The sequence below is a fragment of the Asparagus officinalis genome, chromosome 1, assembly GCF_001876935.1.
Source record: "Asparagus officinalis chromosome 1, Aspof.V1, whole genome shotgun sequence".
Classification (NCBI taxonomy): Eukaryota; Viridiplantae; Streptophyta; class Magnoliopsida; order Asparagales; family Asparagaceae; genus Asparagus; species Asparagus officinalis.
The window spans coordinates 88,883,926-88,943,511 of NC_033794.1; the positions used below are offsets into that span (position 1 = coordinate 88,883,926).

The 59,586-nt window shown below is 37.7% G+C and overlaps 3 protein-coding genes, 1 long non-coding RNA gene and 1 other non-coding gene across 12 annotated transcripts; 3 read left to right on the plus strand and 2 right to left on the minus strand.

The window, feature by feature from the left end:
* On the plus strand, positions 6,012-6,082 carry TRNAG-GCC. Its single transcript has one exon. It is a non-coding gene; the product is annotated as a tRNA-Gly (tRNA).
* Positions 6,291-18,477, minus strand: LOC109827459 (dehydrogenase/reductase SDR family member 12). Its single transcript, XM_020394468.1, has 10 exons — positions 18,418-18,477; positions 18,239-18,300; positions 10,012-10,131; positions 9,807-9,906; positions 9,535-9,615; positions 8,842-8,891; positions 8,509-8,659; positions 8,137-8,193; positions 7,415-7,536; positions 6,291-6,703 (listed from the first exon to the last, which is right to left on the minus strand). Exons 1-10 carry the CDS (start codon positions 18,433-18,435, stop codon positions 6,493-6,495), a joined length of 972 nt encoding a protein of 323 aa, XP_020250057.1. The 5' UTR covers positions 18,436-18,477; the 3' UTR covers positions 6,291-6,492.
* Positions 13,778-17,126, plus strand: LOC109827468. Its single transcript, XR_002243438.1, has 2 exons — positions 13,778-15,271; positions 16,728-17,126. It is a non-coding gene; the product is annotated as an uncharacterized LOC109827468 (long non-coding RNA).
* Positions 19,091-38,805, plus strand: LOC109827499 (sterol 3-beta-glucosyltransferase UGT80B1). Of its 5 annotated transcripts, none has more exons than XM_020394516.1 (16): positions 19,091-19,109; positions 20,231-20,321; positions 20,505-20,576; positions 20,654-20,747; positions 20,837-20,961; positions 21,106-21,176; positions 21,427-21,508; positions 22,420-22,521; positions 22,645-22,700; positions 23,804-23,838; positions 24,583-24,802; positions 25,984-26,199; positions 26,302-26,361; positions 26,461-26,500; positions 35,371-35,592; positions 35,857-36,075. In XM_020394516.1, the coding sequence occupies exons 2-16, from the start codon at positions 20,250-20,252 to the stop codon at positions 35,932-35,934; spliced, it is 1,545 nt and encodes a 514-aa protein (XP_020250105.1). In that variant the 5' UTR covers positions 19,091-19,109; positions 20,231-20,249; the 3' UTR covers positions 35,935-36,075. The 5 variants fall into 5 exon arrangements, 3 of the variants coding, with proteins under 3 accessions (XP_020250105.1, XP_020250098.1, XP_020250119.1); XR_002243455.1 differs by lacking the exons at positions 19,091-19,109; positions 35,857-36,075 and adding exons at positions 36,505-36,805; positions 38,368-38,805 and having other exon boundaries at positions 20,174-20,321; XR_002243454.1 differs by lacking the exons at positions 19,091-19,109; positions 35,857-36,075 and adding exons at positions 36,505-36,805; positions 38,371-38,805 and having other exon boundaries at positions 20,174-20,321.
* On the minus strand, positions 36,202-55,343 carry LOC109827474 (type IV inositol polyphosphate 5-phosphatase 3-like). Of its 4 annotated transcripts, none has more exons than XM_020394500.1 (12): positions 55,236-55,343; positions 40,608-40,659; positions 40,408-40,516; positions 40,247-40,327; positions 39,791-39,878; positions 39,561-39,665; positions 37,934-38,654; positions 37,455-37,636; positions 37,226-37,334; positions 36,914-37,056; positions 36,589-36,823; positions 36,202-36,498 (listed from the first exon to the last, which is right to left on the minus strand). In XM_020394500.1, exons 2-12 carry the CDS (start codon positions 40,635-40,637, stop codon positions 36,475-36,477), a joined length of 1,827 nt encoding a protein of 608 aa, XP_020250089.1. In that variant the 5' UTR covers positions 40,638-40,659; positions 55,236-55,343; the 3' UTR covers positions 36,202-36,474. The 4 variants fall into 4 exon arrangements, with proteins under 4 accessions (XP_020250089.1, XP_020250077.1, XP_020250070.1 ...); XM_020394488.1 differs by adding an exon at positions 42,349-42,382 and having other exon boundaries at positions 36,202-36,823; positions 55,236-55,342; XM_020394481.1 differs by having other exon boundaries at positions 36,202-36,823.

Genomic DNA, 59,586 nt, shown 5'->3' on the forward strand with positions numbered 1-59,586 from the left:
GCCTAAGTTGGGCGGTCAGATCGCTTCAGCGATGTGACCTAAGAAGCGAAATCCGCCTGTTTTGACGAGCCCGCCTGGATTGCTGGATTCGACAGAATGGGAGATGTTTTGGTCAGGGTAGATCCCGCCTGAGCGCGCGAGCGTACCTGATTTGGTGATCTCCTCAGCCTTGGGAGGATCGAGTCTCCGCTTCGCCTCGTTCAGACCTGAATAATACCTCAGGACGTCATACGAGGCAAACGCTTGAGCCTTCTGTCGGGCGAGGAGCTGTCGTCGCCGCTGTCGGGCTCTTCTTGAAAGAGGAGCGTCCGAGCGGATTATGTCGACCTGGTTTATGCCAGAGCGAATCTCCGCTTTCTCTTGGGCTAAGACTCCTAAGGGTTGTTTGCCGACCTATTTGGCGATATTTCGCCTAGTGTTGCCTGCTTTTGGTTCGGCCGTGATCGATTTTGGGGACGTTTGATTCCCTGCCATGACCCGGATAGGATCCTCGAGCGTGGGGGCTTTGACCGTTTGAGGTCGGCCTTTGCGCGTGAATCGGTGGCGTTTGCAGGACGCATCGCCACCAGAGGAGGAGGAGGACAAGTACTCTTCGTACTTGGCCTGGTCAAACTCGATCTCTAGGGACTCCACTGTTGTCCCGACAGGAACCTCGTCGAACTGAGCTACCACTATTTCGGTTGAAGAAATAGTTTCTCCTACTGTGTTCGTCATCTTCTGTAGGTGTAAATTTTGATCTCCCAAAATGGGGATATCGTTTGTATTAATAAGAATAGCTTATTACAAACTAATGAATCGAAATTACAACAGAAGCGGAGGGAAGGACCTCCTTGTTTAACGTGGGGACTTTGGTAGCTATAGGACACATCGCTCGATTCTCGCACCGAGTCTGCTTCCCTTGGACGATTCGACCGAGGTTGCTGGTGAGCTTCAGTACGCAGTAGAAGCTCGTGCTAGTCGAGTTCGAGTTTCCGAGTTCGATGGCGATCGAGGCCCGAAGCTAGGAGTAGGTGCTACAATGCAAAGATCATGCAAAGAGCTTGTCGTCAACTCCTTCGAGAGTCGAGAGCTGTGGTTCAGCTAACTGATCAATCAACCGTGAGTTGATCGAACTTCTGGCCTTGCTGAACCTGTTCAACTGCCCTCCTCTGCTGAACGGCTGAACCCCCAGAAGAAGTTCTTAAATAGAGGAGAGACCGCGTGGTCACTCCTTGAATCATGGGATATGACCATGTACCATTGGGAGATATCTTGTCTCTCACCTGTACCATGAGCGGCCACTTGAGGGGCTCAGAGTACTGTGCCCCTTCCCTTCACGTCACGGGAAATGGGAAGGCCCATTCCTGTACGTGATGTTGCAGCTGCTTAATACTCGAGTGAGTCTGGCCAGCTTGTCGTTTGTAGGTGAATTCAGCTCTTGACTCGTGCGGGCGAGGCGAGCTTCATGCAGGCGAACTCGGCGACTACATGGAGTTGACCAACCCCTTGTACTATAAGCGGCTACTTGATGGGCTCGGAGTACTGTGTTCATTCCCTTCACGTCATAGGAAGTGGGAAGGCCCATCCCTGTATGTGATGTTGCGGCTGCTTAATACTCGAGTGAGTCTGGCCAGCTTGCCGTTTGTAGGCGAATTTAGCTCTTGACTCGTGCGGGCGAGGTGAGCTTTATGCAGGCGAACTCGACGCCGGTATGGAGTTGACCAACCCTTCGTACTGTGAGCGACTACTTGATGGGCTCGGAGTACTGTGCTCCTTCCCTTCACGTCGTAGAAAGTGGGAAGGCCCATCCCTGTATGTGATGTTACGGCTGCTTAATACTCGAGTGAGTCTGGCCAGCTTGTCGTTTGTAGGCGAATTCAGCTCTTGGCTCGTGCAAGCGAGGCGAGCTTCATGCAGGCGAACTCGGCGACTGCATGGAGTTGACCAACCCCTCATACTGTGAGCGGCTACTTGATGGGCTCGGAGTACTGTGCTCCTTCCATTCACGTCGTAGGAAGTGGGAAGGCTCATCCCTGTACGTGATGTAGCGACTGCCAAGTACTCTGGCGAGTTCGGCGAGCTTGCCGTTTGTAGGCGAATTCAGCTCTTGACTCGTGCAGGCGAGGCAATCTTCATGCAGACGGGTCTTCGGTCACCCGATGTAGGCGAATCTGATGATCGCGTGGCCTTGGCTCGTGCTAGCGAGCCAAGCTCTTGGGTGAGTTTAATTTGTAAGCTGTGCGGGCGGCTTGAATATGCAGGCGAATCTCGTACTTCGTCTTCCAAGGTAATTTTTACCGTCTACACTATTTAGGGGGGGTGCGTCCTTTGCTACTCAAGGGATGCCACAAGATAGCCTTCGATGGAGATTCCGCCTCCTTAAGTAGTAGGGGATGCTGATGCTGTTGTCCCGGCCTAAGAAGCCAAAGTTGTCATCATTGACGATAGTTCCTCTGCTAGAGAAGAGGGGTCTGAGATCCGTATGGCCGAGGTTGAGGCCACAATAGAGGGCGAGGTGGCCCTTGATACGCCTGTTGAGTTAGCCCATCAGTAGGGAAAAAACCAGCCACTTGAGCGGGCACCCATACTCAAGGGTTTGGATGGACATATCCCTATCACATCGATGAGCTCAAGCCACTGAGCGGGCACCCATACTCAAGGGTTTGGATGGACATATCCCTATCACATCGATGAGCTCAAGGTAGAGAAGTGGGATAGGCTGAGGATGCTGCTGATGGGGTCTTCCAGAGTCAGTCCCTGCTATGATAAGGAGACATCGTAGGAGTTTAGATTCAAACCCAGGCGAGGGAGTCAATTTTGGAGTTACGACTCTCCCAAACCCGAGTAGTCAAGCAATTCTATCTCCCTCGTGATGATGACATCCTCAGGGAGATGCCGAATGTCAGCCTTCACTAGTGCCTAAAGGGCTATATGATCTGCAAAGCTCTGGTGGAATAGGAGTTGTTCAACCACTATGAGTATGTCTGAACGTCCTATCTTAGACTCCAAGAGGAGTTAGAGGGACAGAAGGATGACCTCGAGTAGGTTCTCCTAGTGCTAGCTGCCAATGAGGATGAATTGGCCATCTGGGTAAGGGGCAAGGGCAAATAGCGTTGGGAGGTGGAGATGCCGGAGAAGATGATCAACGGACTGAAGACTTCAAACAGCAAGAAGTCGGTCGAGATCAGCAAGCTCAAGGAAGACCTCAGCCATCTTGAACATGAGCTTCATGAACGGAATGATAGGATAAAATATCTATCCAAGGAGGTCGGAGGCGAGAAGCAAAAGAGGAATGATGCTTATGAGCAGGCTCGATCGGATTGACTGGTTAACCAAAGCCCGCGGATTGAGTTGAAGGAGGAGCAAATAGCTCACAAGAAGCTTAGATAGGAGAGAAATCGTGTTGCGCTGGAGGCCGAGCGGCAGCGTGAGTCTTCCATTACTGAGATCCATTAGTTCAAGGTTATTAAAGGCTATCGCCACAACACTGTCGGATAGGTAAGGGTGGCACTAGCTTGAAAGGCTGGCTATGACTATCTCGAGGCGTAGCTCCTAGATGAACTTCAAGCGATCCCGACCAGTTCCACTATCCTCCAAGGGTGGCCAACTGTCTTAGTGAGCTTCAGGAGATAGAGAAGTAGGGAGGGGGGCTCACGCTTGATGGAGGGAGTGGCAACGAGGAGCATCGAGAGTCAGCCAAGAGGCAGACGAGGGCTCGACTCATGATAGCTGGATGAGTCAGCCCAAAGAGAGAGAAGATGGAGAGGTCAAGACTGAGGTCCGGTCGATTCCTCTGCTAACTTCTACTGTCGCTACTCCTGCGTGTCTGATACCTGCTCCTGGCACTAGCATCGATCAGCCTCCATCATTTCCAAGTCCGACCCCTTAGGAGCCTCAATGTATCTTCTCTTTTTTGTAGCACTTTTGCATTGTAAATAATTTCACACATGAATAAAAAGATAATTTTGTCAATTTGAACCAAGTACCTTTGAGATTGCATTCCTGTGTTTAAGAGTTTGTAATCTGTATTTAGTATCGATTTGCTTTTGGGTCGAGGCGACTTGACTTTGTGCCTTAAGTTGGGGACGACTCGACCTCGTGCCTTGGGTTTACTCACATTGACACCAAGGTCTTGGAGTACGCGCCTTGGACTTATGATAAGGGTGCCAATGTCTTTTGTTAGAGTTGACCAAATTGATGACGTGCCTTAGGTTCATCCTGAATAGGTACCAAGGTCTTTTGTGCATCTTGGGTTTTACTCTTCAAAATGATATCAAGTTCTAAGACGTGTGTCCTGGATTTTTCTCATGAAAATGATATCAAGGTCTTTGTGTCGATGGTGCGTCTTGGTTTTACTCATGGAAATGACACCAAGGTCTTGTGTCGAAGTAGGCCGAGGCGATGAAGATCGAATGTCAACAACTACATATAGATACATAGCACAAAAATATCTCGTTTAAGAGAGTATCTTTAATTTGATTACCTTGAAGAGTTCTCCGAAGCTATATATACTTTGTGACCAACTTTCCATCATATGCTTTTGGCAAAAAATTTCTTAACTGCAATGGAGCTTAGGTGGAGATGGCCACTTCTTATTCCGATGCTCGAATATAGGGGATTGTCCATCTAAAGTAATGAGGCGGTTGGTGCTAGTGTTGAAGTCCTAAGACTCAGCAGCGAGATTAGTAGATAACCCGAGTTTGCGATAAGGCTTGGGCTCGAAACAGACGATGTGGGTTACCTCATCCACTTAGGTGACTAGTCCCCTATTTTAAGATAAAAGAGCAGCAAAATAAATACGTTAGAGGACCAGGGTTGGGTTCTTTGGTAGTTCCTTCGACGATCAAGACAGTGTTGAGCTTGAGCAGGAAACTAATGAACTGAATAAGTTCTGAAATATACAGGTGATGAAATTAGTTAGCCAGAAAGGGTGTACTTGTGTCCCCAAGGGGGCTTAAAGGCCCCCTCCTCTCATTAATGGACGATGAGCCCATATATATACCCACCTAAGAGGTGTAGAAGCATAATTCTGGTTGAGTCTAAGCGAATAGCTAAATCAACAGATAGCTTTACACGTATCGATTGTATATGTAATGAGTCACTATTGATTTGATGTGATGGTGATTAAAGAGGTATAGAGGGTGATGAGTCATGAAGACTCGTGGCCCTAGCAATGATGATGATGGATAGTTGTTGGCATGAAGTTCGAGGACGAACGACCTCTTGATCTGGTTCTACGAGGGGGACGACAAGTACCACCTTTTTTGTCGGCCTCACAAGTCATCAACCCGGCTCTGAGTGAATGAGGGTGGTTGACTCGAGTGATGAGGTCAGGTGAGAGCTTGTCTCGACCTGTCCTAACTCGGGAAGGGTCGAATGCCCATGCTTCCTAAGTCGCCCCTGACTGAGGTGAGCTGATTTGATAATTAATGATTATATGGGACAGATGTTGACTCCAAGAGAATGATTAACATAGTCTAATTATTGACTTAACACCGCAAAAATCAGATACAGATACAGATACAGATATACATGTGGGTGTATATGCAAATATACATGCAGATACAAAACGGATAGTAAAAAATAATAGTTTATATAGTACTAGAGAGTTCATTAATATGTTTGTTATAGCTGAAAAGCTATGATTGGAACACTTGATCATCAGATTTAGTTTCAAATTCATTAATCTAAAGCTGAAGCAATTGTAACTCCAAGATGAACATATATTCAAATATTTCAGATACAAATCCAGATATTTCACTACAGAACTATATCTGTAAATTTATTCTAGTAGCCATAGTATTTCTCTAGATACAGATATGGCTTACTACCCCTACTCTCTATGCTCTATGAATCAATTTATAGCACTTGGGGGATTCTAACCGCTAAAGTTAATAATGATGGAAGAAAATATTATATGCTCTGCACAATTCTCTGTCACGTTAGTCTTCCATATCTTTGAAGAATATGCTGCTGTGCCGTTTCAATATTTGAGTTCTTTTTTTAAGTTTATTTAAGTTTGAACATGTCAAGCACCAGTGGTCTAGTGATAGAATAGTACCCTGCCACGGTACAGACCCGGGTTCGATTCCCGGCTGGTGCAAGGGTTTACTTTTAATTTTTGAATAAATTTTACCAACTCTCCCAAATTTGATGTCCATTTTAATCTCAACCCCCTGTTTTGGGTTCCACAAAACCCTCACATATTTTAATACTAGAGATGAATTTTCTGTGATTTGCAAGACTGCTCTCTCTTTTTAGATTGAATTCAGGCAGCCATATTTAGAATTAATATGTGACAGACCCAAAAAAACACGAAACTAACTATTTTGCTGCTTTACTGTAATTCTGTATATACTGAAATGTATCCTAGCTCCCGTTCTTTACAATGCATTCTTTAGAATGAAATTTCATACTTCATATTACACACTCAATCAAATTACATGTAATTTTCTTTTCAACCAGCATATTATTGCATGTAATCACCCAATTCTCGTATATACTAGCTACAACTCAAAAAGACAGGCGGCACAAAGACCGCAGCCTATCGGCAACCTCACCAATGAGGCTGTGAGAGCTTGCAGTCCCAGCAAACGCCAGATGTTTCGGTGCCTGCTCACGATCAAAATAGAACGCACCTGATACCAATTTCTCTTTCGGTTGCAATGCCAACCATACAATTGTATCTGCCCCTTCCTCGCTTGTTCTTAGCTTTCCCGATAACCTGACATTATTCGCAAAAGCATTGAGTAATGTCCAAATAAAAAGTTCAGCAAGAATGAAATCATCGTATTTTTAAGGGAAAATTTACTCCGATTCCACTGAACTCCTTAATAATCGTTCACTGTAAGCCCTTAAGGTAACACAACAAGTCTATGTGACAATCACGTGACGAGAAAAAGAAAAGAAAAAGAAAATACCCCTTGACCCTCGAAAATCCCCTTTATATTCTTTTATTTATTTCTACTGATTTTTTAGTGTTTTCACCTTTTGTCCATCACGTGCTTGGCACAGGACATGTTAGATTTGACAGTACTAGGTTAGGAGGATAAAGTGAACATTCTTCCATGGATTTAGCGGAATAGAATAAATTTAGGAGGTTATGGGCAAAAATTCTCAAAGACCGAAGCTAAGGGAGTTTTGTGGTATTAAAATAGTTAGGGGTTATCTCTAAAACGGCAAAACTTAAAGAGTTTGTGAAATTTACCCTCATTTTAATCACAAATCAGTGTTACAACATTATTCATCTACAATTCAGCCGAACTTGCAGATTCTGGCTCACACATTTTGGTAGGAATATGTGACAATGCCATTTTCTAGTATACCTCTCAGTATCAAACTATAACAACATAGCATATATTGTATCTAGGCCAATCTTCCCTCAGAAAAAAACTGCCGAAATCAAAAGGAATGAATTAGATAGGAGTGAATTTACTTCTCAGATAGACTAGGCAAGCTTTTGGCTACACCGGGGGTTTCGGCCCATCCGGGATGCATTGAGTAAAAACCGACCCCTTTATCACCATAAGTTTCTGCCCATTTCTCAGTTAATGCCACCTGAAACAGGTAGGCAAAAAGAGATCTCTATAGGTTAGCAAACAGCAAGATAGACACAAGTGATAATCAAAATAGAAGAAAGATCCACCTGCATTTAGTTCAGGTTTGCATATAAAAAATAAAAATAAAAATAAAAGCTTTACAAATATGCAATCAAGCTCCTATACTAAAAGTATAGGAATGTGTCAAAAATATTTAATGTGAAAAAGAAGTACACAAGAAATATAGAAATGAGTCAAAAGTGCAGAGAACATGTCTTAAACTAAATATTCCACAGCAAATGTCAAAATGCACGCGCATGAGAAATTTGACATGGGTATGGGATAGAAGTTCCCATGATGTATTCTATCTATCAATATTCACAAATCCAAGTTTCCTACCGCTCTTGTGATTAAAATACAAAAGTAATAGCGTTCTATGATATGTCAAATTGTGCATTGCAATTATTATGAATGAGCTTTCAACGGTTCATATAGTACCACAAAGAGTGTGTGCTCAAGGATAAGCATTCATTCCTTTTAAAAGATTACAACTGGGAAACTTTGGGAAGCGAAGGTATTATACACCCAGAAAGCAAATAATGTACACGATATTTACCACCTGAATTCTCTTGTTCCGAGCATATTGTACGGTTCCATCAAAGTTTCTTTCACTATACTGCAGAAAGAGAATAAAATTAGGAATGGAGTATATCTAGAAGCCAAGAGGTAATGTTCAGCTTTTGAAAAAGTAATGAAGTTAAAAACAAGCAGAACTAATCAGGAAAAGAACTTCACATTAGCACGGCATATTCTTACATGAGATATAATGTAATTTAGTTCAACTGTACTTATGAATAACAGAATATGCCTTCGTTGAAGTTGCAAAAAGAATTATGGAGCAATAATAATCCTTCATAATCATTAACCATTCAGTTCTTTGACTGTTCTGCTAAATAGTACTAAAGCAAAAAAAGTTATACAGAGGTTTCACCTGCAAATCTCTGGTCAAAGGAGTTGTGTACATTCCACCTGAAGAAACTGTAATCACTCGAGCATCAGGTGCTGCTTTCTCCAATAATGGCATCATCAGTTCTGTCATAGCATAAGTTGCTGCTACATTAACAGCAAAGTTCAACTCTAATCTGGTCAAAGATGATAAAGACAAAACAAAGCATTAGCTTTCTAATGTCTAAGAAATAATAGTGAGCAACACAAAAGGACAGAAGTAATATGTTCTTTCTTGAGATAGTAACTTCGTAATGAACTCTATATGCAAGAAACGTGATTATGAAAAAGAGATGAATGGTCATGGGAAGAGACGCACCCTTCTGCAGTAGTTACTCGATTGTGCTCAAGTATGCCTGCATTGTTAATCTGAATGCACAATATCAGTGACCCGTCAAATTTTCATTAAGAAAACTAATAAGAAACTTGCAAGGCAACGGACCAATAGCTAAAAGCGTTTCTCCCACATCAACACCGGAAATCTTCCCTAATTCTATATTCCTACCTAAAATTGTATACATTGAGACAGAAAGTCCCGGTCATTGGTGTCTTCCTCTGTATATTTTCCCTCATCAACAGGATGGGATGAGGAAAAATTAGTCAGTTCAGCCTCCACCCGTCAAAAATAAGTAGTAAGTGATGGGAGGTGGTATTTTCTCCAACGTAAACAATTTCAGATGGGATGCGGACTAATGAATATTTCGAGGTGAATGAGGAAATAGGGAAGATATCAGGTTTCTGTTTGGAAACAAGACAAATTAAAAGCAAAAGTCAACCACAATTGCAGGAACAATAAGACTTTATGTGTAGCATGAGGTGACAGTACGAATTCTCCAATAACAATTTTCACAAAAAAATAATAATAAAAAAATCCAATAACAAATTGACAGTGAAACAAACTGAAATTTTCCACTGGAGTTACGGTCGTATCCTTCCTGAGCTTGTGTCATGTCGTATCATGCACAGTTACTGCTCAACAATATAACATGTAACAACAGAAAATAAAACTTACTAAGACATGAAGTGGTTTATGCTCTGAAGTAAACTTGGATGCAAATGCCTTGACTTCGGTGATGGAAGACAGGTCACAAACCTGCCATAAAAAATATAAAAATAAAACTCACATAAGCTAATTTCTCTCCCCGATACTACAAACCTGAGGAGGTTACATATCTTCTACCATCTAAGCCTATGAGAGTTTGCTCTCAACAGTTATGAAGACTTTGAAAGAAACAAAATAGAAGCGTAATTTTTTAAAGAAGATTACGACACTCAAACACAAACCTCCAAATGGATATTTGGGTTATTTGTGGTTGACTGTAACTTCAAAAGAGCAGCCTCTCCCCTTTCTTTACTACGACAAACCATATGCACAGTGGCTCCACTGGGAATAAGAGAATACAAAAGCTCAAGTGAAGACCCTCTCCATTAAATATAATTAATAAAGCAAATTTGTAATGCAAAATCAATAACAAGAAGAAAAAAGTACCGTGATGCAAGACCCTCCGCAGTTGCATAACCGATTCCAGAATTGGCTCCAGTTACTATGCAATTTTTTCCTTGCATCTGAATTTGCATATCTTCAGGTTTGAATCTTTTGGAGTGCTCCCTGGGATATAATTCTCAATTATCAGAAAAGAATAAAGATACTGGGGAATGTATTTAAAACATAAAAGTACCACATACTAGCATCTCACTTTTTGTTATGAAACACTTCATGTTTAATTATGATTTTTGTGTAATAAGCCTTAAAATAACGAATTAATAAACTGAAATCGCTTTGTTCAGCAAAAACTATATATCAATACAGAAGAAAATGTAACACAGGTCAAGAATACATAACGAAATATAACACAAGTAACATCTCATAAACTTGGAGCTCTATCTTGTTTCACCATTAGTTCAAATTCACACGCATGTATTTAGGATAGAGATTGTCTATCTGCCTTTTACACTTTCCCGCATCCAAATCCTCAACACCAGCATACAAGACCTTGAAAAAGATACTATATATGGCTTGGAATACTTGGGGGGCGTTTGGGAGCTTGCAAATATAGTTGCAATGCAAGTGTCAGTTGCACTTAACCGAGATGTTGCAACTCTTCTTGCATGCAATTGCAGCAGCAATTGTTTTGATCAAAATTTAAATTTTGCTAATTGCAGTTGTACCCATAGGATTCTGCTTATAACTTTATATATACAGCTTGTTTTTTAACTATTAATAGATTGTTAAAGTTATTAATTCCTTTTACACTTTAAAAATATTTATTTTTTAAAAAATAGTGGTTTTTATTATTAAGTAAGCTAACTTTTAAAATTTTCTAAAGTTTTCAAAAGATACTATTTATCAAAATGATATTTTTATTTAAAAAATTAATTTTCATATAATAGTATATTTTGTAAAAAATATTATTTTTGTAAAATGATAATTTTTTCCTAAAAATATATTTTTCAAATTAATTTTATTAAAACATACAATCTTTTCATATTTTTTTAAATACAGTATTTGTTTGGAAAATGTTATTGAAGCTTTTTGAAAATGATATTTTAACAAAAATAATATAATTCAAGGGAAAAATAATTTTTTAATTAATAGTAAGTTTTCAAAAAATTAATATTTCTAAATTTGTTTTTTCCAAAAAAATTACATTTTTAAAAATAATTTTTTCAAGAAAATACTTTTTTTTAAAAAATATTTGTTAAAAAAATATTTTTTTCAAAAAAAATATTGTTTTCAAAAAATAATATTGTTTAAATCCTATGATAGACTTCATATTTTTTTTCTTTCTTCTTTCTATTGAAAAGGTTAATTATATCTGCTACCCTCCTGCTAGGAGCTGTAATAACTAAATAATCGATACATTCAAAAAAATTCATCATCATATAGCCTCTCAAAAAGTGAGATTGGCTAGAAATAACAATTTTACACGAATAAGGCATCAAATCTGACTAGATTTAAAACTAGCTATCTAAGTGAAGTTGATGCTTTGGGATTTTGACCAGATCTTTAGCTTCACAAAAGGTTTGACATAATTATGAACGAGAGAATGAAATGTCATAGAGATTAAAACATTGATGGCTAGAAAAGCTATCTCAAAATTTTATACTTCATGAAATCAAGGAGCAATAGCACAAATTTCAACTTCTGAAAGTGGAATAAAAGAAGAGTACGACGACATACCTTGGTTTTAATTTAAGATTAATTTCACAAAAGCTCCCTAAACTTTGAGGGTGTTGCACATAATCATCCTGAACTTTGTTTATCTCACATAACCCTCTAATGTTTGAGGTGTCTCAAAACACCCCCCCAAACTTTGAACTTTTCTCACCAACCACATGTTATTTGTAAATAACTAAAATTTTCTTGAGAGAAAAAAAACCAATATTTAGGGGAGGGGATATGTTGCCACATGGCAAGTTACAAAGATTGGAATGCAAAGTTTAGGGGTTATGTGCAACACCCCCCAAAGTTTAGGGGGGTTATGTGAGATTAACACTACAACAAATTGTACTTTTCCCGACGTTTATTCCCGACGCATGGTTAAATACGTCGCCAAAAATTATGTTTTTCCCGACGCTTTTAGTTAGCGTTGGCAAAAAATATATTTTTCCTGACGTTTATAATTAGCGTCGCTAAAAGTGTATATTATTTGCGACGTTTTAACTTAGCGTCGGTAAAAGTTATGGATTTTCCGACGTTTTTTCATTTTCGTCGGTAAAAGTATAGCTTTTTAGCGACGTTTTAGAATTAGCGTCGCTAATAGTATGTATTTATCGCGACGTATTAGGCTAACGTCGCTAAAAGTGTTCTTTTCCCGACGTTTATAATTAGCGTCGCTAAAAGTTATATTTTTAGCGACGCTACTTTATTTATCGTCGTCGCCAAAACCCCACCCCCAAATCCCCGCCCCCCAAATAAAAGGAGGGATAATTCCCCCCTTTCTTATTTTGACGAAGAGCCAAAATCGCCCCCAAATTCTCTGAAAGTTCGCCGCTTCGTCGAAGGTCACCGACGCCATCGTCGAAGCTCACCGACGCCATCATCGGAGATCTCCGCCTCCGTCGGATCTCGCCGCCTCCTCCTCCTCCTCCTCCTGCCAAAATCGCCCTGGAAGGTACTGAATCTCGCCTAGTAGTTTTCATTTGCTTTCAGTTGTAACCCTAGAAATCGTCCCCTTTGCTTTTCAATCTGACAAGATACATGAATCTTGATTGAATTTCTCCCTTTGGTAATCATGCTTAGATAGGATGGGAAATATTCTTAGATAGGGGGACTTTCAATTGAGCATCACCATGCTTTCATCCCTTAGAAATTGCGAGAGCGTTTTGAGAGAAAATGTCAACTCTTCAAATATATCATACAGATATATGTACTTAGAAGTTAGCCATACTCATTTTCCATGGGACTGTCATGGTCCCCTGTGCACGGTGATGCCTCTGGAACATAATGTTTCCTCTCTAGGTAAGATGAGATATATTATCACATCATGGGCAATATTTCCATCTTCCCGATTTTTGTTAATGTGATAGTCTGTTTGTAATAATTTACCGAGCGATGTAAACAGTTGTTTTTATACGGTGGTTTTCTGGGTGGTAACTTGACGCTTGTAATCATAGTCTGCAAAAGTTGAAATCGATTGCTTTCGATAATTGATACATTGAGGGGCATGCTCAATTGCAGGAGTTCGATGATTAATAGAAAGCTCAGATGGAATCCAATGACACGGAGTTAGGAACAGAAATTTATTGTCCGTTAAACTACATCCTCTTCAACAATTCCGCTCGTTATCCAGATTCTTAACTAGGTGCCTGTTTGGCAACTTGAGATAAACATGTTCTTTGGGAACAAAACTGGCTCAGGATCAATTCTGGATTGGCAAATCGTTCTGACGAAAACTTAAAATATATCATGTGTATAATATTCTACACATGATCCCCTATGATATTTTTTTCTCCATTAGCAGGAGCCTATTATTTTTTGAAAAGAAAAACAGAGCAAGTTGCCTTGTTCATTTCATTAACCAAAAAGCAAATCGATCAAGTAAGATGGAGAAATTCGAGGGACAAAATATCAACCAATTCATTTGGATTATAGAGATGGTTGATACCATGTATCTAGATCTTCCATCAAAACTCAATCAGCTTAAACAGATACAAAAGTATAGAGTGAAACCTTCTTGCTAAAATAATAAAAAGTAAATTCACCTTTTATATATTTAGAACACCAATGTATGCATTAATTTCCCATATGTTCATGAAAAAAGTGACTGACCTTCCTTAGGGCATGGCTTCCTAACATACAAAGGACCTAAGTATCATTAACTTAGCATAATTGTAGATTAAATTATTATGATTAAGGGGATCATGTGGAACGATTCTTGAAATATTGTTTTTTAGCTAGTCAAGTTTCTTTAGTTGTCTTCTTCTGATTAAGGGTAGTGCATTTGTTGATTAATGGAGCAATGTCGGGTTGATTACTAATCCTTTTCTCATTATTTATTTATTTATCTTTTTTTTTGTTAATGAGGATATTCTGAACTTGTTAAGAATCTTTCTGATTTTCAAGACGTAATCAATTATTAGGAATAAGTTCTTTGGACGTGAGCTAATAGTTTTGCCAGTAGCTAGCTCAACTATAATTATGTACTCCTTTTATATAGTTAATTTGCTGGATTGGTTGACTATCGTTATTCTAATTTCTAGCTAACATGCGTTTGCTTTTAACCATATAACTCTAACCTAAGACTTCGCCTAGTAGTTTTCATTTGCATCTTCAGAAAGATTTTGGTTGAATTTCATTGAAATCTCGAAATTTCAGCGCTGTAGGTTTCTTCACTACATATCCATAACTATGCGGTTCTTGCTCAGGACTTTGCTTTCTGGGTCGGGGAACCTGCACCCTCATAGTCCAATAAAGCTTTTGAATACATATTCCTTTTGAGGAGTAATAATCCTATTAGAACAGCCCTCTGTAGGGGGTGATCCGAACCTTACGTTTGCGCTGAAGGTGTGTAGTTTGGTCATTTACTACCTCCCTCCACCCCCTTCCTCCTCCTCTATTTGGTTCAGATCCTTCCGTACCGCACGGTACTCCCTGCCGAAACCCTAGCTTTTTCAGTACATTGAGTTCAGGAGTGTGAAAATGGATTTGCTTACAAAAATAGGTAGTAGGAAGTTTGTAGTATCCCTATTTTTATGCGTGTGGTTGGTTTCATATTGAGCTAATGAATTATGAAGATAATAAGTTTTACTGACAGGAAGTTTGGTCTTTTGGTATTTATATCTTCCCAAAATTAATGATTTTGCAAATATCAGTAATGCTAACAAGCTCATATGTTTGCTGAAACATCGCTGTTGCTCTGAAACAGAAGTCGATCAAACTCTTTAAATTGCACCTCCTATATTTATTTTAGCTTAGATTGATTCCGGAAGTCTACGGGAGACTAGAACTTTCTTCCTGCTTCTCTGACTTTTTTCTGGTTCTTAGCCTTCTCTCCTCCCATGCTTGACTGCATTTGTCTGTTCATTGTATGCTTATTCTTGACCTGTAGACAAACCCATTAACGACTTTGATATCCAAGTCTAGGAATGAATTTTATATCTATAGTTTGAGTTAAGAAATATACATTCTGAGCAGATGAACGCACAAGCCCAGAAGACTGCTGATCTTGAGGCTTTAGTGCATCGGCTATTTGCACGTAGCCAGCCTGCAGTGAGCGGTGGTAGTAGAGATTTCTCATCGAGATGAGGTCAAACTTGCATTTAATTTTTCATTATTAGACTTATTTATGGTTTCTAGACATACACTATTAAATTTAATGCTAGGAATTTAAAATTTAAACGTCGACTATTTGTTATGAGTAAACCATGTGGAATGATATGTATTTGTTTGTAACCAATCAAGTTTTATGAATAATTCCACTAAATATTTTCTGCTTTGAAATGGGATGAATTGTGTTTGCTTAAATTTGAAAACACATTTCAATGTCACTAAGAAACTGATGAAACTAAACTTAGTAAAGCTAACGGGATAAAAAAATAGAGAGAATTGAGATGAATTGTGTTTGCATAAATTTGAGAGAAGCGCGTTCTGTTGATCCTCACTTCTTGCGATGGTCATAGGACACTCAGGCACTAAAAATGCTAGAACGCTATGACACCAACATATTGAATGCATATGACTTGATTTGGACTGTGACAACAATGTAGATAGATAAGAGACACACCGAACCTTTAATTTTCTTAGCAAATGCATTTGGCCTTCAAATAATACCCTACCAGCTTCAAACTTCCATTGATACGAATCAGTACACAACAATAATTCTTTTTCCATGAACATGGTGATCAATAAATGCTTCCATGAGATAAATCAAATAATCGACGTTCTGATACGCAAAACTTCAAATTTCAGTGAAGCTTATTTCTCCAGCCTTATATTTACCATGTGTTCAACATATACGAAAATATTGTTTCCAGCGAGCGACGAAAATGCTATTTAGTGGAATTATTCACATATCAGACACTATATTGATAATGAAAGTTGAGAGATAAATTACAAAGAAAATCATTACTGGAAACCTTGACAGGTTGTTTAATGAGGGGGGTCATGTGGGGATGGGATCATTGGTGTCAGTTTGAAGAAACCTTGACAGTTCAAAAGTGAAGTTTTTATTTAATTTTCTGACTGGATGCTGTGTTGGGATTCCTCAACACCTGATCCTTAACTTATTTTCCAATTAACCCCTTTATCAACCATAATTGTCGGGTAGGGCTGTAAATTAAATTTACAGCATGTACGGAGCATTGGAGGACTCGGAAGAGTATAATATTCAAGAGTTTCAGAACACTGCACGCTAAGGTTCAGAACACTGCAAGGTAAGGTTTGCTATTAAATAGAGTCATGCATCTCTCTATCTCAAATCCACTGATTACAGTCTAAAAATTTAGGATGAATAACGGAAATCTAGTCAATTACAAGGATTTAAGATGTGTATTGTCTGAAGCCAAAGAGATCAGTCTCATGAGAAGGAAGATTGAGTCATGAAATTTTTGAGTTTTCAATTGGACTAATTAATTATCTCATCCAAACAATCATAGTTGATTCTACTTTGATGGGATTTGATGTATCAATTTATTTCATGCATGATCTACTCCTGCCTCATTTGCATAACTTAAACTTTTTACTCTCTTTTGAAATTCTTATAGGGATGAAGATCTTCTTTGCCATGGACTTGCATTAAATGATGATTTGCAGCATGTCCTATCCAAAACGATGCTCTTAATGCAGGTGTTGTTGTTCGTATGCAGAAAACAAAGTCTCTTCAGGCACTTAATGCAGATATTCCTCCTCTTCATGGACAAGCACTCTGCAAGTCCTATTGCTCAAGGATTCGGGAGGCTTGTCAATCTTTGATGTCATTGGTACCTTCTGCCATTAACTATTTGTAATTAATGATACAAATTTGAGATTGTTGTTTCTAGTTTTCTTGATGTAATTTGTTTTTGAGAGACTTTATGTACTTGGGTATGTAAGAGGAAGTTTGTAAATTAACGCTTTTAGCGCTCAAGGGGAAATGGAAAAATAGACTTTTATGTTGATTTGAATGGGAGCAAATTTTTTGTGGATGTTCAGATTCAGTGTAGGCTTGTATTTGACAGAAAATATATTATTTTTGGCGATGCAAATTAGTGTCAACAAGCGTCAGTAAAAGTAACACTTTTGTCGACGCTATATTTCGTCGCTAAATGTAACACTTTTGCCGACGAGATATTTTGTCACCAAAAGTAATATCTTTTAGCGACGCAATCTTGCGTCGCCAAAGATGTAGTTTTTAGCGACGCTCTATTCTGCGTTGCTAAAAGCTACACTTTTGCCGACGCAATCATGCGTCGCCAAAGATAAGCTTTTTAGCGACGTTACATTCTGCGTCGGCAAAAGTATATTTTTGCCGAAGCATTGCCCTTTGCCGACGTTAAGTACGTCGCCAAAAGTGCAAGATTTCCCGACGCTGCCTCACATATGGAAAAAATACTGCATACTTTTGCCGACGTAAAATGTTATGCGTCGCTAAAAGTTGTACTTTTCCCGACGCATCAAGCGTCGCCAAAAGTGTTGACTTTTGCCGACGCAGTGAGTTTGCGTTGCCAAATATTTTCCTTGACGCATTTTTGGTGACGCGTTAGCGACGTTGTATTTTGCGTCGGGAAAGATTTTTCCCGACGTTTTTTAAATATTTGCCGACGTTTTTCTTTTGTCAGCAATGATGTATTTTGTTGTAGTGTAATCCTTTAATTTAAGCCACTCTTACATCCAAGACCCTCTTATACCCAAAAATTTTTGGTCATAAAAAACAATATCTAATGAAAACTAGATTTAGGTATGTCCAACCTTTTGCTTTTATTATGCCGAAATTTCTTCAACAATAACTAAATAGTCAATGCACTCATTTGATGTTATGCTTTGGAGTCATAAACTCTTACTCACAACAAGAAAAAGGGTATAGCCTCATTCAGAAGCATAATCTCAACCCAACCCAAAAAAAAGGGGGCCTGGAGTAGGTGTTATAAATTTGCTATATAAACCCAACAATTAACATCTTTCCATAGATTTTCACTGCATTTGGTTAACAGAGCAATAGCTTATCCATAGCAATTGACTGAGAACAAATAGCTTGACCTTTGATTATAAAAGTTGAGATAAAGGAGGGAAATTTTACTGGAAGCCAGATTTTGTGAATTGGGTGAAGCCATAGACTCCAAAAGCTGCAGTCCTCCATGCCTGCAAGATTTAAAACCCCCAAGGGGAAAAAAAATGAAATCAATTCATGGGTTTTAGAGGATTTTGGTCAAACATAAACGAATTTGGTTGGGAAGAATAATATCAAAAGGAGCTTACCTTCTGAAGAAGAAACATGACGCTACTGCTGCTGCGGATGCGCTTGTGACTTTGTGTGGGTTGTCGGTACCCATGATGTAGTTTTGTTTTTTTTATTTATTATATTATCTTGTCGTTGCCCTTTTTTGGGGAAAAAATGCTCTTTAGACTCCTATTGTGGTGATAACTTATTTCGAGCCCTAAGAGGGGATTTTATTAGGTTATTTACACTTTGTTATCTTAAAGTTTACATATTTTGATACTCCAAATAAAATTTCGGACTGATACTCCAAATAAAATTTGGTCCACTTAGATAACCAAAGTATACATATTTTTTAACTTTACCCTTAGTTTTACACATTTTACCCTAAAGCACTTTGTGGATATCAAAGTGTCAAATTTTTTTTTTGGCATGTCAACTTTCAAAAAAGTTATAAATGTCGGGATATCATAGTGTCGGGAATTTTTAGGGTGTTAAAGTTTAGAAAAGCATAAAAGTAAGAGCATTAAAGTGCCAGGAAGTTTTTTTAGGATATTAAAGTACGAGAAAGCGTAAACTTAGGGTATCAAAGTTTATAATTGTGTAAACTTTGAGGTACCAGAGTGAAAATAACCTTTTTATTTTTTCCTTGGACATTTTGCGTATGTATCCTCAAAACACTCCTCCTACCAAATCCATCATCCTTTACTTAAAGCCAGCGACTCCTATCACCCACACGCCCAGGGGCGGATCCAGGATTTTAGTTCCTGGGGGGCCGCGTACAAAAGATAGATAAAAAATTTTCTTAATGTAATTTTATTCACAAGAGATATACCACAACCCACATAAAACGAGTAGAATGGCCAACATCAATATCTCCAAAATATTTCAAAAGAGGAAGATAAATATTATATAAAAATTGTCAAATAAGCATCATCTATTTTTTTATAACTAAAATTTCTCTAACTAAAAGGAATTCGACGTTCCTTAAAATTTTCAAAGCCTTCAATGATAGCATCAATGCTCAGACTTTTAGCAATTTCTCTTTCAATAAACACCATTAATGCGTCGGAGAGGAAAGCATCCTCCATTTTGCTTCGAAGTCTAGTCTTGACGATATTCATAGCTGAGAATGATCGTTCTGCAGTAGCGGTAGAAACTGGAAGAGTAAGCACAAGTACGATCACTCTAGAAATGAGGTCGTATGTAGCAGATTTATTAGTCTTTACCAACCATTGACCCAACTCAGAAATGGTTAAAGAGTTTTGAAGTCTGACCCTTTGACTACATTATGCTCATAATGTTTCAGTTGCATCTTCAAACTCTCTTTTTCTTCACTTGTAAAATCTTGTGCATAAAACTTGCCAACCAATTTGCATATATCTTGTATTCTCAAAGCCTCAGATGCATTTTGAGGATTTAAGGCAGAACTAAGCATGAGCAATTCTGTCGCATCTTCACTAAAACGCACATTAATTTCTTGCATTTGTGAATCGATCGCGACATAAAGAAAGTCTAATCGATAATGATGCCCAATGGTGATGTCTTGATGACCACGAGCTCATTCTGCCCATTCGCTAAATACCTCTCCATAAATTTCCAATTTCAATGAAATCCTCTTTATTAATCTTGTTGCTACTCATGGTAATATATTTACTATTAATATATACATAAAAACCCTCAAATAATTAATATTCACAAACTAATTTTTTTCCTCAAATTAGAAATAGAACACCCTAATTTTCTCCCCAAAATTTTGAGGGGGCTTGAGGAATAGAGCACCATATTTTTTTTTTCCCCAAATTTGGGGGGGGGGGGGCGTGACCCCCCGGACTGTATGTAGATCCTCCCCTGCACACGCCCACGCACATTGATGATGGAGAGCTTGAGGCCTCGAGCTATTTTCATGGCGTTCGGCACCAAAGGCGACGTCTTTCCGATTGCAGTAACTCATATTCCCTCTCTTTTGATCCACTCACAGTACTCACTTACATCAGCATTAGAATTAGGGTTTATTCGAACTCTAATTTCTCTAACACGAAGAAATTCTCCTACTTGCAGTTCAATTTCTAAAAAATTAGGTACGATGCAAAGCTAAATCGAATCTATTGTCCTATTACTCCTTCAGGCTATTGCTGCGGCTTTTGCGCTTGATCAACCGCATTATAACGTTGTGTTCGTTACTCACTCGGCCCATCAGGTTGCAATTTGATTACTCTCTGCATTATGTTTGACGATTCAGTTTTCGATGTTTGTAATTTTATGCTGGGGTTGCAGAGTTTAGATGTACATTTGGGTGGCAAAGGTGTCGCCTTTATGCCGATATCAACTCCTCCGGTGCTTTCGGTCCATCAAGCCAGCACTTGCGCAGGTTGACTTGTTGTGAAGAATCTTACCTTAAAGTTTGTTGCAAATTGTTAGTGATTTGAATTTGAGAATATGTTGCATTTTCTGTATTAGATTCTGAGCTGCAGTCTTTTTCTACGCGCAAGAAGATGATTCGGACACAACATAGGCAAGAGTGTTTATCCGCAGATAGTGAAAGTATGCCGGGTGATTTTATTGTGATCAATTTCTTTGCCCTGGTATTCACTGGTGGAAATCTTGTATTCCTTTCTTTGACATTATTCTTTACATTTTATTAAGTAAATGTTTTGATGCTTGGTTTATCTTAGTTTTGTATCGTTAAGTTAATTCTCTCAGTTAGTTTTTGTTGGATAATTGTTCAGGAAGGATGGAGCCTTGCGGAACTATATCAAGTTCAATGTGTTGTTGCTGCTCCTTATGTTCTTCCTTATAGGTGTGCAGACTCTTCACCTTATATTGTGAACTCATTTAACTCATGTGTATGTGTGTAGACTCTTCACCTTATATTGTGAACTCATTTAACTCATGTGTATGTGTGTATTTGAACATTCTCCTTGGTGTGTCAATGTTATTGTATATATATCCCTGATTATATTTTTCTGTCAGTTACCTTTTATTGTCAATATCTTAGGAGTCTCTAAATATTTCTTACAGAGTTTTAACATTTTCTGTGGCCTGCGTAGCGCACCTTCATCATTTGAACGCCAATTCAGACATGAATTTCCACTTTTGTTCAAGTACTTTCAAGAAGCGCCTGCTGAAAAGGTTAGTTGTTTGCTATGGACAACTATGTAATGGAGTATATTCTATCCTTTTCATGTTACAACATGTTATGTTATATGACTTGGGTTTGTAATTACTACACCCTGCATAGTGGCATGCAATTATGGGAATTGTATGCAAAAGCAATAACTACAATAACAAAGCCTTTATACCAAAATGTTGGGTTCAGCTGACGATACGTCCCATAAAGATACGCACATATTTTAAGTACTTCTATTGGACTTTGGAGTTGGTTAGGCTTTGGACATATGCCGATTTGAGTCATTGATCTGCAATTTGTACATGCAGATGTGTCTGCTGCTGGATTTTTATCCTGTCATGAAGTTGTCGAGAAGATTAGAAGCTTCTAAAACACAAAAGTATGGGCCATGGGCCACTTTGTAAAGTAGCCACTTGATGCTGCCTTTGGAGGTGTTTGTCTTACTGGCTGACACATATTGAGTTTAACGGTCTTCAACTAGCCATGTTACCTTTAGCACCAAGTTGATTTTTCTAGATATTGTTGATGTGGATTTCTCCTTCACCAACTATTATACATGTTCATATAGAACCTCAAGACAAGACTTTGAAGAACTCCTCCACAATATAACTTAGAAGTTCTTCAACTTATTTCCGTGCATTTTCTTTTACAATACTACAGTTTGGTTAGTATTAAATTAATCAATTTCTACTTCCAGACACAAATCTGGCAGCCAGATTCACACTATAAGGAGCTCTATGATTAGTTATCAATTTTTGTGTTACTTCCGTTCTCAGTATTCTGTCATTATTACAAACCTCTAATAGTGATTACTCTTAGTATTTGGTTAAGATGCTCTGTCTTTATGCAGGTTTTATTTTTATTTTTTATTTATCTCTAGATGAAAGAAACATCAGCTTCTGTATGTTAACAGGTCAGCTGGAAAGATGTTCAACATTGGATGTGGCCACTCTTTTCAGAAGATTGGGGCTCATGGAGAAGTGATTGTTTGAATCTAAGCCCTTTACCATTCATGGTCCGTAATTGTCAAGTGTCAACTGATATGATTTCACCAAATAAGTATTTTCAAACACCTCCACTGTTATTCGAAGTATATTTGTTACTTGTTGATTTTGAAACTCAAGCTTAATGGGTGCAGGATCCTGTAACAAATCTTCCCATGTGGCACATGCGGGCGCAGTCACCCTTGTTATTGTAAGGTTCAGATACTCTATCATTAAGGATGTTGTTCATAAGACTACAGTTATAGGAAAGATGTGTTGGTAATCTTTTTTGTTTTAATGACCATAGTTATCCAATAGTTATCCAGCTTGTTTAAACCATTGATCTCTTCCAATTATGAAAATTTACCCTCATCACGGCCACTGAACAATATTGTGTATGATTTCCTACTTAGAAGTTATATCATTTAAATTAGCTACTTCCATGAAACGTATTCCAGCTTGCCAAGAATTTGTAATTTAAGAGCTTTATCTGGAAATTGGTAGGGAAATAATCTATGTTTTGATGCTTATTTACACTCCCTTCATCGTCTGCTGGAATATCTATTCATCTTTCTCAAGTAGTTGATAGTTGTAGAATCTTTGCATATGTAACTAGTAATTGTGCTGTCTTCACTAGCTTCTTGATCATAGATGTTGGACTTGTAATCCATTATAAAGTGATCTTTTATCTTGATTGGAAATACTGAATCCAATAAATTTATTGAGGGAGCTTCTGGCCTATGCCTTTTAAATTAATACTTCATGTGTTTGCCTGGTAATCTACTTTCATCTAAAGGATAGATGTTTTCGTTCATTCCAACTGGTATGAAATTACCTATGGAGCAATTATGAAATTCTTTGACAATTGCAGCTAGAACTCGTACTGGTTATCATTATTGACCATACATTTTTACAAGCTGAAAGGTTAGGCTGTACTGGGTATTGTCTTGGAAAAGGTAACGTCTCTTTTGATTTAAGGACCTGGTTATCAAAGTAATGTAGAGCTTTTGTTTTTACTAAGTTTATCTTTAGTCTCTTTTGATTTAAGGACCTGGTTATCAAAGTAATGTAGAGCTTTTGTTTTTACTAAGTTTATCTTTACATTGTCTGATCATGCCAATGGCACCTGCAAAGTAATGTAGAGCTTTTGTTTTTACTAAGTTTATCTTTACATTGTCTGATCATGCCAATGGCACCTGCAGAGATTCAATGTGTATTGCTTTCTAAGGATATGGTTCTTTCCTCATTCAGTTCATACCTTACTATCTTCTCTTACAAGTATGAAAGACATATTTATCTATCTTCTGCATACAGGTATGGCTTCAGCAAGAAGATTGTTGAATGCCCAGGTATACCCTCTTGTCTTCTACTTTGAATAGAGTTTATTATTAAGAATGATCACAAGCTATCTTTGAATTTGTTAATCCATTACTGTCAGAAGCCTGTTTTCCATGAATGAAGTTAGTTAATAACAGATTGATAAATGTCAATTAAATAAGAGCTATTTTAGCAGTTATCGAGCAATTTTCGCTTTACATGGAATTAATATTGTACTATGCTTTGAATGTTAATAACTATGTATAACCAACTTATTGAATCACAAATTCATTAATAGAGTAGCTTCATATAGCTGATTCATTGAGTCACTAATCCAATTAATGAAGGAGGTACTCCAAAGTGTAGGAAAGCTTGCTAAAAATTTGTGTGAGTTCTAAATTTCTGAGAAACATATTTTAAACATTAGTAAAATATTACCTTTTAGATATAGTGGGGTCAGTTCAATCTGCTTAGGCTAGTGAATAATGTTGCGGAATCAAATACATAGAAGGACATTTGTGTACTTCATGGGCAAGAGAAACAGTTAATTTTATAATTCTCTGATGTCTAGAGTATAGTAGCTGTTGGGGAGGGAAAGTTCAGAATGCGAGCCTTCATCATTAGGATTGATACTCTTACTGTTTTTTGTTTTTGCTCTTGCATATTAGTGTTCTGCCCTTTTCATTACAACCTCATTATAGTGCTGTACGTAATATATGAGCATTTTCCTAAGAGATCGCCATATTAGATTGAGCTGTGTAACGACTCCTTGACAGGTTACTGGCCATCAAATGTTCATGTATGTGGCTTCTGGTTTCTGCCTGTGGAGTGGCAATTTTCATGTGATAGATGCAGGGAAATAGTACCTTCACATTCTCATGAATATCCAATCAAAAAGAGTCTACTATGTGCTGATCATTCCGATCTATATCATTTCCTTGGGAAGACTTCTAGTCCAGGCTTGCCCATATTCATTGGGTTAAGTTCTATTGGAAGGTAAGTCCTTCACCTTTCAGCATGCTCCAATTACTTGCTGGTAATCAGTAAATGACATAAAACTTGGATACCAACATAGAGAAACAGGGTTTTTTATCTTTTTTTTTTTAATCCATGTGTTTTAGATAGGATAAGTGTCTCCATTCATTGTTCACTTTTGTTTGGCTGTAACAAACATGTACACCTTTATTTGATTAAAGAATATGCGTAAATGAATAATATACTATAATTTATTTAGTAGCATATAGTTGCTATGTTCATTATGTCAGTCTAAGATATTCCCCACACAGAGGCAAATTCAACTACATGGAAGTAATATATGTATATTCACAAACAAACACATGTATGGCGATGAGGCCTTGGAATCTGTTGGGGTTTGTGAACTGCTTTAGTTGATATCACATGTCCATATTGGTAAACCCGTCTGCCAATCCACAAGTTATAGGTGAAAGTTGAAGGGACAAGTTTCTTGCTGATGGAAAATAAGAAATCATTGAAGATAAGTAAAGTGGTTAGTATCACCTAATTCACGACTAAATTAGTGACTCATCGGTTGGTCCAGGATAATGATATCATGATGATGCCAAGTTTTTTCATTTGCTAGGGAAATGATGCTAAGTCATAAAGGCAGGTATTTCCAATTGATTTTCACAATTCATAGTGGTGGGAGTTTTAAATTTGGGAACGCAACTGGATCAGTTCCTTTTCTACAAGACTAGGATGAAGACAAGTACATTGTTTGATGGAGTTTTCCCCCTTCTGGATTCTTTTGGTTGAATCTTGTTTCACAGTTATAACTTACTAGTTTCTGTTGACTAAATATTAGTTACTTAAGAATAATGTCACATATCTGTGGGTATTTATGTTTTTCTTGGCTAGAATTAGCTTTGCACACTGAAAATGCAGGTAATATTGATCTGTAGTGTTTCTTTTTAGTGTAAATCTTTTGCGATCATCCACAATTAAAAAAAGGCTAATGCACATACAGAGGAAATACGACCTGCACATAGTGTTGGATTATAGTTAAAACTTCTTGTTATTTTGATGAAAAATTCTTTTCAGAAGCAGTGCTGGACATTACATCTTCGTGGAAACCTGTTCTGTCATTTTAAACCAGCAACTTGCATCAGTACTTTTTTATGCTGGACCTTCGCCTTGAGCACTCTATTCTCTTTTTGCAGTATGGGCTTTTTCCAAAATCCTCGGGCATTTCTTCTGGTGCTCAAAGCTGTTATAGATAGCACAGGTTACAGATTTATTCTTTTCTCAGCTGGATACGAGCCTCTGGATGCTGCCATTCAGATGACTGCTGATGGATCATCAAATTCAACTAAACTACAACATTCGATGTATTGCAAGCATCTTCTCTTCAATGATTGTCTATTCTGTTTTTCTGGGTATGTTCTAACATGATTAGATTGTTCTTTCTGAGCTCTTGCACTTAAATTTACCCATTTATCTAGTTATAAGTAAATTATTATTATTATTATTTTGTTCAGTACTCTTCCATACAGCTGGCTCTTTCCAAGATGTGCAGTTGTAATTCATCATGGGGGCAGGTGAGCAACTTGTTAGAACAATGCTGGATATATCATTGCCTTTATCAGAAACATTTGGTTGATCAACTTAGATTTATTTCTTTTTTGGATTGTCAACAGCGGATCTACTGCTGCAGCACTATATGCTGGAACCCCACAGGTTTTTGTTGCTGCAAATATTTTTTATACTATTAAGAGACATTTTATAAGTTGCAGTAACCCTGGAAGTACCTTGCTCAGTTGTCTTGGGTTCATTAGATGTTCAAGTGCATGTTTTCAGTTTTTTCTTGCCATGACATATTTTATAATTAACATTATATAAATTGTATCAAACCTGGAAGTATATTGCTTTCCTGGGTTTGCATGAAGTTCATGTGCATGTTGTCACGGCCCGGTTCCAAAATATAATACCTTGGAACATGACTCGGCCGGCAATGCAACCATTCGGTCACATTCACGCCTCTAGATCATCCTGTATATAGATATAAAGCTAAAATTACACCATAGTGCATGTAACTAAGACAATAAAAAAATATATAGATGAAGAAATCTACAAAAGGACGAAGTCCAACTACGAGTTCACAACTATCCACACATGTGGCTAAAGGAAAGGTTTAAAGCAAATATCTACCCAAATAAACTGAAGCTGAGAGAGTGATAGGATAGAAGGTGATCTCTGTCGCTCGGCTTGATTCTCAAAGTACTCTCGGTCCTGCGAAGAAAGAATGGTCCTCGAGTCTGGGGTACGCAAACCCTAGGGGAGTCAGAAAACTCCCAACAAACATGTAAAATGAAGGAATTGTGCGCGTGTGAGTGTAAGTAGCAGGTATAATGAAAAGATGAAAAACTCAATTAAAGGTGATAAAGAAAAAAAAATTGTAGATATTAAACAAGGTCTACCACATGGCACACAAACAAATTGTTATTGTTATTTTAGGTGTTATTTGAATTAGAGAAGAATATTTTCATGTATATATAAGTTGGGTTCCCGTAAACCGTCCCGGGAACACGGCTTCAAGTCAGGATGATATATATATATATATATGGATATCAAGAATGCGCATGATCCCGCTTATATACAAGTTATATTCTCCGTCCAATTCCCCATTATAAACGCCACATTTATTCATTTATTTTAAGTGATTGTGTATGAAATATTGTTCACTAACCATAGAGTTACTGTGGAACAACCTACGTAAAATTTATGAAAAATAACCGTGATCCAAAACATGTCTAATCAAGATGGGTGCATCGTCTAGTCAATGCTATTATAATAATAATAAAAATCAAGAGAAATTCTTCACATCGGGATATCGATATCGAGGGTATAGTCATGCTATGATAACACGTTTATAAATCATATTTCTTGACGGAAGTCGTCTTCATGCACAATCAACCCTATTAAATACTACTAGGTGATCAAACATAGCATCACGTGATCCAATAAGCATCAAGAGATCAAACAATATCATCATTCATCTTAATAAACGGAAAATAACTAAATAGCATAATTGTTTAGTGTCAAAGCAGGCCAAACAGTTTTAGTTTGACTACATAGAAATCTGTAAAAACTGATTTTAGTGAGCAAAAGACCCAAATGGGTCTGAAATTTGGTATTTGAACCTAACTGGGTTAAACGGGATTGTATTTTGAATCATAAATCCAAACGGGCTAGAAATCTGATATGGGATCCTAATTGGGTCAAACGGGTCTGCAATTTAGGGTTATGGACCCAAACGGGTCTGGAATTTGATAATAGGTCTGAACTGGGTCGGGTTCAAGGAGTTATATACCCAAATAGGTCGAAGATTGGTGTAATTTAGACCCAAGCGGGTCTAGTTTAATAGTGGATCTGAACTGGGTCGGGTTCGAGTTCAAACCGACCCAAAATACATATATATGAAAAAGCAAGGCTCTAGGATTTGAACTCCAGACCTTTGTGTCATTGTCAAATACAACTAACCACTATAACCATCAATCTTTCTTGTCAAAGGTGATGCAGGTAATAGTTAAATTTTGGATTTTGTTAAATTCCTCAATAATTTTTTTCTAAATAAGTGAATGATAGATTTATATATTATATAAACCAAAATTTTAGCTTCTGATTTGTACGGAATTTTATGTGAAAATAATAGTACTAATACCAACAATGATGTTAAGATCATGGAGGAAAAAGTATATAATAAATAAATAAGATAGAAAAAAATAAATCGTAGGATTATAAATCCTATTATTTATTTCCACGAATAAGATAAAACAACTATAAAATCTCTAATAATTTTAAACATGGATCCTACTATTTAATTCTATGAACTAGAATGGAAAAGAAAATTGGTGTTGCATGAAGCATAAGCCAATAATTTTTTTTAGAAAATAATTGAAGAAAAAGATGCTTGCCGATTTGTCAAAAAAGACTGAACCCCAAATCCAAGAGAAAAATCCAAATCTCGTCCCTCTCCTTCTCTTGTTCTCTGTTGGGTTTTTTTCAATTTTTTCTCTCTGCAGTTTTGGACTAAGATAGGGGAGGAGAGAAGATTGATTTTTAAAGGAAAGTTTTGATTAAAGAATCTCTAATACTAAGGAATTTTAATTAGTGGTAAATGGATAGTTGCAACAAGAAAACTACAGAGGGTCCCACATTTTGATTTTGGGAGTTAAAGTCACGGAGGTTGGGAAAAAATTCTCACGATCTCACTAATCTCGCAAATATTGCAACAATCCACTGCAGATGGTGGAGTTGTATATTTGGGCTTGCTAGGTTAATTTAACACTAATGGGCTTTAAAGAAATTTGTTTTTTTTTCAAATCCAAATCATATTGACCTCCTATATAAGACCTTGCATAAAACAATATTGATTATTACATCCTACCCACCTAAGAAAAGAAATTTCTTCCTCGAAATTTATCCGACCATAAGAAGAACTAAATGTCATCTGTAGCAAAGAGATGTGGGTAGCATTGACGAATGTCATCCTCTCGCTCCCAGGTTGCCTCACCAGGTCCATGATATCCCTAAGATACTAAGACAAGCGGGATAATTCTGTTCTTGAGGACCTTCTCATGTTTGTCTAAAATCTTCATTGGTCGCTCTTCATATGATAAGTTTGTCCCGATCTGAAGCTCTGCAATATCTAGGACGTGTGCTTCATCTCGCACATATCGTCGAAGCTGTGATACGTGGAACACATCATGTATTCCCTCCAACGATGGAGGCAAAGCTAGTCGGTATGCTACCTCTCTTACTCTCTCCAATATCTCAAAAGGATCGATGAAATGTGTACTAAGCTTCCCGCGACTACCAAATCTAATAACGCATCTAGTTGGGGATATCCTCAAGAAAACATGCTCTCCAACCTGAAATTGTAGAGGTCTCCTATTAGCATCAGCCCAGCTCTTTTGCTTATCCTGAGCTGATCTAAGACACTCTTGTATTGTCTTTATATTATCTATTGTCTGTACTATCATATAGGGACCTAGAAAACGCTGCTCTCCCAAGTCATCCCAACAGGTAGATCTACATTTTCTCCTATATAATGCCTCATAAGGTGCCATCTGGATGTTGGCCTGATAGCTGTTATTATAAGAAAGCTCCACCAAGTGTAAGTGGTCTTCCCAAGATCCCTTGAAATTTAGCATGCATGCCCGCAATATGTCCTTCAGAATTTGTATAGTCCTTTCTGATTGTCCATCTATCTGAGGGTGGTAAGCCGTGCTGTAACTCAGTCTAGTTCCAAGACACTGCTGCAAGCTCCTCCAAAAGTGTGATAAAAATTATGTCTCTATTAGAAACAATGCTAACCGGTACCCCATGCAAGCGTATTATCTCCCTCATGTACAACTCCACTAAACTCTTAGTCGTCTGTCCAACTCGAAATGGTATGAAGCGAGCTGATTTGGTGAGTCAGTCTACTACTATCTATACGTTGTTTCCCTTCTGGCTCCTCGGCGGAGCTGTGACAAAGTCCATCGTAACATGTTCCCACTTCCACTCGTGAATAGGAAGGGGCTGCAATAACCCAACCGTCCTCTGATGCTCAGCTTTCACCTGCTGAGATATTAGGCATTTTGACGCAAATCGGGCTATCTCCATCTTCAATCCTGGCCACCAGTAATGCTCTCTCAAGTCCCGATACATCTTCGTGCCTCATGAATAAATAGAAAGCACTGAACTATGCGCCTCCTCCAGCAGCTCTCTTCTAACATCGCCCTTAAGCACACACAACCTACCACAGAATCGCAATGATCAATCCTCATGTATTTATAGATCAGTTCTCTTCCTAGACTCCACTTGTTTCTTAATTTTTAAGTACTGAGCATCCTCGAATTGGGTAGCCTTGATCCGGCCCACCAAAGTTGATTGTAAATTCAAACTCATCAACTGTCTCCCAGGCAATATAATCTCTATGTTCATCCTCTAGAACTCAGCTAGCAACTCCTGTTGTCTGGTGAGTCTCATCGCCACAGGCTTCCTGCTCAAATGATCTGGCACCACACTAATTCGTCCTGGGTGATATTGTAAATCAAGATCATAATCCGCCATAAGCTCTAACTACCTTCGTTGCCTCATGTTGAGCTCCTTCTGAGTGAAGATATACTTTAAACTTTTATGATCTGTGTACACCTCTATTCTCTGCCCTAAAAGATAGTGCCGTCATAGTTTCAATGCAAAAATATCCGCCGCCAATTCCAGACCATGAACCATGTAATTCCTCTCATGTGCCTTCAGTTGTCTAGATGCATAAGCTACTATCTTCCCATGTTGCATCAGAACACAACCTAAACTCAAACCAGAAGCCTCCGTGTGCACTACAAATTCTTCTGACTCATCCGGGATTATCAAAACTGGTGTTGTCGTCAACTTCTTCAACTCCTCAAATGCTGCTTGACAGTCCTGAGTCCACACAAACTTCACCTCCTTTCGAGTCAGCCTAGTAAGTGGTCCTGCAATCTTAGCGAAATTCTTTATAAATTTCTTGTAGTATCCAGCCATCCCTAAAAAACTTCGTATTTCTGTCATAGATGTAGGCGGATCCAACCTTAACACCGCATCAACCTTCTTTGGGTCCACAGAGATACTTGCTCTTGAAATTACATGTCCCAAGAAGGACACTTGCTCCAACCAAACTCATACTTGTTCAATTTTCCATAGAGCTTCTCCTTTCGCAGAATTTCCAACACCGCCCGTAGATGCTCTGCATGATCTTTCTTGGTTTTGGAGTATACAAGAATGTCATCGATGAACACCATAAACTGGTCGAGATACTGAAAAACACCTTGTTCATCAAGCTCATAAATGTAGATGGAGCATTTATTATCCCGAATGGCATCACCAAAAACTCATAATGCCCGTAATGTGTGCGGAATGCGGTCTTGTGTATGTCTTCCTTCTTCACCTTCAGCTGATGATAGCCTGATCTAAGGTCCAACTTTGAAAACACCGTAGCTTTTCCGAGCTGATCGAAAAGATCATCAATCCTGAAAATTGGGTATTTATTTTTTATAGTAACCCGATTCAACTCCCTATAGTTTATACACATCCTTCGACTACCATCCGGCTTTGGCACTAACACCACTGGTGCTCCCCAAGGTGAAGTACTAAGCTTGATAAATTTTTTATCGAGATACTCCTGGACTTGCTTTCGCAACTCCTCTAAATCCGCTATCGGCATCCAGTAAGATGGTTTTGAGATAGGTGCAACCCCTGGAATAAGATCGATGATGAACTCTATATCTCTGTATGGTGGCAAACCCGACAACTCATCAGGAAAGACATCAAAGAACTCCTCGACAATTTCTGTTATGGGCTTCTCCTTTACCTCTATCCAGGTTAATACTCCATCCATGCCTGTTCAATACTCTAGCTGCTCCATCACTTTGTTACCGCTTATGAATTCAAACTCTGGGTGACCTGGTATCTTGAACTTTACGCTCTTGCGTCGGCAGTTGATCGTCGCATGAAAGTTGTAGAGCCAATTCATCCCCAAAATAACATTGAATCTGTTAGTGTCAATCACCAACAAGTCTGCAAATAGTTCCCTACCACAAACTACTACTGGGCATTTCTTACACTCCCTACTAGATATTAACATCCCACTACCTGTATAGATATTCCAGATAGCATCTAAACTATCACATGGTATGGTGTGTTGTGCAATGAACTGAGCAAATATAAAACATTGCGATGCCCCAGAATCAAATAGGGTAAATACAGGGATCGAATACATCAAAATGGTACTTATGACTACATCACCAGATGCGTCTGCCTGCTCAGTGGTAAGTGTCAGAACCTGACTTTGTCTCTGCGGCTGCTGAGCTTGCTGACCGTATTGTCCTGGGCGCCTCTGCTGATACTGCGGCTGGTATGAGTGCTAGAAATGAGGGCCTCTCCATTGTCTCTGGCCTTGAAATTGTTGACCCCTTCTAACTGTAAATCTGCGTCTGGATCTCAAAATTTAGACCTTGCATGAACCTTTGTCCTTTATCCACCTCATTCGACACCATCCCCAGGGCAAACATGCTGAGCTTGACAAATTCTACTGCATACTCATCTATAGTACTAACTTCCTGTCTCAGCATTATAAACTGTCTATGCATCTCAAGACGAGCTGTCTTCGGGAAAATGCCTCTAGGAAACTCTCCCGGAATGTCTCCCACGAAATTAGCTTAGGCAGCTTCCCCTCCTCTGCGTCCCATCAGGTCTTGGCTACATTAACGAGCTGCATCTGTACAATATCCACTCGGTCTTCATCTGGTATCTTTGTTGCCCTCAATAGGCGGTCCGTGGTCTACAACCACATCTCAGCCTCATATCCACCTTCAGTCCTAACAAACTGTTGCGGGTTGAGCTTCCGAAAATCAAGCACATTACCCGGCCTTGCAACCTGCTGCTGCCCACCCTCTGACGATTATGAGCTATCAGCTCCCTAATCGCTTCTGCAAGATCAACCTGATCGACTTGGTGTCCCTCAGGGACAACTGGAGTAGGGGGTCGACGTTTTGGGGCCATAGTGATCATCTGAAATGAGAATGATTAAAATTAGAACTTGAGAATCAAGGTATTGGGAGTCAGATGACGTATTTCTATAAAAGAAAAAACTCATTCTATATATGCTCTATTTTTGGTCTAATCTTAGTTTTTACTTATATACAGGACGAGACAATAATTACTAAACCTGGCTCTGATACCAATAAAAACCTTGTCACGCCCGGTTCCAAAATATAATAACTTGGAACGTGACTCGGCCGACAATGCAACCCTTCGGTCATATTCACACCTCTAGATCATTCTGTATATAGATATAAAGCCAAAACTACACCATAGAACATGTAACTAAGACAACAGAAAAATAGATAGGTAAAGAAATCTCTAAAATTTATAAAGTTCTACGACAAGTCATCTTCATGCACAATCAACCCTATTAAATGTTACTAGGTGATCAAACATAGCATCAGTTGATCCAATAAGCATCAAGAGATCAAACAATATCATCATTCATCTTAATAAACGGAAAATAACCAAATAGCATAATTATTTAGTGTCAAAGCAGGCCAAACAGTTTTAATTTGACTGCATAGAAATCTGCAAAAACTGATTTTAGTGAGCAAAAGACCTAAACGGGTGTGAAATCTGGTATTGGAACCTAACTGGGTTAAACGGGTTTGTATTTTGAATCATAAATCCAAACGGGTCAGAAATTTGATATGGTATCCTAATTGGGTCAAACGGGTCTGTAATTTGGGGTTATGGACCCAAACGGGTCTGGAATTTGATAATGGGTCTGAACTGGGTCGGATTCGAGGAGTTATAGACCCAAATGGATAGGGTATTGGTGTAATTTAGACCCAAGCGGATCTGGTTTAGTAGTGGATCTGAATGGGGTCGGGTTCGAGTTCAAACCGACCCAAAATACATATATATGTGAAAAAGAAAGGCTCTGGGATTCGAACTCCAGACCTTTGTGTCATTGTCAAATACAACTAACCACTACAACCATCAATCTTTCATGTCAATGGTGATGCAAGTAATAGTTAAATTTCGGTTTCTGTTAAATTCCTCAATAAATATTTTCTAATAAGTGAATGATAGATTTACGTATTATATAAACCGAAATTTTAGCTTCTGATTTGTACGAAATTTTATGTGAAAATAATAGTACTAATAGCAACAATAATGTTAAGATCATGGAGGAAAAAATATATAATAAATAAATAAGATAGAAAAAATAGATCGTAGGATTATAAATCCTATTATTTATTTCCACATAAGATACAACAACTACGAAATCTCTAATAATTTTAAACATGAATCCTACTATTTATTTCTTTGAACTAGAATGGAAAAGAAAATTGGTGTTGCATGAAGCATAAGCTAATAATTTTTTTAGAAAATAATTGAGGAAAGAGATGCTTGCTGATTTGTTGAAAAAAAAGACTATGAACCCCAAATCCAAGAGAAAAATCCAAATCCCGTCCCTCTCCTTCTCTTGTTCTCTGTAGGGATTTTTTTTCGTTTTTTTCTCTGTAGTTTTGGGACCAAGATGGGGGATGAGAGAAGATTGGTTTTTAAAGGAAAGTTTTGATTAAAGAATCCCGAAGACTAAGAAATTTTAATTAGTGGTAAACGGATAGTTGCAACAAGAAAACTACAGAGGATCCCATGTTTTGATTTTGGGAGTTAAAGTCATGAAGGTTTGTTGGCAATATTTCCGGGGAAAAAAAATTCTCACGTTCTCACCAATCTCGCAAATATCACAACAACCCACTGCAGAAGGTGGAGTTGTATATTTGGGCTTGCTAGGTTAACTCAACACTAATGGGCCTTAAAGAAATTTGTTTTTTTTTTCAATTTCAAATCATGTGGGGCCTCCTATATAAGACCTTGCATAAAAAAAATATTGATTATTACACGTGTTAGATAATGCAGCATGCATGATTTCATTAACTTACAAACTTCTTGTGCGTGAATATGATCTAACCTGTAATGCAGGTTTTTGATAATTTGGACTTACCAATTTATTTGGGTTTTGCCAGATTATATGTCCTTTTATTCTAGATCAGTTTTACTGGGCTGAGAGACTTTACTGGCTCGGAGTTGCACCAGAACCACTAAGAAAAGCACAACTGGTTCCAGATAGTGAAGATGCTAGAAGCATTAAGCAAGCTGGAGATGCTCTATCAGCAGCTATTAAGCACGCTTTGTCCCCTGAAATGAAAGATCAAGCATCTCGAGTCTCTGAGAGAATTTCTTCAGAGGTACTTTTATATTCCATATAGTTGTCTGGCTATAGAATGAGAGGCACGAAGCAGACGTGTCATTTTTCACTAACATATCACGAGTGGTCACTCCTACTGGAATTTCCAGTTCCATTATGTTAGGTTATCATTTTCAAATTAGTGGTATCTGTGAAAATTATCAGTGGATTACTTATCTGATAAAATGATCAAGAAGTGCAGTCTTGTTAATTCCATATGTTTCACTGCAATTCACTGACCTTGATTTTTGTGCACGTTTTGAAGGCCGGAGTTGATGAAGTTCTGAAGATCCTCAGGGATAATGTTGTACATCCACACAAGGGAGAAGAGTGCATTGTATAACATTAAGGAGAACATATTGATCTTCACCAAACTTGTGTGGAGCTTGCATGAATACTGTGTAAAACGCAGATCTTCTGCCTAAGATACATTATCTGTTTCTGTTCGACAAGGAAAATAAAAACTATAAGTTATCTAGGGAAATTGATTGCTATGGCTCTCAATGACGATCTTTGTTTACATTGCTAATTCTAAATTTGAAAAAGCATATTCTCATGGATTTGAGACGAACCAGCATTAACAAGAGTATATATACATCATATTTACACATAAAGGTGCATCTATCTTAAGCATAAGACTCATTGGAGAAATTGTTCCGCATTCTCGATATACATATCTCTTTGGATAAAGAAATAAATTTGGGAGCAATTACAAGCAACCTATTCTACTCTGTTTATTCATTTTTTACAGGGTGCGTGCGTACCAGGAAACTGAACAATTTCCTGTCTTCTTGGCATCTCTTATGAAGAAAGAAATTGATCACAGAAGACTAGTGATAAATCCATATCAGAGTTTAAATTGTTTGTTTGCTCGCTGTTCAGTCTACTGACCCCATTCTGAAAATTCCTGCAGGAAAAGAACAGATAGGTATCTGTATATGAGATTTCTTATTGTCTCAATATAAAGATATGGCTGAACCCTAAAGAGGAAACATACTTCTCCTAGTCCTAGACGGCCCATTCCAGAAGCAATGTTGATATCTGATATAATATCTCCATCTTCTACCTCTGCATCCGTCAAAGTTAGAGCCTTTTGAAGCTTTCTATGGGAGAACACCTCAACTTCAGTCATGAATGTGGCAGTCACAGGGCGATGATCTGAGAGTTTCAACTCACTTCTTTTGTAGCTCAAGAGCTTCATACCAGTCCCAAATGTAAGTATTCTGTCACACCTGAAACAAATACATATAGTCACATCATGGGATATTTTGTGTGCATAATGTTTGAAAAGGCATAATGCAGTGGGAATATTATGTTTATACCATGCAGGAGTTCTCCTCCCACCCTTTAGGTCATCTTTGATATATTTCTCCGAATTAAACTCATATTTATAAGTTGGCGGAAATTTTATAATTCCTTCACACCACCCATCAAAAGCTCGTCCTTTCTTTAGCTCCCGTTTTAACTGCAAAAGCCAGAAGTAATGTGATGCATCAAAGATTGAGAATTGATGAATAAAGTGAAAATTACTTTAACGCGTCAAATGATGGTTTTTTTTTTTAAAAAAATCATGGCATCTCAAAAAGTAGTAGTAATTTCTTAAAGAATTGCAGTATGCTTCGTTATGTTCATACCTGATCACTCTCAACTAATTCAGACCATTTCTTCCTGGATATGAGTTCATGTGTTCTCTCATAAGGTAAGTTTATCCGATAATTAAGATCTCCAAACCAAAATATCCTTCTGTAAGAATTTAAAATGCATTTAATTGAATAAATTAACTTAGAATTCTAAGTAAAAATTTATATATCAAATAGCTGATAAATAAACAAAACACTGTGCTTATTGAATTAGTCTACATACTCGTGATCAAGGATTGTTTGAGGCAATCCCATGCCAGTTGTACTAAATCGAGTTCTACGATGAATTTCTTGGACATCAGCATTTCTTCTAATCTCATCGCCATGTTTCTCGCCTGAAGATAGGTGAGTACATATAAAACAGAAGGGCGTCTGATATATTGACATACTGACTGAAACTGATCCCTGAGACAAAAAAGGAAGGATGATCACTATTGTTTACTCTAAATAGGGCCATTTTCCTCATGCATTAATAAAAGGGTTAATTATGGATAGATGCCCTGTACTATCCTCCAACTGCAGATAGATCCCCTGAGTGAACCTTTTTTTGACTCTTCTATCCTTAGAGAAAGGGAAATTGTTTTTTTAAACAAATATCACTCATGAGGTAAAAGGTTAAAAAATTCACTTTGGGGGTCTATCTACAATAATAGAACTACATCTGCAATTAACCCCTATAAATAAGAAGTTGCAAGTATTGACCTTGTTTCCAATATATCCCATAATACCAACCCCAACAGTTGAAACCTTCAAATTCTGAATATATTTGTGCAAATTTCGCCTCACCCATACCGAAAGAAAAATCCCAACCATCTGTTTACTCACAATCCTCATAAATGACGATCTTCTCTTCTTATTCACCAAATCCTCCCAATTACACTCCGATAACGATCCAATCATCGATACATCTTGTTTAAATGACTTACAAGCTCTAAAAGACTTCACTGACTTCAAATCTTTGGTCTGATCAACCCCACATTTCGCCAGCAAATCCAACGACTGTTCAGGCCAAACCAATCCAATCCTTTCGGAACTACTAAGTGTTTTTGTTAACTTCTTCTGTAAAGTTGTACCCATTTCTGGATTTGGTTCGTAGTATACTGAAGTGAAATGACGCAAGCGTTCTAATTTTCTAGCAGGAGTAAAAGTCAATGATTCTTCTTCATTTAATGGATGGATTTCTTGTTCTTCTTCCTCGGTGTCAGTGTCGGATTCTGGTAATAATTCTTCTACAGTGGCACCGGCGTGTTCTGATGCCTTGAATCTCGATGGAGATGGAGGATCGCTGTAGCTTTTGTATTTGGGTTTTTGTGGTCGAAGTTTGTTTAGTGAGTCTCGAATGAGAGATTCCCAACTGGGAACCGGACGGTTGTCTTCAGCGCCAAAAATGTTTCCTGCGTTTAGAGGAACAATCTCCTGAAGGCTGCAAGAACATAAACAAGTATGTTAAACTAATGAAAAGTTATGAGGAATGTTAAGTCAAAACTCATTAAAAAAAAGTAAACATGAACCTGTAAAGATAGCACAATTTTCTCAAGATTAAGGTTTTTAATGACCATTTTTGGATTTTATTATTATTATTATTATTTGTTTAGTTATGGAGCGACTGAACACAAATAAGGCAACTCTGACGAAGCAATATAGTCATTACATTTTTTTTTGGTGTTGGTGGGTGGGTTGGGGGGGGGGGGGGGGGTAAAAATACCATCATAGCTGATAGAGCAGCATTCGCACTCATATGGGGGCAAGCATCGATGTAAGTATGGTGCATTTCATTTTTAGTTAACTATGTAGCATTCGGTGCATAATTAAACCATATGACACAAGATAGAAGAATTTGTCAGTGTAGGTTTATACATATGATACATGTTTTCTCTATGTACGTCAAATGCAATTAAATCATTTAAGTGGGATACAAAGAAAGTCTCATACGCAAAAAAGTTAAAAAGACACGTCAAATGCAATTAAATCATTTAAGTGGGATACAAAGAAAGTCTCATACGCAAAAAAGTTAAAAAGACTTTTGTTCTTGGCTTATGAAAATCGAGTGGGATACAAAGAAAGTCTCATACGCAAAAAAGTTAAAAAGACTTTTGTTCTTGGCTTATGAAAATCGAGTTTATCTACTCTCCATTTCAGTGAATAAGAGGAACAAGAAACTAAATGCATCATCTCATTCTTATCTACGTTGATATGAGTCTGGGAGTATTAGTATGCAGTGTAAGAATTAACAAGCCAAGGTTTACTATTATGAAAAACTATATAGGACTCCGAACGATGAGCACAATAAACCGATGCATGCCAAAAAAATAAATAAATAAAGATTTACCCAAGAACATAGATATCAGCAGGCTCCTCCATGTCAAGCCATTCCTCAATATCAAGGTCATCAGAAGGAAGTTTTCCTCCGACATTCCAAGTCCCCACAAAAACCCTGCAGGGAACTATAAACCTCAGCACAAATATACACTATTTTCTCATTGAATGAAAAATTATCGCAACTATTAGACAAGGCAAAATTACATATATTTTTTTGGTATTTTATAAATTCTGACACACCTGAGTTCTTTGGTGTTTATGTACTGTGCACGAAGAGTCTCTGAGTTTCTTCGTCGTAGTTTACATGGGTTGTTCTCTATCTGGTTACCTGTACATGTAAAAGCTTTTATGTCATGAACAGTTGCGATAAAGTTCGTTAACGCATCTTCTTCTTTAAATAAGTACACCATGACTTGTTATATTCCATATTGCTTAATCTTATAACAGACTTACTCGTATAGTTGCGCATATTTATTTATTTATTTATTTATAGATTTGATGAATTTGGTTATAGGTATATAAAACATATATTAATCATGCATGCAGGTTCAAATACGTAAAGATTTTTCCAAGAATTTTGGAACAAATTCAGTCCCCAACAATCTTGCGAAATGAGGCTTAATTAATCAAATAATCCATTCACACAAATATATTCGAATAATTAAAAGATTAGAAAAAAAAAATTCAAATGCATACACTTATACACACACACCCCACTTGTCCCAGCCTGATCTCTGATCCCTCTCCTTTCCTCATCACGCAACTCGCTCTCCAAATCTAAAGACAACAAGTTCAAAAAGAAAAAAAGAAAAAAAATTACGAAAGAAAATATGCATACAAGCTCTTTTATGACTAACCTTCTTCTTCATCAACATCGCTCTCATTGTCGCTCTCATCAGCACTATAATCAGACTCGTCATTATTAATGTTGAGCCATTTCTTGAACACGCTCTTCGGCCAAGAATGCTACAATCAAATACGCAAACTATAAATCATGAATAAAAAAACCGGAAAAATATAACGAACCAGCCAGCTCAAGGAGTACGTCAATATACACCTCTCCTTGCTTTTTGGCAGCGCTCTTCATTTCTTTTCTCTTTGATTTTGATCTGAAGAGGAGCAAAAGATCTCTCGGTTACTATGAAATTTTTATAAATAATGGACAAAGTAATGTGATCCAAACGGAGCTTGTTAATATGAGAGATATAAACGACGGCGTTCAGCCACCAGAAATTTTCTGAGCCCGGCTGCTTGGCTAGCTGCAGACTAAAGCGGGTCCAACTAAATCCCGCGTGAAGACTTAAATTCTATGTGGACCATCTAGATAAGACTTAAATTCTATGTGGATCCGACATTTGAGTTAATATGTCGGCGCCTCCAACGGCTCCGGCTTGGGATGCAGAATGGAAAGGGATATCCGCAGGCGTATTTATATCCATACACGACACGGGTGTGGAAAATTTGAATATATGTACAGATCATACTACTAAAAGTGACTGTTATTTATAGGTGTACTAATATAGCGGAAGTGTTTTGCTTGTGGACGAACTTATTTTCTTTTTTAATTTTTTTTTATGTAATTTGTTATAGATTATTGTAAAGTTTGATTTTGGGATTAAAACCTTAATGACTTATTTGTGATTTTTTCATCATTAAAATATACATTTCAAGGAGGTTCATTTTGAAGGTTATCGACATTAATCTCTAAATTTATAAAGTTCTAGTGCTCTATTTGTAGGTTTATGACTTTTTAAGGTTCTTCATGCAAAATTTTCAGATTTAGTATGTAAAACTATGAAAATTAAGGGTTTTTTTTCTTCAAATTTTAGGGTTTCCTTTTAAATTTTACAAATTTATGATTTTTTCTATAAAACTTGACACTTTTTGAGAAAACTTTTCTCAAAACATCAGACAATAGAAAATTTGTAATTAAAAGTTTTCCAGAGATTTTTGTAAATTGTGTTTAGTTCAACAAAAAATTTACAAAAATATTTTCTATAAAATATCAAAACCTACCAAATTTTACAAAAAGCAATTTCCTCTCAAAATGATAGAAAATCACCAGAGAAATCTGACACATACCATATTTAATTAAAAACCTACCAAATCTTGTTATTTTCTATAAAGTTATGAGCTATTTTCTTGTTTTGAACCAAACAAGCAAAGTACAAAAAACAAAAAAATTGGTACTTTTTGATTTCTCAAAACTTTTCCTATAATTTTTTTAAGAAATACAAGGAAATCATATTTTAGGTGGAAAATATTTCCTATAATTTCTAGAAATTGAACCAAACACCCCCTAAAGTTTATAATTTTTACAATATCTAGAAGGTATATCTATCTGGTAAAACATCTTAAAAGCCTAAAGATATACCTCGTTTAGTTTATAATTTAAGATGATGTATGACTTTGAGAAATTTTATAGCTGGTATCTCATATGCAAATTTGCAATATAATATAGGATTTGAAGGGTAAATAAAATACTTATTGTAAAATATGTTTATATATTTTTGTATAAATATGCAAATTTTGTGAGTTCCAGGGTTTCTTTTTGTAAATCTATAATTTTTGGAAGTATTTTGTGTTTTTTAACCATCATCTCCATTCTTCATTTTATACATTTATTTTCTAGAAAATAAAAACATTGATCATAAAGAAATATACTCTTCAAACTTTCAAGAGAGACTTAATATAGAAACCAGTAAAAAAGAAAAATCACACAATATTAATTATCAACAATAAACATTTATATTTGACAAAAATTAAACAAAACAATAAAGATTTGTAGAAATACAAACAGGGAATTGAAGTATGAGGAGGGGATTCGAGCACCTATAAATTCAAATAAAACAAGTTAGTTTTCATTACCATCAAAAGGGAAAAACATCATAAATTAAAGTATAACAGAAAGCTCCCTATCCTTCTTAATCATCTTCATACCCAAAAGATATACATGACAATTTTTATAAGAGAGAGTTAAAAGAGAATGAAGGTGATGGACATTGGGAAGATGGATTACTAGATAATTAATGAGGTATTAGTCAGAGTTAATGGGTGGATGTTACGAGTGGGTGGTTAAATGAAAATTGGTGGCAATTAGTGGGAGGTTACGAAAAATAAGTATTTATGAAAGCTGAGTATCTACGTATGTGTGTGTTCGATTTGAACGGATACAACTTATATGTGTTTTACGTATGCATACATATGTTTTACATATGCATATGTTTTGGAGGGCATTTTTTAAATAAAATATTTTAACATCCAATACATTTTTATAATAGTATTAGATGAGGTTAATTTTCAAGACCTAGTGTCTAATTTTAGCTTTTCAGATACGTCAAACATATTGATGGACTGTCATTTAAGAAATTTATTTGATATTTTGTTGTGCCATAGAACTAAGCAAGTGTTAATCCCATTCCAAAAGCCGACACGTGTCGCAAGTAGACTACACACCAACTCCACCCACACACAATGACTTCTCATCTTCCTCAAAGATTGGGACGAAATGCATCAGTTCTCGTCTCCCTCAAAGCCCGAGACAAGAGACGGTCTTTTTCGTCTCTCTCAAAGGTCAAGAAGAAAGTCAATGTTCCACGTACCTCACCGTTTTAAAAAAGCATCCACCTAGTCTCCCTAGGCGTACGCTTCGGTCTAGGTAGTACCCAGGTCGCCTAGTTAGCGCCTAGCGCCTGAGCAGTACCTAGGATGCACACTTAGGTTTTAAGGGTGTTTAGGGGAGCATTGTCTATTTACGTGGACTGCACACTTTTGGCCTTGATCATAATTTTCTGTGTTGTAGCCTACATGTCCTCTAACCTCCTTCAAACTCCTTTAACCTCTAAATATGAACATCTTCACTACCTCTTTTGACCTTCAGCAAAACCTACTCGATCACAACCTAAATGAAGAAAGAAATCCTCCTAGATACTAAATTGCCACCTAAGCTTTCTATAACATTGGCATTTACTATCAATTATTGTAATTAAAAAATTAAAAAAAAAACTCCTAGGCTTTTGGTGTTGGGTCCAATGCCTAGGCCTCCTAGTGCTTTTTATAATCTTATTAGTTATTATTTTGGTTATTTAGTATTTAAGTATGCATGGTTTATTATGGATCTATGATTGATTTATTGTGGTTCTAAGATTGACTATTTTTTTGTCAAATTTATATGAATTTAATACATATTTTTATTAATTATTATAATTAAATAATTTAAAAAATAACCAAACACTTAGGCGTCGCGTAGACGCTAGGTGCTGGCTCAAACACCTATTCTGTCTAGGGCCTTCTGTAACATTTTCGCACCTATTAAACGGTACCCGGTTATTATCACATTAAATACACTATCAGAGTCATTTCCATCGCTGAAGCCTTAATGACTCATCAAACCGCATTAATCACAATGTGACTCGGACTCTCTAATAGTGACATCAGTAAGAGTAATAAACTGACTACATGTACTCTGCCAAAAATTACCCGAATACCCCCCTATCATTTCATTATAAATAGGCACATCGCCTACTAACCAAAGGTACACAATTTCTACATAGTACATACTTAGAGAACTATATCTATTCCTTGCTCCTCTTTAGATCATAACTAACTTGATTGTCAGAGAAAGCACTAAAAAACCCAACTCCGGTCCTCTAATGCAAGACTCTCTTTCTATCAGAGGATCAGATATCAAAGGAAATCAAGGAACCCTAAGCTCTTTAAAATCATCCTTAAATCCTATTGTTAAGCATCTGACATTAACAATTTGGCACCCACTGTGGGGCCTCTTCTTCTTCTTTGTGCAAGATAGCTGATTTAGATTATCGATCCCAGGTTCCTTGTACTAAAGATATACCTGATACGGGCTATCACACGGGGCTAATTAGATGAATCCACATGAAGAGTTTCTAATTCTCTTCAACAACAGTTCACTTCTTTCATGAACGAGCTTTTTAGTCGGATTCCCCTCACTCTCCTCCGACATTTGCTGCTCCTCCTTTTGGGGACCGATCTAAGCGATAAACTCAAGAGGAACAAATTACAGATGTCATCTTAATGAATGTCACGACAAAACTAGCATTTTTAATATCCTAGTATATCATGTTTTGTTGTACTACAAAGACCTTGGTATCATCTTCATGAATAAACCCAATGCATATACCCAAGATCTTGGTGTCGTTTCAAGTAAGCTCAAGGCATAAGGTCAAGTCGTCCCCAACTTGATCAGCTCCAACATAAGGCCTTGGTACCCTTTCAGGATAAAATCAAGACACGTCATCAACTCGATCATCTTCAACTTAAAGATCTTGGTATCATATGCATGAATAAAACCTAAGACACGAACCCAATACCTTGGTGTCATTTAGAGCAAGTCCAAGGCACGAGGTCGAGTCATCCCCAACTTGGTCAGCTCCAATGTAAGACCTTAGTACCCTTTCGGGATAAAACCAAGGCATGTGTAGGCTGTCTAAAAATTACTGTAGATAGCTGATCCTCATTAGTGTAAAAATAGAGAAGAAAGATGGTGGGATCCAGAATCTTCATAAGGATTACAAACTGACGATCCTTGCAGAACTTGCGAAAAGATATTACAATTGACGATCTCTTCAAGGCCAAACGCGACGCGAAGGTCCACCTTTGCGTTTTTAATTCCAAACACGGAGGTCATACTCGTGTCCCAACAACAAAACGCAGAGGTCATTCCTGTGTTTCAATAACAAAACACGGAGGTCATTCCCACGTTTTAAGATCAAGATGCGTAGCTCATCACCACGTTCCAAGATCAAGACGCGGAGCTCACTACCGTGTTTTCAGCTCGATACATGGAACTCACCACCGCGTTCCAGGTTCAAGATGCGGAGCTCATTTCAGAACGCGAATCTGGCGTTTGACTGGTTCAAACATGACCTGAACGGTTTTAAAACTATTTTTCACGAAATGAGGCCATTAAGCCCCCATTATGAAGAGATTTATGGGGGCGGTTACACCCCATAAGCTCCCATTAAGGAGCAATTTAAGGGGACGGTTACACCCCTTAAACCCCTATAAATAGCTGAGAAATTAGCTCAAAAAGGGGTTTGGATCTTGGCTTGGGATCTTTGGATCGAATCTTTGAGAGACTTCGACAATCTGGGGGTTTGGATCTTCTGGCAAATCTGGAAAGAGGGAAGATCTTCTAGAAGATCATTTTGGAGGATCAGAATTATCAAGGTTTAGAGGATCATATCTTGGAGAGTTTTGAACATCCTTGGGAGCTGTTCGTGGAGCTTTCTTCTCCTTAGTTGTAAAACGATTTTGATTAGATCAAGTCAACTCTTCCATAGAGTTTTAAATTCGTTAATAGTTCTTTAACTCGTTAAGAGTTCCAAACTTGCCTCGCAAGTTCTCCTCAACGTCAAATCAAGAGGAATAGATTGTGTTCCACGAGTCCAAGCATTCAGATCGTCAACATGATACAAGAATCAAGCTCCTATCGACACCAAGAAGAACATAATTTTAAACAAAGGGAAGGATCTCCGTCGATTCCTTCCATCTTTTGTAAATCAGAATAATTTCTTTTTCTAAGTCAGTTAGAGAGAGATTACAGTGAGAGATTGTATTCATTCTTTTCCTAAGTTAGTTAGGGAGATTAATACGAATTTTATTCTTATTTCTTCTTCAATTTCCCACAAACAGCATGTCATCAACTCGTTCGTCTTTGACATTAAAGAGTTTGGTATCATCTTCATGAATAAACCTAAGGCACCACCTAAGATTTTGGTGTTGTTTTGAGTAAGCCTACGACATGAGGTCGAGTCGTCCCCAACTTGGTCGACTCCAACATGTTAGACATTGGTATTCTTTCAGAATAAAACTAAAGCACTTCTCCAACTTGGTCGACTCCAACTCATTAGACCTTGGAATCCTTTCAGAATAAACCCAAGGTAGGAAGTCAAGTCGTCTCAACCCAAGAGTTTCTCAAGACATACTCCAAGCGTTGGTGTGCACCCGAAATGCCCCTAAGATTAGAAGCAGAACTTATACTCTATTAAAGCAGATTGTAGATACTTAAACATATAAAAATACAATCACAAAGGTATACAACTCAAATTGACAAAAGTGAACTTTTTTTAATTTATATATTCAAAGCACTTACAATACAAAGTATTTATAAAAAAAAGGAGATGCATCAAAGTTTCTGAGGAGTCGAACTTGGATCGAGGGACGAACCTAGATCTGGGACCGAGCCCGAAGCTTGAAAAGAACTAGGAGTCATAGTAGAACTTGAGATTGGAGGAGAAGCAATAGCAGAAGTGAACGAAGAAGATGGTCGAGACTTGGACATGACCGCTTGGTCCTCCCCCTCTTCAGTCTCGATCTCCCAACTATCACAAGGCAAATCTCTACACATCCCTTTGGTCGCCTCTTCGTCGTCTAGCTTCCCAAGGGTACCCTGGCAATACTCCTTGACAATCCGATAGTGATAATCTTTAAAATCCAAATCGTCGAGGCGATGTTGTATCTCCTACCTCTCTGCACTTGACAACTCACGGTGTCACTCTAACTCCTTCCTTAGTTTCTCCATAGCGATCTCCTCCTCCTTCAGTCGATCCCTCAACCCCTGAGCATCATGGTGAACCATTTGAGCTCGCTTAAAGGCATCAGCACTCTCTGGTCTCTCAACCTCGATCTCCTCCTTCAAATACGTTATCTTGTCATCTTGCTCACGAAACTCTTGCTCGAGGTGGCCGAGGTCTTCTTGAAGTTGTTTTTTATTTGGGATGACTTCTGACAGTTTGAGTTCAGCTGTCCTTTATTTTATCATACAAGATCTGAACCTCTCACTCTAGCTTGTTCTGGCCTCTTTCCCAATAGGCTAGCTCCTTTTTCTTTGCAGCCAGTTTTAGGTCAATCGGCTCCCGATCTGCCATCTCGGCTTTCTTTTTTTCTGGAGCTTGAAGTAGACCTCTCAGATGTACTCAAATCGCCCAAATATCTCTTGCTCCACCAAGCCTTTCGAAGTAAGTAACTATTTAGGGTCTAGTGGAGACCACAGTCGGGCATAGCTAAAAGGATATAAAATTTTAAGATATGAATATAAAGTCAATATAGTTTATAAGTGAAAAAAATAAAAAATGGGTCGACCATAAAGTTAACATAGTTTAGAATTGAAAAAATAAATAAATAAAATCAAAAAATAAAACCCATGGATTGACCCATGGGCCTTGGGCCGAACCTGACTCGTCCCTAGGAGGTCGTGGGTAGGGCTGGGTCCAATTTCATACCCAAAATTAGAAAAATACCCCATTCACTCTAATCTGTGCGGGTTCGGATATGACAGGCACAACCTTGAACAGGCCGGATCAAGGGCCTAAACTGGCCTGGCCCATCCCCCACCCCTGCACATAACTAGTTATAATCATTCTAGGCTTTGGACTCGAAGTAACAAGCAAGCATAACTTCATAGTTGCACAACACACGATACGTTGCGGCTCACAGTACTAATTCAGGTACGCAATCCGCCACTTAGAAAATTTAGACTTGTTAAGGGGTATATAGCTTGCTTCGGTACGCAAGTTTAGCTAGTGGTATGTTGTAAATTTTATTGGTGCGCTTAAAGTTTTTTAAATTATATAGTAGACAACTAGAAAGCTAATTATGACTTTTAACATTTCTTTCATACAAAATACTTAAATACTTCGTTTTGATGTGGATTGTTTCTTTGTTCTATTTTTCTCATAGAGCATTAGAGCTTATTTTTAGGATCATGGTTTCATTTATATTTTAATTAACATATTGTTGTACGCAGCGGAAATTTCGGCAGAGTTTCTGGTGCACAATAAGAGAGAAAGATCGATAAGAATTCCCGTCTCACCAAGGAGACAAGAATCTGAAGCGGATATCTCAACCAAGTGAGATATCGGCTCTTCCTCTCATCAGTTCTAGGACTGACCTGTCGAGGGATCCTACAAGCTATTATAATGGCCACAAACTCAAACAACCAATTTTACGTGGTTCGGCAAACCGCCTACGTCCACGGGGCAAGGAGGGGGGAGATCTACTATTAGAGGGAGAGATACAACTAGGGTTTATAATCACACAATCTAAACCCTCAAACAAATACTCTCAAAACCTCTCACACAATTCTCTCTCTCAAAACAAAAGACATCCGCCTCTGTACTTTGCTACAACCAAAAAAAAAAGGAATCTGCGTTTTCCTTTTTGCTGCTCCTGCGCACCTCTGCCTTGAGCCTGCTGCAGCCGCCAATAGAAGCTCCTGTTTTTGATTTTGCCCCCTCACTTCGCACTTTTCACCGAACCCTAGATGACTGATTACAAGAGATATATATAGTTGCAGCAAAATCTATCGGGTAGGCCTTTCGAACTCAACCGTATTTATTCACGCGGTTTTGCTTGCAGCAGCACATGGGTGGGCCAGTTTTCATTTCCTCACGCAGGAAGTCAACACATGGCTTTCACAACATGGGCCCCACTCAAAATATCTCTTCATGAGACGTCGCTATCATTTCATGCGTTCACAATTCTCCACCTCGGCGAAGTTTTCTCAAAACTGAGCCGACACCAACCAAACCAAATATCTCACTTTTTGTGTCCAGTACGAAGTGAAACAATTCACGACAACGGACTCAATCCATAACAAGTCGAGAATCCAAATGAGAGTGCTAACACTCTCCAAATGTCGGTATTAACTCACCAAATCGATCTCACCCCCATCAAAATCCAACCCGACTGCATCATAATGACTGCCTACGTATCCTCTTGCCCAAGGAATCAAGCCGAACGTAGTTCACCCAAATGGCCGCGAACGATCTCAAACCAATAGAAGAGTTCGCAACCCTTCTCCAATATCATCAACTCTGCGACTGATAACACCTCCAATGGCCTCAAACATCTCCACCTGAGGTGAACCAATGGTCATATCCAAACTGCATCTATCAGCTGCACTCGAATCAAAACCCAACTCATCATCTGCATCCGAATCCAAATGACTTACACGCTGTGTCACCTCAGCTGGAATCCCAACCAATGCAGAATGACCTGGAGTATGTGGGAAAATCCCCACCTAATGTGGAGTAGCATCATCCACCCGCTGCGATACCTCTAAGGTCTGTCCAAAGCTCTCCACCTGCTGAGAGTCAATTAGCTCCCTCATCGAAGCCTCAACCAAAGTGACATTACCAGACCTATCTTCCAATGGAGTTTTACCTCCAATCACAGCAGTTAACAACTCTTTAATAGGATGACCCAAATATGTCGAAGCCTCTGTCCAGAAACTCTTCTGCATACCATTGCTCGACCACAAACACCGATCCTCCTCCAACAAGGCACGGTTCTCCAAATTTGTCACCTTATCTAGTTGCCCCAAGATTTCCTTTCCAACGAAGTGTCTCGAAATGCCGTGAGCTCGGCTCCAATACAGAAATAGGTCCATCTTGTACCTCCCACCAGAATGGAGTACCTTCACCTTTCTGTCTATTACACAATTCTTCAATCTGTTAGAGACTACTAGGACTTTCTCCATCGGGGATTTGGTTGCAACCCAAACACGCCTAGAACAGCCACCAACAAAGGAAACCAAACGCCTATTACCTCCCAATGATGCCCCCTTGGAAGGCCCCCAAACATCCACGTGAACTCCTTCAGAACGACCCTTAGCACGGTGAATAGAGGTGCCACACTTCACCTCGGTCTTCTTGCTCACATCAACATGTTCACTGGACTTCAAACTGCAGGTCTTTGCACCCTCTTTCAATCTATGCGAGGAATCAATACTGGAATGGCCAAGCCCCAAATGCCGCAGTCTAGTCGAATCAACAGAAGTCGTCAGCTCTCCACCTGTCACTATACCTCCAGTCAAGTAATACAGGTTATTTCTCCTGACGCCCTTCATCAAAATACGAGAGTCTCTCGCAATCTCGAGAACCATGTCCTCAACACGAACCTTCAGACCCTCTCCAACCAAAGCTCCAATCGAGATCAAGTTCTTCCTCAAAGAAGGAACATATCTCACATCGTTTAACTCTCTAACAGTCCCGTCAAACATCTTTATGCGAATTCTTCCTATCCCAAGGATCTGGCATGCACGGTTATCAGCCATGTACACCACACCACTATCCACCAGCTTCTCAAAACTGGAGAACCATTCCCTTCTAGGGCACACATGATAGGTCGCACCACTATCCAACATCCATTCAGATTCCTCCGAATAGCTATCTGTAGGACTGATAGAAAGCGAATAAATAGAAGAGTCAGAATTATTACCATCCGATACGATGTTTGCTTCTGATGATGGTTGCTTCCCTTTTCCCTTCTGCTTATTCTTCATCCATTCGTCGAGCTTTGGGCAGTCTTTCTTCCAATGACCAGTCTCCTTGCACCAAGCACACTGATCTTTTCCTACTCTAGACTGTGACTTCCAATTCTTTCGGTTTGGACCCTTCCCTCTTGCGACCAACGCCTCCGCTACCGGCTCAACCGAAGCCTCCTTATCCTTCTTTCGAAGCTGATAATTCACAAGTGCAGCGGTGACCTCACTATACGAAAGTGATGCCTTCCCATTAATCAGAGTAAGAACGAAGGTCTCATATTCCTCGTCGGGCAAGGAACTCAACAACAGCAACGCCTTGTCCTCATCTTCAATCTTGACATCCACATTCGCCAAATCCGCAAGAAGCTTTGTGTAGTGGTTCATGTGATCTCTAATGGAGGTTCCCTTCTTCAACTGGAAACGATAAAGTCTCCTCTTCAAATGCAAGCGATTTTCCACACTCTTGGTCAAATACTTGCTTTCGAGAATCTCCCAAATCTTCTTCGCAGAAGTCTCATTCATCACATCATATTTTAGATCTTGAGTCAAACAAGACCTAATCACACCACACGCCGTTCGATTCATCTTCTTCCAAACCTTCTCTTCAATCTCATCTGGCTTGCCATCTAACTCCAATGTATCCTCCAAATTCTGCGCGTTCAGCGCATCCAAAACCTCGCATCTCCATAATCCAAAGTTGTTTGTGCCATTAAATTTCTCCACATCTATCTTCATAGAGTGGATATTCAAACTCTGAATAGTCTTCACAATAAGAGAGAAAGATCGATAAGAATTCTCGTCTCACCAAGGAGACAAGAATCTGAAGCGGATATCTCAACCAAGTGAGATATCGGCTCTTCCTCTCATCAGTTCTCGGACTGACCTGTCGAGGGATCCTACAAGCTATTACAATGGCCACAAACTCAAACAACCAATTTTACGTGGTTCGGCAAACCGCCTACGTCCACGGGGCAAGGAGGGGGGAGATCTACTATTAGAGGGAGAGATACAACTAGGGTTTACAATCACACAATCTAAACCCTCAAACAAATACTCTCAAAACCTCTCACACAATTCTCTCTCTCAAAACAAAAGACATCCGCCTCTGTACTTTGCTACAACCAAAAAAAAGGAATCTGCGTTTTCCTTTTTGCTGCTCCTGCGCACCTCTGCCTTGAGCCTGCTGCAGCCGCCAATAGAAGCTCCTGTTTTTGATTTTGCCCCCTCACTTCGCACTTTTCACCAAACCCTAGATGACTGATTACAAGAGATATATATAGTTGCAGCAAAAGCTATCGGGTAGGCCTTTCGAACTCAACCGCATTTCTTCACGCGGTTTTGCTTGCAGCAGCACATGGGTGGGCCAGTTTTCATCTCCTCACGCAGGAAGTCAGCACATGGCTTTCACAACATGGGCCCCACTCAAAATATCTCTTCATGAGACGTCGCTATCATTTCATGCGTTCACACATATGTCTTTAGTTACAATAAAGTCATCGGTTCATATACTCTATTGTGTGTCTTCGTCCACTTAATTGCACATGTTGCATTGCGTCTTGCACATGTGCACTTAAAGAAACTTTGCATGTAGCATACTTGAAAGTGGTATGCTAATTTTGAGGAACCTATTCGTGTATCGGAGGAGATTGGTTCGCAAATGTACCAAGAATCAGTTTATAGAAACTGTACGAGGGTTCAAAGGGCGTCCAGGGATGCATAACTTATCGAGTTGGCACTAGAAACCTATTACATAAGACTTTTTATAGGCTTTTGTCCGTGATTGAAGGGGAGCTACATGTGTTGACTCGTTGATAATAAATTCATACTGAAAAGTTCAGCAAACTTGTGGCTGATAAACTGCGAAATTGCTAGAGCCATAAATTTGACAAGCTTTATGGGTTTGGCCAAAAGGGCAAAAGAGTTGATGATGATGAAATAGGGTGGTACATAGATAGGACTTGGATTCTATAATGCAACAGTTGAAAAATGTGGAGTCTATGCAATCCAATCCATGCTTGAATGGTTTTAAGGTTATCTTGTTCAAGAATTAATACTACTTTTTGGGACTCCGTGATATGAATCTCACCATAATATATATTTTAAAATATTTGCAAAATGAGTTGATATGATTTCGATAAATTATTTTAACTGAATTGTTTTAAATATTTGCAAAATGAGTTGGTATATTTGCTAGGTTGTCGGAGTAAATCTCTTATAAACTTAAGTGGATAGGAGTCATTTGTTCACCAACTTTTTTATTGTTTAATTTTGCATTGAAATTTGTGCTAGTATATAATACAAATGAAGACACAAATCTCAAAGATAGTATTAGTATGTAGCACAAATCTCAAAGCATAATGAAATGATAAAAAAATATGGTGGACACATGCTCATTTCTACTTAAGTTTATAGAAGTTCTACTCTAAGTTGTCGTGCCTTGGAGCTTAATATAATCCTTACAGTTTTAGTTCGGCAAATATCGAAGTGAATATATTTTTTTGGCATTACTCCTAGAAAAAGAGAGAAGTTTTTTTAGTAAGTAGGCGCTCTATGAATAAAAAAGTCAAAAAAATTTCACTTAAAGGGTATATGTGCCAAGATCAAAGTACGAGAATTATAAATTCCAAAATGAGAATACTACATGATGTCTGTGTGCAATTAAACTTTTTTATATTGAAATTTGGTAAGCAAATTAAAAATAACGTATATATAATCTTCCATTTTATTAGCTAGTATTATCTTTGTGGCGTTACCCAACACTCTCCATATTGTTCATCATTACCAACTTATTACAAGATGAAATTCAAACTGATATTCATATATAACTATATATCAAGGAGAAAGTATCAAATGGTTCCGGATATATGGTATTAAATATACAACAAATGGATATCAAGGACATCAGAAGTCCTACATTGATCCAATTAATGGTTGATATTCATTTGATACACCTTAAACGTCATGGACCGTGCTCACTAGCTAGAATATTCATGTATAGGTATATCCATGAGAAAGTATCAAACAGTCCTGGATGCATGGTATTAAATATACACCAAATAGAGATCAACCATTAGATCATTAGATATCATGATTTGGTGCACATTAAAGTCATTAATAGTCATCACTGAATACTTTCTCGTGTAGCTTGTACTAAAGAGGAATAAGAACAATGGATTTAAATAAAAACCCGAATAAAGTACAGATATTTTAATTAGGTTATAGTTCTCAGCTTATGCTCAAGAGTCACTCGTCGTGTTGTTCGAGTCTGAATTAGCTTATATAAAATTTGAAACTAATCAAAGTTTTCAATTTTCGAGTTAGTTTAAGACAAAATGGTTATTTGACTAGTATAAAGGTCGATGGTACAATTTAAAAGAATAGACCAAAGTAGGATCAATAAGAATTCAACTAGAATTTACAAATCAATAAAAATAGAATTGTTCAAAATACTATTTCATTTATTAGAAAAGGAGGAACCAATTTCATACTTGATTGAGCCCATTCATAAACAGACCCCTATTATTTTAATAAAATCAATTCCTCCTTAAAAAAGATTGAAAAAAAGACTATTCATCTGTAGACTTCTAACACCACCCTCTCCTAAAATAAATAAATAATACCGAACACGTAATAAAATTTTCAACAAATAATATGTAAAAGCAAACGAAGTCCATATCATGATGCCACCAAAGAAAATCATTCATATATAAAGGAAAGAAAGCGACAGATTTACGCCAAAAATTACAGAAATTATTCCAAGAAAAAGAAGAGGACAATACAATATGGCCTAAAGATTCTGAGTATTTTTTTTTCCGTATTAATCCAAAGTTTTAACTCTCATTTAATCTTAAACCCACATACCTGCAAAATCTATCTTAAACAAACAACATTCAACTGAATTATATTTAATCCCACTTTTTGTATTTAACAGTTTGTATATGATATTATTTTCTTGTAAATTGCTATAGTTTTTTGATAAATTGTAATATTTTAATCTAATTTGTTATATTCAGATGCAAGTTGTTGTTATATTTGATTACAAGTTGTATACCAAACTATTAAATTATACATAATGTTATTATATGTTGAATTAAGAGTCATTTCAGAAGATGGGTGGGTTTAAAAAATAAATGGGGATAAAACTATAAACCATAGGCAAAAAACCCAATTTCCAAAGCAAAGATCTTCTCATTGTAATAAAGACTGCAGTATAGAAATATTACGTCTCTTCTTCAATTACCTGCTAAAACTTAAATATAATCCCTGTTTATTTTCAAACAAAACTTCAAAACCAACATGCCAAGATCTCAGAACTAAATAAACGAACTTGAAAATTATCAAAAGATTAATGAAAACAAATAGAGATTAAAGAAATGGCACCTTTCTTCTTCCCTTATCCAGGAGTGTACACACTTCCTCTTTTGATTTCTTTCTTGAGTTCTTTCCTCCAACAAAAGGAGAAAGAGTCCTTCTGGCTTCTTTTTTTCCTTTCAGTTTTCTCTACTGGCTCCTGAGCTCACGAAAATCATTATATATGTGCCTTCACTGAATGGGTTTTTGCCACGTGTCCTATGTTTTTTGCTGAAAAAAAAAAGGGTCAATTTTGTCATTTTGGGTTTGGTCACTACTGAAACAGAAAGCACATGGAGGGAGTCGGGGGACTAATTAACTTGGGCACAGGTTGTCTGCTGATGCCCTCACTTTTTAGATCTTTTAAGTCCTTGTATAGATTTATATTTACCTAAAACAAGCAAAGATGCAAATTATTGAAGGGGCTGGTGTATAGAAAATGAAATATAAAGTGGTTGGTGTATAATTCCAAAGTTATGATGGTAATAATTAAAGGTTATAATTTTATGTCTAACAATGTCAGAGTGACATATGCAGATGGATCATATGACAGTTGATCACCTAATTCCCATGCCTGATCCCAAAGACTAAAGTTCATGTTGCAATTCTCATTAGCTTCTTGCTTATAAATTTATAGCATCTACCAAATTTCTATTTTTTTTTTGTTAATAAAAAGGGTAAATTAAATCCCCCAGGAACTTTCACATTATGTGATACCCCCATAACTTCCAAAATCACACTAAAGCTCAGTAACTATTAAAATTGCAGAAAACCTCTAATAAGTTTCTACATTTTTTCGATTAACCCCATAAACTAGCACCCAAAAATAACATAAAATGAGCATTTTGAAGGAAGAATTTAGCAAAAAAAACTAATAGTATACGGTTCGGGACCCCCCAACCAACCTGGGGATGATCAAGAGGAGAATGAGAGGAAAGGCAAGAGATTTTCGTTTGTAGGTTTGAGAATATAGAAAAAGGTCATAAAGGGGTTTTTTAATAGTTTAAGAGGTATTTCGTTTCTTTTGAGTCATATGAGTTACATGTGACACGAGCGTTAACTTTGAGAGTTTTCTGCAAATGCCTGTGGGCTTTAGTGTAATTCTGGAAATAGTTGGGGTCTTACTGCAAAATTTTGAAAGTTCTAGGGAGTTTAGCGTAAGTAACCCTTAAAACTCAAGATGTGTTATTTTTCTGATGGAATAAGTGACAGTAATGCTCATTGTAAATATGGGAACTAGTTAGGGATCAGCAGATGAAAGCGAAGTCAACTAGGATGCAGAGAACCCCATCTCCTAATGAATGGAGTGGTGGTGTAACGGGTTTATCTTAAAAGGACTAAATAAATAAAATAAAAGAAGTCAATACATACGCAAATATGACTAAGGATGTAAAATAATTGCGTGGCAGCTAAATTTGCGGACGAGAGAACACACGGCCGCAGCTGGCTGGATATCTCTGGTCATCCTCCTACCAAACAGGAGATGACTTCATAGAAAATTTTGTTTCGTTTTCTTTCGTAATTTATTTGGATAGGTGGATTTTTAAAAGTTTTTAAGCTGCGTTGGCTTTTTGTGGCTTTTGCCTTTTATATAAGAATTGTATAAAAATTATTTGATAAATATAGTAATTTATTTGGTCAGACTTATCTTATTTAATTGAGCTTATATGCTAAGTTTCTAAAGCATGGGATATACCAGCTTCTTAACATGAGGCTTATAAGCTAACTTATTAAGTATTTTACTAAACATATAGATATATAACAACTAACTTATAAGCTACTTTAACACCAAAAAAAAAAAAAAAAACAAAAACAAAACAAAACAAAACAAAAGCCTCCCCAAACACCAAGTAAGTGACTTTGTTGGGTGTAAAAGATAATCTTGCATAGAATCCTTTTTAGAAGACTGCATTAGACCATTTGGAGAAAGCAATATTTGTTAGTTAGTTGAGAAGGAAGCAGATATAATCTTAGCAAAACTTTTAAAGTTAGATAATTACTAACAATCAAGTTTAAATTATGTTTAAGGTGGACATCAAATTCTTTCTCATACATATATGTGAATTTGGATATCCATCTATGAACATCAACTTAATAGAGGAATATAAAGTCGACGTATTATACACACACACACACAAAAGGTTTTATGCACGTGCAATGCACGTGGTTAAATACCATGATTAAGTATATTTGGTTTATTTCCTTACTAAACTTTTTTCCTCGGTTCCACTTTGATTGTTTTTGCTTACTTATATCTCTAAACTTTAGCATTGTGATTATTTATTTTCTTTAATATTCGTTTAAATGAGCTACACCCAATTTAAATTTTCATATTGATAATTGAATTGACGGAAAATAAATATAATCTGAAATCAATTTGAATTACCATGTCATTGAGACCAACATGAAATCAAGCTTGACCTGAGAAAGTATAACATTGCAAAAATGAAAAACACTTAAAAAATAGCGTTTTAAAAGAAAAATAAATAATTAAAGCTAATAAGATAAGATGATTAGTTAAAAGTGGGCTAAAATAACATAATATAATAAGATTAATGTGTATCCTATGTCAAGGAGGAGATTCCCTCCTTGACAATGACGTGGCACAATCCCCACCATGTGAATAAAGTAGGAGAGAAAATTTCACATGATGGAGATTATAACCACATCATTGTCAAGGAGGGGATTTTCCTCCTTGACAATGATACCCATTAATCTCATATATAATATGGAGTTTGTTCATAATCCTTGATAGACTTTAAAAAATCATAAACTGAAGATTAATGCTAACTCAAGTACACTTTTATATAATGAAAGCATCCACATGAGCATATAAAAATACTAAAAATGTTTACGAAAATCCCTTCTAAATATTCCTAATTTACTCAAAAAAAAACTATTCTATAAGATATTGAGAAAATACTGCCTTTCATTCTCTCTGTTTTATTTTTTATTAAGATGTTATCAATTCTTCTCCACCTTTATCTTTTTTGATAAAATTAGACTACGTTTATATGCCAAAAGGATATTAAAACCTTAAATTAGAAGTTAAATTTATATATCTCAATGAAAGAATATCCAACTACTTTTTCTTTGCAAAGTTTTGAAAATTTGGTTGTTTTGCAAATTTTGAAAGTGTTTTCTAAAAATTTTAATTTTTAAGTTGTGTGTTTATAATTTTTATATTTCATGTGCTAGTGGTAAGTTTTCGAATGTCAGGATATTTCTTGCAACTTTAAATTTTGAGGGTTTTTTTACAATTATTGAAACTTTGGATTGTTTGTTGTAAAATTCAAAATTTTAGCGGTTTGCTGATAATTTTGAGATTTGATATGTATTGGTTATAAATTTTTAAATTTTAGGATTTTTGTGATTTTTAAGTTTTGAAAGAGTTTTTTGCAATTTTAAGAACTTTGAGGTTATTTTTTATAAATTTTAAATTTTCAGTGCATGATGGTAATCCATTGAATTCATCTTTATTGTTTGTAAGTTTTGAAATTTTCTTCTTCTTGCACATGAACTGATTAAGAACTACAGCAGGAAAAGTATCTCCCATATGTAGGCGTCTAAAATTGTCTACGAGAGCCCACACGAAACTCGAAGCAATGAATGGGCGAGTCAAGAAGGCATTCGTCAAACCAACCATCGTGCGCGTCGCGTCAAACGCCGTGCCACGTCAATCAACTCTGGCGCGCCAGTCAACGCGCGCACCGTCGATCAGCCGTCGCGCGTGTCAACGCGCGTACGTCGAATCAACTCGTACGCGCCGGTCAAACGCACGTGCACGTCAACCAACTCGTGTGGCCGGTCAACCGCGCGCACCTCAACCAAACTCGTGCGCAGCCGGTCAACTGCGCGCACGTCAAATCAATTTCGTGCGCGTCGCGTCAACGCGCGCACGTCAACCAACTCGCGCGCGCCAGTCAACGAGTGCACGTCAAATCACCTCCTGGCGCGCCAGTCAACGCACGCACGTCATCGCCCGCTGCGCCGCATCGATCAGCACGCGTATGTTAACAACGCCCGTTCGACGATCGGTCTCGCGACGAAGCATACAAGTCGACAAATCGAACGAATACGCAACAAAGAACAAGTCCCGAGAAAGAAACCAAAAAAAAAAAAGGGAGAAAGTCTCGCGAACCCGCTGCTTAAGCGCAGGAGCGGAATGATCCGACCCGCGCAAGCGCGGGACGGATCAATCCGACCCGCGCAAGCGCGGGTCGATCAATCCACCCGCGCAACGCGCCGGGTCGTCGATGATTCCACCCGCGCATGCGCGGGTCGGATGTTTCCGGACCCGCTTCATGATCCTTCCCTAAGTGAGTGTGTGCTGTTGGTTGTGGAGACGCGGGTCGATTATTCGCTAGCTGATCAAGGCTTG

Excerpts from the sequence above, each read along its gene's own strand:
- LOC109827459 (XM_020394468.1), bottom strand. Across the intron at positions 9,907-10,011 it reads GCGGAGGGTCTTGCATCACG|TGGAGCCACTGTGCATATGG; the intron begins GTACTTTTTTCT and ends TCTTATTCCCAG. Across the intron at positions 6,704-7,414 it reads TTGCCTAGTCTATCTGAGAA|GTTATCGGGAAAGCTAAGAA; the intron begins GTAAATTCACTC and ends GAATAATGTCAG.
- LOC109827499 (XM_020394516.1), top strand. The coding sequence starts at position 20,250 with ATGATGGAGAGCTTGAGGCCTCGAGCTATTTTCATGGCGTTCGGCACC. Across the intron at positions 20,322-20,504 it reads GCGACGTCTTTCCGATTGCA|GCTATTGCTGCGGCTTTTGC; the intron begins GTAACTCATATT and ends TTACTCCTTCAG. Across the intron at positions 22,522-22,644 it reads TAAGCCCTTTACCATTCATG|GATCCTGTAACAAATCTTCC; the intron begins GTCCGTAATTGT and ends TAATGGGTGCAG.
- LOC109827474 (XM_020394481.1), bottom strand. The coding sequence starts at position 40,637 with ATGAAGAGCGCTGCCAAAAAGCAAGGAGAG. Across the intron at positions 39,879-40,246 it reads TGGGGTGTGTGTGTATAAGT|GTAACCAGATAGAGAACAAC; the intron begins GTATGCATTTGA and ends TTACATGTACAG. Across the intron at positions 38,655-39,560 it reads GCTGATATCTATGTTCTTGG|CCTTCAGGAGATTGTTCCTC; the intron begins GTAAATCTTTAT and ends ATGTTCTTGCAG.